The sequence below is a fragment of the Lampetra fluviatilis genome, chromosome 39, assembly GCF_964198595.1.
Source record: "Lampetra fluviatilis chromosome 39, kcLamFluv1.1, whole genome shotgun sequence".
In the NCBI taxonomy this organism is placed as follows: Eukaryota; Metazoa; Chordata; class Hyperoartia; order Petromyzontiformes; family Petromyzontidae; genus Lampetra; species Lampetra fluviatilis.
The window spans coordinates 9,125,204-9,175,701 of NC_136313.1; the positions used below are offsets into that span (position 1 = coordinate 9,125,204).

Consider the following 50,498-nt stretch of genomic DNA (forward strand, 5'->3'; position numbering starts at 1 on the left):
ATAAAAAATCACGACGTTTCGGAAGCAACACAAGCCTCCGTCTTCAGGTGGAACCGTCACAGCCACGACAGCTGTATCAAGTAAATGAGAGATCACAAGAAATACCACCCCGTATATATAATGGTTGAGGGGGGAAGGGCCGTTCCTGGCCCTTTACTTGATACAGCTGTCGTGGCTGTGACGGTTCCACCTGAAGACGGAGGCTTGTGTTGCTTCCGAAACGTCGTGATTTTTTACTGTTTTATTTAACTTTAATTTAAATTTTTTACCTACGTGACTTTACCGAAAAAACCTAAGAATATGAATCCTTGCAGTCACGAAAGCTTCAAATCTAGAATTAATTCCTGCATTCACGAAAGCTTTAAGTCAAGATTTCTGGAATCTGTTTAAGAAACTATATTTACAAGTTCATACATCAACCCATACCTTTGATGTATCCAATACTTGCCATCATTCTAAAATATGAAATGCCCCCAAGGCATGCTAACATGCCACCAAACACGATGATGGTTGGTTATTCAAACGTGATCCTAATAAAGTGTGCGGCATGTAGACTCCACTGCGAGAACGAAATAAAAAAATGTTTTATTACTAAAACTGACATTTCACACATCATTGCAAACTGGACTCCGGGAACTTAAAATTACTTTTTCAGAACATTCCACATCCTTTCCAAATCAGCTCCTGCAGTACAAATCAGACTTACCATTAAAATAACTTAGATCAAATGAGGGATCGGTCATTTAACAATGGGGAGGAAAGGGGCCATGGCTGCGATTTTAAAACCAAAGCTCACGAGGGAATATCTTCCACCGCATGCGTAACATTCGGGTTGCAGCAAACAAGACATCTACATTTGAAGTACGGCGGTCAAAAATCTCCCCCGCGACACACATGGTGTGGCAAGGCCTTTAGCCAGCAGTGGATCGACAAAGGGCTGTAACGAGTACAATGGGGCAAGGTAGGAGGTGAACGGCTAAAATTGACCAACAAACAATGCTTTAAATCTTGATTTAAAGCTTTCGTGACTGCAGGGATTCATATTCTTGGTTCTTTCGGTAAAGTCACGTAGAAGGGAAATAATAAAATAATATTGATATAAAACAATAAAAAAAAACATCTTTTATATTAATATTCTTTTATTATTTCCCTTCTACGTGACTTTACCGAAAGAACCAAGAATAAGAATGCTTTAAGTCCACTGGGGGTTATTTTTGTAATACCGTCATCCTAAGTTTCCACATAGACCAACGTGAGGCAGACACGAGGCCGTTTTCTTGCCACCCCCCCTCCGCCCGAGCGACTCATTTGAAAAATGCCGCCACCTCGGCTGCAGCTGCGCGCAAAACAGATCTGTGGATCCCTGCTGGGGTCAACTCGGCTTGAAGTGAAACACGCTGGGAGTGGTGCTCCACTTCACCGTTTTTTTCGTGTTCATTGTCAGTCTTTTAAGGTGTCTACTCCCTACACAATTGATGGCAATTTCCAAGCAGTGAAAAGTTATTTATGCAAATTATTTAATATATACTGCACAGCACGTCACTGCAGTGGAAAGGAATGTTAATATTTTGCGGCATTAACTGTTACGTATGTATGCAATTATGTATGAATGTAGAACCTCCTTTGCACCGTACGTAGCTAACCAAAAGAATCTAAGGTGTGGACCAGCAGTTAGGTGTTAAGTTTGCATATTGTCATGTTGCACACTTGAATTATAATGCAGTTGTGCAATGAGATGTAAATACAAGCTGTGTGGAATAGCCCATCACCATCAGCGGCAATCCGTAGCTTCTGCAGGATTTATTATGAATAGTCCTTACATGGGGGAGTAATGTATTGTTTATTAACAATTAAAAACCACACCCACCGACTTACACGGGAGAGCCCTGATATATCCGACGGCAAGAGTAAAAAAAATAATGTACGTTATCGAAGCTACAACCCCAATGTACATTAACGGTTTAAAAATAAATGTTTAACAAAGAAACACAATCGTGTTTCCAATGCATCACCAATAAACTGTAAATTACATTTGATTCCGATTGTTGGCGAGGTTAATAAGCAATTGTAAATTACTAACATCTCTGTTAAACGCAAATTAAAGTCTGAAATGAATTTTCTCCGTCTCAGAAAAATCTCGTCCAAATACGTCGTCAATTTCTCCGAGGTGTTTCGAGGTCAGTTGGCACACGATGCCCAAAGTTTCGACTCACGTGCTGGGACCTTCTCTCGCTTCCAGGACTGCAAAACGTCACGACACCGAGCAGAGCGACATGCGGTGCGATCCGAAAACACTTCGTTAAGCAACGCAGCGAAAAACCGCCAAAATCTACAGTAGCAGCGCGGACTAAGTTGGCCGTGTACGGGAGATTCAAGGTCACCACCGCTGGCTGAAGGAAACACATAAGATTGCGTCGAGGTCTTTGTGGGGTGGGAGGGGGGCGGTCACGTTGCAGGCACGGGTGAGATGGTGATGGGTGAGATGGTGATGTGTGAGGGAAGGGGGCGACGGGGAGGAAAGGGAGGAGACTTAGACGTTTTTGTCGATGCGCACGTCGATTTCACGCCCGTTGATGCGAATGCCGTTCAACATGTGGCAGGCCTTCTCAGCGACCTCGGGCGAATCGAACCGCACTGTGCCGCAGCCCTTCGACCGCCCGTTCTCCTTCTTGATGTCCGCAAACATCACCTGGCCTGCGGAGAAGCGGCAGGGGGAGGGAGGGGAGAATTTCAAATACGCAAATTGCATTCGTGGGGACTAACGCCAACAGGAGCCATTCATGAACCCATCCCTCCGATACGTTTCCGGGTTGTGCTGCGTCTGGCATTATGTCCCCGACGTTTCGGAACACGTGGTACAACCCAAAAACAGAGCGGGGAGCAAGACAACACAATCAGAAAAATTTACGTATCTGGGTTTGTGTTACCGAGGGCTATCCAACAGAGATTTGAAGCTGCATTACAAGAGCTTCAGTGACATCACTACACTGACTTAACTAGATTGTTTTTGTTTTCTCATTTATGAAGCTGCAATTTCATCTTCTTGGTTCTTTCGGTAAAGTCACGTAGAAGGGAAGTAATAAAATAATAAAAATAAAACATAATAAAACAATTCTCACGACGTTTTATTATGTTTTATTTTTATTATTTTATTACTTCCCTTCTACGTGACTTTACCGAAAGAACCAAGAAGATGAATCCCTGCAGTCACGAAAGCTTTAAATCGAAACTGCAATTTCATATTGAGCAGTCCAGGACACACCGTTTCGCTCAGCGTCTATAGCAGAGTGCATTTGGTTACACGTTTCATTTAAAGCGCCATACACTTTTACCAAGACGTTTTTGTCGCGTATACGTTTTATTTTATTTTGCAATGATGGCGAGTACACACACACATTGTGTGCATAGTGCCTGTGAAACTTGGTTGCCATTCTGTGTGCCTGCATTCCGCAACAATACCCTCTGATCGATAATGCATGACCAATGCCTTGCACTCGTAGTTACCAAAGGACAACACATGGTCATTCAAGAACAAGGGCCTTGTGGCTTCCAGTCTGAGAGCCCATGTTCAGTCCCTTCGGTGGCATCGACATTTTACAGGCCAGTAAATAATGCACTGCTGGATGAAGGCCTCGCCACACCTTGACAGATCGGTAGTTACGCTCCACTATGCTGGGCAATGTGGGTTGGTGGAGGGCCACGACCAGTTTAGATGTCACTTTGCCACTGTTACATATGTATGTTGAACTTCTTTCGCACTGTAGGTAGCCAACAGTGCTAATCGGAGGTGCGGGGGACGGACAAACTAAACACAAAATGCAGGTTTAAACAAAAAAATGTTCAATCTAGATTTTTAAAAGTGCATAGATCCATATTCTTTGTATCCAGGTTGAGATGTTAGAAATCAAGGATCTTACCACACTGGCTGAAGGTCTCCTTCAATTTTTGCCAACTCAAGTCAAAGGCCAGCTGTGGAGGAGAGATAAACACGGTTACTTTTCAAGTACAAACGATTCAAACAGTCACTTTACTCATCATATACATTAATATCTCGCACAAAGCATCAGGGTTAAGAATCCGTTTTATGACTTGACCGTTAAATTCATAATAATTACAATGAATCCATATCTCAGGGAATGGAGTCAGGGTCCTAATTTTGAGTGTCAGTCTTACATTTCGGCACTGTTCAATCGCTTGGACAGATATGTAGGTGTTTCTATCATTCACTGATGTGTTTTCGACGCCCCTAAATACAATTAGAAATACTGAAGGCACCGTTAAACGAGCACCGCTCGCTCGTTCTCAATCGCTGCCGCTACTGCACAACGTACATTCCTGACGAAGATCTGGCACCCGCGGCGGTCCATGCGGTCGAGCGGCATGCCCCCAAGCCCGCTGGCGCCCATGTTGCCCGCACCGCCTCCGTAGCCGTCCCTGTCGCGGGGCAGGCCGTAGATCCCGGCACCACCGCCAGCCCCGGAACCGCGATCCATGTCGAGCACCGCGCCCAAGCCGTGGCCGTGGTGGCCCATGCCGGGGCCGCCGCCGCCACCGCCGCCAACGTTGCCCATGCTGCCCAGGCGATCCATGGAGCTGCCGATGCCGCCCAGGCCCATGCCGCCCATGCCTAGACCTGTGTTCGGTTGGGGGGTGGGAATAAGGTGGGATATGTGGCACGCAAGTTAATTATCTTGGAGAGTTTTCTTTCTGACATCACACCGACACCATGTCCCACTCCCATGTTCACCAATCTTCCCCCTCGCCGTTCATATACAAATTAGGTTTATTCGCTCATTCTAACACTCCCCTGAAATTATTAGAAATTGTAAGCGAGGCAGAATGGTAAACAAAGCAGTAGTAATATATGCAAAAGGTGAATCAGTCCGACTATCGTACACGTATATACATGCTGCATGCGCCTGACGATCTAATGGGACACAAAGGCAATTTAAATTAGAAAGCTCGTGTATGTGCACCTAACTGTTGCAAATGACAAGATGACACCGATTCAACTTAAGATCATTAAGATATGAATTTGACGGTGCTCTCTGGGGCTCGCATGGAACAAATTGACCGATTACCAGATGTGTGCAGTGTGTAAAAACTTCGTTTGTAATTGGAATCGAGTCAAGTGGCAAATATGCAAAGGACCTTTGCAACAATTTCAGCCTCTTGTGATTCCATTATTTGGCGTAATTCAAGGTCACCATTCGATATTAAATAAAAACATTTGTGGAAAATCGTGACATTTGATATCAGCAGGGGTCGCGTAAATATATTGAAGGTACATGAAACTAAAATTACGGATTTTTACACGCGTCATTCAATGCACGTATTACGAGCGAAGGAACATTTCTATTGTGAATCGATGCATTGTGACACCCCTAATGGACAGGCGTAAAAAAAGGTGAGTCGTGAGGAATTGCATTTGGAAAGCCCTGCTTTGACAGCATAAAGTGGAGGAGTTTTTTCAAGGTCACGTAAGGAGAGGGAATCTTGGCAGACTTGCTCCAACAAGCCCATACAAGTTTGTGCAGGTTGTGCTCCGCAAATACACAATATAATTGATAACAGTAGGGATAAGCGCCCTTGTGTTTGTAGACAGCACCCATGATGAGTCGAGGCAAAGCCAAATTGTGCTTTGATGGTTGAAATTATGCGTTTGATTAAATACTGATAGCAAAATGTGGCTTCATTGAGTATTTCTACAGTTTATTGCCATATAAAACATGGATATTTACAACCCACAAATCGATGCATATATTAAGCCTGAGAATCAATCCTATGGATGAATCCAGGTATCATTACACCACCGAAAATGAATAGGTTCATCGCGTATGACTAAAAGTACACAAATTACAGCCAATTGGTAATCCACTGCCGGATGATGGTTACGACCACATCGTATCAACCGCGGAGGTTATTTGACCATACTTCACTATGCCAGTTGGGGCAGGTTGGAAGGGAATGCCTTTCGTGGAAGCCAAGTGCACTCTAAAGCAGCACACGAGGGTTCTGCCCGGGGGAAATAAACACCGCACGTCACCGAGACTGGGCAACGCGTGGGGAGGGGGGGTGCGACATAGCGGGCTGCACGTACCACCCATCCCCGCTCCCATTGGCACCATGTTGCCTCCCATGTGACCGATCCCCGAGGAGCCCGAACCCATGGCCCCGACTCCCATGCCAGCGCCGCCCATGCCCACGGCGCCCATCCCGCCGCCTGGAGGAGGGACGCGCAAGACAGAGGGAATATACATCGATCGCAACACGCAACCACCCATCCGGAGCTCTGGAGGGTGTAAATGTGATGGCATCCAACGGCACTGTACAGAAACAGTAAGTGCGGGTTATTTTATAGAGGCGGTCCAGTCATAGGCAGAGAAAAAATAAAGGAAAGGTCTCGAGCCTGAAATCTGAAACGGAGGCAGAGGGATTCGACAGCACGGACGGCTGGAGTAAGGGAGGACCACACACTGTGGAGGCAACAAAGTAGTATGAACCACCTCTGACAGAGTGCCGGTCGACTGTGGTGCATCAACAGCTCTTGGTTGCTGGAACAGTGTCTGGATGGGAGCAGAGTGCAATGGGAGTGGAGGTGTAAAGAACGTGAATGGAGGGAAGGAGAGAGAGGGGGAGAGGTAGGTAGAGGCAGGGAGGTGCGAGTCCATGGAGGATCTTGACGATGGCGGGCACCATCCTGAAATTGATCTGGCATTAGGATTGGAAGCCAGTGGAGGGGGGGGGGGGGACTGGAGCGTGGGTGTCATGGTCTCATTTGCAGATACGGGCGACAAATTTGGCCGCGACATTTTTGAGATGAGAGATTTGGGGAGGCCATGAAGAAAGGGAGTCGGTCGAGTGAGGGCATGACGACGGCATGGACGAGGATTTCGGCGGCAGCAGCAGCAGGGTTCATAAGGCAAGGGCAGCTACAGGAGTTGGGCAATCACCAACATCTTTGTCCAATTAGGGGGCAAGATGTGACATCGGCATTCGCCGGCAAGATAAATTTCAAGGCATGTAACAATTCGCCTCACCCCCCCCCCCGCACGACTTGACGAATTGTCAATTTGATGTAAGAAATAAGAATACACTTGTCTCATTACAACTGTCTTGCTTGTGTTGTCTCCATGTTCTGTCTCATTTTATCAATAATCTAAATGTAGCATTGCCATATGCGCATAAATAGTCAATATTAGATTCTTACATACGCAAAAAGCACAAGCAGCACACTCTTGAGTTAAACATTTGCTTTAAAATGCTGCTGCATTCATCACAATTAGCCCGCAGAACACCACAATTAAATATGTTAAGTCTTCAATCTAGATTTGAAGTTTTCGTGACTGCAGGAATCCATACTCTTTGGTTCTTTCGGTAAAGTCACAATTTTTTATTGCTGTGGTTGTTTCCACCTGATGACTGGCGCTTGTGTTGCGCCCGAAACGTCGTGATTAAATTTATTTTGTACCTACGTGACTTTACCGAAAGAACCAAAGAGTATGTTAAGTCTTACGCAGCAGCTCGCTTAAGTGTAACATGTGTTGCCGTAACACCAGTGCCATCCTCACCCATGCCACCACTACTGCCATAGCCTCGGTTCATTCCGAGGTCCCTGTCAAAAACCATGTTGGACTTGTATGAATCTGAGAAAAAGTGCAGAACAAAAACATTAAAAAGGAATGGGGTTGAATATACTATACACCACCGCTGCCATTTATAGCCGAAAACAATCGTTTCGGTTCACACAATTCCACATGGGCGAATCCTGCAATTCAAAATGAATGGGAATCTCACATGGCGTTTGCCTTGAAAGATTAATGCAAAATATTGGGATTATCTTCGGACTTAAATAAATACGCTTTTGACGATGCGTAGCTCAGGCAGGTCCTAATGGGTAGTGCCGAGTATTGCGAGTGGTAGCCGCAGCGGTCCCCAGCGGTCGTTCCGGTGGAAGACCCCGATAGTAGCCAGTTGGTACCCAACCAAAATCGTCATTCCAATTAATTACATAAGCATCAGCCATACGTTTCAATGGCGATTCCACGAAACTAAACGGGCCCCACAAAATAAGTCCCCCCCCCCCACCCCCCCGTCTTGCCTTTAATGCCACATTGGGTTTGGTGTGAATTCGGACCAGAATCAGACGATGTATTTATACTAGAGGAATCCCGATGAGCTATAAAGCTCTTTTTCACACATGTCCAGTACGGGCAGAATCAATTCTGTGCACCGAGCATCAGCCAAACGTTCCAATCCAGTTTCTTGTCAATACCAGCCAGCTGGTATCAACTTCGATACCAGCTGGCCAATATTAACACCAATTTATAGGTCACAGGTATGAACCATAATTTCCATCAAAACACATGACCGATGCCTATGTTAAGCATTTCAATGGTTAATTTGATCTATAGCAGCCAGCTAGAATCATGGTCGATTCCACCTGGACAATAGACACCCGATTTCAGCTAGTTGATACCAGCCAACAAACATTTGCAAGAATCGCAATTGAAATGTATTGACAAGGCATTGTCCATGTGTTTTCAATGTTGATTCCATGTGACTAGCAGAGCCCCACAGATCTCAAGATGCCACAATTCTACAAATCCCATGAGGAACCGTATTCCATCCAAGGAATGTAACTGATGATTCCAGGCTAGGAAACATGAGAATATCCCAAAGCGTAGCGGTCTCTAAAAACACCCGCGACCGATTGTTTTGGCTCACCTCCCATGCCGAGGCCCGTGCCAGTCGGCAGACTGCTAGGCATGTTGCTGCCCATGCCGCCCCGGTAGCCATCCATGCCACCCATTCCTGCGGGAGACAACAACGGGTTGTAGTCTACACACTCAGAAGGATTCTGTTTGCTGTCGAGGTTATTTACACATTAGAAATGAAAGTGCAGAAGATGTTTGAATATCACAGGTTTATCGCTCACGGTCTCAACCTATCGCGGGCAACTTCTATCAATTTAGCTATCGCTCGGGTTAGTTTTGGCATTTCGCGGGTATACTGCACCCGGAAGTAACATATCATTAGCGGGTAGCGTGGTGCGGGGCAGGCGAGGGGGACACGAGGCAGTCCGTGGCACCACCGTAACCTTTACAGCGCAAGCAGACAAAGAACCCCCCCCCCACCCCGTATAGCCTATTACCAGACTGTTGCGGGCAAGTGCTGTTTGCGAACACCTATGAAGGCCGGCATGGCACACGAGGGGGTGGGTGGCCAACACCACGCCCGGCCGCCTACGTCTCACCAGTGGCGACATTTACACATCGCACCAGGTACTCATTTGAGGCCGAGACGACATAAGGGAGGTCCAGGACAGATTCAGATAATCGTCACTGGTGTTGGACGTGAGCGGGAATCGAACTTGGGTTGCCAGGTTCATCGCGCAGCACGTTAACCATAGCACTACCGCTCCCACTCGTGGAAAAACACACACACCCACTTTGGATCATCGTTGGCAAGTACAGTAATTATTCAGTATGGGTACTCCTATTTATTGTCGAGGAATGTTTTTTTTCATAGATTGTTTACATGTTTATTTCAATTACTTAGTTTGGAGTTTATTTTGCATGCATTACAGTAATTATTTCAATTGTGATGTCTATTTTTGGTTGCCTGTACCTAGCCCCCATTATTCAGGCAAGTATTGAATGTCGCGGGTTTTTGCTTTCGCGGTACTTTCCAAGACGGTAACCCTCATGATATTAAAGGGTCTCTTATACTGAATGTAAAGTATTCACAAACTAGTTTTGCTCTGTTTTAATAACTTTCGAGCTACTACGTAAGTTTTGGTAAATCCTGTGTGCATCTCATGCTGCCCCCCACCCCACCCGGATACCACCGACAATAAATTATTCATTTTCAAACAATCTTAAGCGTGTATCAGAAACCAAATAATACATTTTAAGTGATGTTTATGCAAAGCGTTTCAAAAAGTCAAGTGCTATTAGTTTTTTTGGAACAATGATGCAAATATAGATACATGGCTGGTTATCGACTGATTAAAGAATGGCAGCCAAAGAAGGTCATATGCCCAAGATAATAGATACTGTCAGAGATTGAATGACGAAATAGTGCACAGCAGTTAGACCGAAAGAACGTGAAAGACGTCTACTGCTTGGGGAGAACTTCCTCCAGCAGTGAATAGATTGTGCCGCCGCTGTTGCTGATGATGGCGAAAGTGGTTTGTTGCATGGAATGCCGGTGGTTGCGAGTCGGCAAATGTGCGATGCCTCACCCCCAAGCTGGCCCAAGCCGCCTGCATTACCCATGCCACCCAGGCCGCCGCCATAGCCTCCTCCACCAGAGCCAGAGCCCCCACCAAGGCCGCCCATCCTGTCCATGGCTCCATACCCGGGGCTAGAGTCGAGGCCTCGAATAAAAAACCAGGCAAGCAAACGACGCATTACAAGAGTTGCAAAGTGACACCGAACACACGATGGACCAAAATTGAATTAACCGAGATGAACAACATGCATATGCTGGTTGTCCTCAACTCCGGTTCGGGTGAGCTGATCATCCCACCAAGCAAAAAAATCAATAGATGACCTCCCCTGGCAATTGTGTTGTGTCAGGCCCATCTGCCCACCCCACACTCCCTCATTCACTTACTCACTGAAATATAAATTCCATTTCCTGGCCACCATTATAAAGTCCAGCATATTTTGGATGTTCACAAATATATAGAATATTTATTTAGCGCTTTACAAAAATGGACCCTTCATTGGCAGTCGATGACTAAATCAAACGGAATTCACTCGGTCTTCTCAGACCTCAGAAGCCAAGCGAAGTTGAGGCCTGAATAGTGCTTTAATCGGTGACCAAAATGCACAACGTTTTGTTATAAGCTACTGCAGGGCAACAGGGTGGGCAACAGGGTGGACAACAGGGTGGGCAACAGGGTGGGCAGCAGGGTAGGCAGCAGATAGTGCAGCAAAATGCATTGTGCATCTACACTCCCACATCTATGCTCCCTTGCCTTCACCAACCCGTACTAACACCAGCCTGACAGTATGGTCAATTAACTTACGTGACCCAAATGGCGCTGGGGGAGCTCCTCACCCAGCAGTGCATTTACAAAAGGGCTACACATTTACATATTACTGATTAACAGTTGACAATGTTGCTTCAGCCACTGAGACATAACACCAGTATGCGTGTGCACAGGTAAGAGCGAGTGTGGTCTTTCACCTGCAGGCCCAGCACTTCCCATGGAGCCAATCCGAGTCGCGTCAATCGGTTGACCTCCGGGACCCAGGCCCATGCCAATTCCGCCAAGCCCATCTGCCAACACACACAGCATGTGCACACACGTGCGCTGATAAGACTTGAGATTAAAAACGGTTCAGAGTTCATCTACTTGCAAATTCTGCAAGAAAACATCGGTTCAAATAAAAGACCCATAGACCAGGGTCTGTTCGACATGTGAAACAAGCACTTGTCTGTACATTGTTTTATATCTTTATTGTTGTATTTGGAGGGAAAATGTGAGCAAGGCTTTCTGCATAAAGAGCAAAAGCCAATGATACTTATGACCGCTGTAATGACACATCAGTCCAGCATACCCGCTACAATGCTGCGAAATGTGTGGCATGCATGATACAAAGAGCACCGCACAGATATAACTAAGAAAACAGAACGGATAATACACACGCAATTTCCCCGGTGTTTGTGCACCTGGCTTTTTCCAATTAACACAGGTACATACGGGGAAGCTGTGCTTGCTTGTCAGCTGGGAGGAAGTCGTCCTTGGGCAGCGAGCGGTCATCCTAACGGAGGAAAAAAATATATATCGTGAGCCAGTGTGTCGCAGCTGGTCAAAGTACACGTGACAAAGCAGAAAATAATACAAGGACAGCATAATGCTATGTAATGCTTTCAAACGAGCTTTTGTCCCTCTTAAAATATTTAATACACAATAATATTGCCTAAGCCACACGTGTTGATATCACACATGCCATGACGACGTTATGGGGAGGGGCGAGTGTCCACATGTCAACGTCATCTCTTTATATGAAAAGGCTCGTCCCATAATCGCCGTTTTGAATCACGCATTAGCCTGCCCAGTTTTCTACAGGACAAATGCCAAAGATGCACAAAACATAAAAAAAAATTCAATCAAGTCGAATCATGTTTACAAGATGTATCGTTGCAGATTTAGAGTTAAAGAATGAATATTTTCAAAACTTAGTTGAAAAGTGTTCATAGAAATTAAATCAAACTTACCATCTTAACGTGCATCTGCCGCTCAAAAAGCAATTGACCGTTGAACATGGCTGGTAAAGAAGGTTAAGGAAATCGCACGGAGCAGTGCTAAGAATATCCAACACAGCCTCATCTCGCCATCAGTCTTCATATCACCTGCAAAACTCATGATAGTCGCTTGCAGTTCAACACGACCGTTTAGCACTCGCAACCTAAACGTCACACTATATAACAACTATATTTAAAGGATCGATTAATTAAAAAATTTGTTTTGTTACACCTCATTTGTTCTGACCGTTGACCTCAAGGAAATATTTTACGGTGCGAAGTCCAACACACACACGTAAACATTTGAGGATTAATAAACCCCACCCAATACCAATACCCGCCATTCAACACTAAGTGAGGGTGAAGTCACCACGGTGCCTGTGCCAGGCCAGCTGCACATTGAGGCCACGTGAAGTGTCTTAAGGCTCACTAACAGGAGGTCTCGGGACAGGCCCCGGAGCCATAGGTTGGCTGACTGAAATGACTGGTAGATGCACCCCAACTGTCAACTTGCTGAATTTTAGCCACGCGGCGCTCCGCTCATTGCGAGCGCTCCTCTGCCCTCCAATGTTGCTGGGGGGCAACTGCCTCCAACTGCCCAGTAGCATCCTTCACAAGCCTCCTCTCCATAGAGGCCGATCTTGACAGCCACCACCACTACTACCCACAATGGAACATGAAGCCCTGTTCCCTGCCCCGTGCCCATGCCGACGCTGCGAGAGGATACAGATGGCCTGCAGCGCCTCCACGGGCTGCTCGTAGATAATGACACCCATGCCGCGGCTGCGGCCTTCTTTGTCCTCCTTGATCTCGGCGCGCTTCACCACCCCCGCCATGCCAAACACCTCCTTTATCTTCTTCCAGCCCACCTTGTAGTCCAACTGCAGAAGGGAGGGGTCGGTACATGCATTGGTCACAAGTCTGGACGCGGTGGGCACAAACATATTTGGCGCAGCGTTTGGCAGTAACTCCAAGGAGGACCTTCGTCAAGGGGTCTAGAGACACGGTGAAGCTTCTCTGGCTCGGCATAGAATCAGAATATTTACTGGAGGTATCCGATGAGCTATAAAGCTCTTGGGGCACCGGGTTATTTTTCCACTGCAAAAAACGTAGCCGTGACATAAAATAACGGCGATATTCAGCCAACTTTAATAGGTGAAGTGAATATCTGGTGTGCCTCAAATGGTACCTTTTTCTGATTTGGAGCTCATGCCACCCATTACAACATAGGATCTATTTCTGTGAATAACAGTTTCTCAGGACAGCTGGGCAAGTTTAAACCTGTGATTTGTCTGCAGGATTTGGGCAAGACACGAGTGAAATTGCCAGAAACTGTTTCCAGAGAGCTCAGAAACATTAAATGAATTGATACATGCCTAATAAACAGGCACGAGACAGCGCACATGCGGTTCGTTGGGTTTATGGTAGCCGGGTCGGGGGCATCTCCCGCAACTTACGTTTGTCACGAAGACCGTGGTGCCGAGGCGGCCCGACTGCAAGGCGTTGAGGAGCTCGGGCGGGATGTTGGGGTTGTTGCGCATGCTTATGGGGATGTTGACGGGGCCCCCGCTGCCCGAGGACGGCAGCTCCGTACCCATCCCGGCGCCGGGCCCACCACCGCCCATGCCGGAATGGCCCCCCAGCGGTCCGCCCATGCCGGAGATACTGCCCATGCCGCCCATGCCGCCGGGGCCATCCATGCCGCCCCTCATGCCACCGCCGGGCCCCGACATGGGCATGGGGCCTCCCATGATGCCAGGTCCGCCCATCCCACTCATTCCACCCATCCCGCCCATCCCGCCCATCCCTCCGGGGCCTCCGATCCCTCCCATGCCTCCAGGGCCTCCCCCCATGCCTCCGGGGCCTCCCCCCATGCCTCCGGGGCCTCCCCCCATGCCCCCGGGGCCTCCCCCCATGCCCCCGGGGCCTCCCCCCATGCCTCCGGGGCCTCCTCCCATGCCCCCGGGACCTCCCCCCATGCCGCCGGGGCCTCGGCCCATGGGTGGACCCATCATCATCATGTCGTCATGCCTGGGGCCCATGTTCCCGGCGGGGCCCATGCCGCCACCCATCTTCTGAAAGGCCCTGCGAGCCAGCTCCCCGTTGGGGTCCTGTAGAGACGCGCACATGTCGATTGACAAGGAGGCACACAAACAACTGTTTAACAGAGAGAGGTGGGGCCTTAAAAATGCATATGTTGTATAATCCTTCACACCAGGGCCGATTGTCTTAAATTGAATTATAAAAAACCCCATGTAAAATAACACAAGGTTTAAAAAAATGAGTGCTCTACATTTGGATGTTGGGCAAGAATTGATTTTGCACGCAGGAGAAAACTGTTGTAGTTGATTCACATACTTGCGCTATAACCTACTCAACTTATTTATACTCAATCCTATTTTAAGTACCGTGCACCTCGCCATAACGTACTCCAGATTTACGAACTTAGCCATTGAGCCCCAATGTTTTACGTTCCACGGCAAACATTCAGGTGCCAGATGCCCCGAGGCGCCCCCAAAAGTTTCCCCGACTGGCTATAAGTCTCCTTCATGTGCACTCCATTAATATTTTTCCCCCACATATCGTATTTATGGGGACTATTTTTACACGTGCAAACAATTTTTTTTACAATAAATGAATAATACATAGTATAATAAACAAGGTAATATATCTTAATATATCAATAATATACACTTACTTTTCATACCGATGGTTGTACACAGTAGGGATGCACAATGGGTTACCAAGCATCCTGTTTAGGTACGTTACAATCCACCAAACATCCTTCGAATTAAGTACTTTCGATTTACGTTCTGTTTTTCAGGAACGCATCCTAGACGTAAACTGGGGTTAATGCCTGTACATGAAAAGTCTGCATACGAGAGTTCAAGAACTCACTCGCTGTACTGCCACCTCTGAAGTCACAGTGTGACCCAGTGAGGGTTTTGGAGTTTCACAAATCTACAACACGCTGACCCCCCCCCCGCCTCCAAACCCCTGGAATAGGGAGTGCATCACCGTACCCATTACGAACCCCACAGGCCAGGCCCTCCAACCCAAACAGAACACCAACCTCTTTGACATTGAGCGTGCGGCCATCAAGCAGGTGCTTGTTCATGATCTCAACAGCCTTCTTCACGTGGTCTACGTCCTTGAACTCCACGATGCTGCAAAACGCCACAACAACGTCAATGTACAGGACAGAGCCCCGTGGCTCCGTGGTGCGCGGACGGTCGAGGCACTTTGTGCTCACGTGCGCAAATGCCGGTTCAGTCGCTAAATACCAATGTTGAGGTCTGCTAGCCATAATAGACCTACAACACAATAGTTTTGCTATTCCTCCATTGCCCATGCACAGACTACAGTGGTTTACCATGTCATCCATAGTTTGTAAATAGGCTGTAAACTGCATCCGTAACTTTTTTCTTTATAAATTGATCAGACAATGGTATGTCAACAAAATGGCGAGATGAATGATCTGTAACATTATTACATTTGCACTCTCTCCACACCCAGACAATCTTAAGATTAAACTAGTGTGAAATAACCAATGCAGTCTAATGGTCCTAACATAATTCTAAAATGTCCCTTCATAAACTCATGTTGTTGCCTGCTCAGAAAAAGGTCCCGTCTTCATACTGTAAGCCAAATGTATATATTTTTTAATCACGACCTAGTACTAATAATGAAGGTGGAGAGTATTTGTGTTCATCTGTGTACATCAGTGCCAAGAGTCAATTCGTTTTTTTGTTACACGTGCTTCTCACCACCTTGGTTTAAGAATCCTGTGGCCCAGTCCACAAAGAAACATACCGATTCCCTACCACACGGTGTTGCATTACAATCAACCATCCTTACCGCGCTCATCACGCAGCACCTGGTTCACAATCCTTGCAACACCAATGTTCAATATACAGGTACAGACTGACCAGTGCATGAGATGTGATATATGCAAGCTATATTATACATAAATGGTGTTTATAAATTCGAGCTATATGGGTTGACAGGAGATTCAAGGTTTGCTTTGTGGTGTAGGTGGCTTAGGGGGCTAAGACTCTTTCAAGGTGCCCGAGGTAATACCACTGATATCCCGTGTTCAAATCTGGCCAGCCACATATAATTAAACCGTGTTCAGGAGAAACAAGCTGATGGTCTAATCCTGGTCAGCAATGATTGGCTCCAAGAAACACAATATTAAAATGTGATTTTCACATTGTTTTTTATCAGCCTGTGACAAACATCATTCAAGCAGAGTACGTAGTAAAGTGTAGCACCCCTGTGTAGATAATAGGAAAATCATGCGAAATCGAATCTTTTCTTATGGCATAGACAAGAACTGGAATATCATTACATGGCGGGGGGAGATATTAAAAATGTGTGCGGTGCATAGAATACTCACCCGCATCCCTGTGGTAGGTAAATAAATGGGAAAACGAGTGGGGGGGACAGGAAGGAGGGGGGCACAAATGAGAAAATTAAGACTTGCGGCACAGGCGAGAATCACATGCAATCACCCACCCACGGACTGCTACAGACAACGAAAACTAAAACACAACGAAATTTAAACGTGCACAATGACCTCTTTCAAGGGCAAATTCATTTTAAACTTTTGTATTTGCTTTTAGGAAATTGTGCAGCTTTTCTTAGGAGTTAAATGCAATCAGAAAGCAACTTTATAAGAATAGAAATTATTAAACAATTTAATAATCAAATCAGGAAGACAATGTATGAATTACAAATCTGTGCTTTGCTTACAAAATACAAATAGTACAGTTGAACCTGCTTAGACACTTGGAGCAAGGATGAGCAACCCATTAAGGGCTATTTTTATATTTAAACAGGTGTTTAAATTGCACATTAAATGTATACAGCTCATTACTTACGTTGCTTACGATGTCATCAGGCCTACATTCAACATTGAGGTAAGGCAGCTCACAAAACAGGAAAACCCACCTTTCTTGGTCATCCATTCACAGCTATGCGCTACGAAATGACTGCACAAGTTGCCTATCTGTGCTGTAGAGATGAGGCTTATTTATGTGCAATGCAGGACAGTAATAAGCCGCAGGCATCTTCGAAAACGCATTGACAATAGTCAAGAGCAGACCAAGGCCACCCGATACCATAGATAGCAAAGATCTTACTCCATCACGAGAGAGAGAGATGATAGCAAGAGCTCCATAAAGCTGGTTCCACTGTACAGGAGTAATTCAAAACAACGCATGAATTCCAATTTGCTCTCAAGAGATCTGCTTCACCAACATGGAGTTCACCAGACAGTACTCAATCACAAGCAGATCACAGCTGCCAATTGCACCCAACCCCCCGCAACTCAAGAAATCCTGTGACCATCAGCAGTTTCTATTAAGGGGGGGGTGTATTCTTCCAAGCCTCAATTCATGGCTTTACCCCCTACCTGCAGTACGCCGTTGTGCCACTTCCACGAAAAGCACCTTGTTTTCGACGTGTGCCACCAACGCTAGTCCATTCCAAATGTCGACAGCGCGCGTGAAACAGGGGCGTGCATGCCGAGTGTAGCGTTGACTTAAAAAATTAAGAACTTATTTCTCTAAATATCTTGAACCCGCTGTTGTTGACCAACTGAATGTTCTGCTCAGATGACTGGTCAGACAAGAGGACCAACTTCAGGATGAGAAAGTCACAATGTAACGAGGAAACATTAACTCATTTCCCGCTGAGCAATACACTTTGTGGAAGGAAACTCACAATTTTGAGCGGAGATTTCTCTGCACTTACACAAAATGGCCCGTGAGTTACGGGAACACAATTCCCACTCGGTGCAATGAAGAGTAGTGAACCGACGCAACAAGGTGTAGAGGGGATAATAAAGTATATAAGAAGCTGCGATGGTTTCTGGATTACCCAGAGCAGCCACCACCACTTACCCTGGACTTTCCTTCTGCATCCAAAAACAGCTCCACGTATGTAACCTCACCCACTACAAACCAGATCCATCGGAGGAAAAGAGCCAGAGAGTAGCACACACGGACACATCAGCACCAAGCCACAGCCCTCTGCAGGCTTGGCTCAAGCTCGAGTAAAAAGTGGGCAGATAATGAATCACCTGGGGATGAAACAACTGTTCAGCCAAACGAGAAACAACCTCCGTAGCCCAGGGCCTGCCACTCAAGCGGAAAAACCAACTGAAGGCACGGGCGCTCATCGCTGCTGATGTGAATTCACAGCATTGGCCACTTCTTTTTAACCCAGTTCTGTTCAGGTTAGTTTCACAAACAGCGAATCTACAATAATACAAATTCTGAGCCCCAAGATCAACAATAACTTTCAGGCGGTCACCAAGACCACAGAGGCCGTTTTACCCACCATCCCCATCATTTTTGAGATTCTTATACCTCAAAGAGAATCTCAAAGCAACCTTTGCAAATAGAGAAGTACAATGGTGATGCCGCTGGTCCAATTAAGTGAAAAAGTTCACACAGGGATAACCCAACATAACAAAATATGGAAATCCTTGCTAACGTTCCATTACGAGCGAGTGGGAAGAAGGGATTATCAATAGCCATCACATTGATTATAAACTGTCACAAGTGCCACTTTGGGAAGCAGAATGCCTGCGACACTCGACCACAACAACTGCAGTCCACCTGTAGGCAAAAAAAAAGGCAATCATCCGTTACTTCTCGGAATGACAGCGTGCAAAAGGCAACCTTCCACCCCTCGGGGCCACCAGGCCCACCCACCCCACACACCTCACCACCACAATATCACTGCCAACAAACACCAAGAGGTCTTATTCGCAGCTCAGCAACAGAGCTGCTTTCACCAACGTCAAACAAGACTTCCTCAACCACTGCCAAATCCAAACCCTGCTGCAGCTCAATAGAACAGCACAACTGGTGGCTAATGTCTTTTTAAAACCCCTGCAGCATTAAACGTGGCACAAAAACCACAGCACGTCAACGCCCTCAAAAGGAACTGCGTCCACCACTTTGGGGGGAAGAGAGCTCAGAAATGGCCACTCCTGGAGTCTCTTTCCTGCCGAAGTCTAAGGGATGTCAGTGCGTCGTCTGGTCGTGTCATTCCAGTCAGGGGCCATCGGGGGGATTGTGCAGTAGTAGCATCATCTGTCCCGCCGCACCTCTCTCGCGCATTAGGTCCTTGATCGACTGCCACTTCATCTCGTAGGGGATGTTGCTGATGTAGATGCGGTTCCCCGTGCTCCTGCGGTCCATGGTGCGCCCTCCACGGGGCCCACGGCCAAATGGCTCAAAGCGGTTCATGCGGTTGTACGGTTCGAAGCGGCCACCGCGACGCCCGCCGCGATCCTTTTTCATGTCCTTCTGCACATCCTTCGACTTCTGGCTGCTGACGAGAACAAAGGCAGTGGCGCACAAACGCAATGGTGATCAATAGAGAAGGAAATATCACAAAAAAAGAATACCACTTGACTATTAAATGCATGGATGTGTCAGAGATCCGGTGACATGTGCATGACAATGAAAATAAAACGTCTTCTCATTAACAAAGCCTAAATCAAGATACATGATTTAGGAAACTATTTACAAAGTAAATTAGTTTTTTGTATTTGATTTCCTCTATTACAAACGAGTAAAGGAAAACATTCATCTCCTGTTTACGGTATTCAACCAGTGGTGTAAATTCTACATTCCTATGGTGAGGCACTTAACCACCCTATACTTCTCAAAACATTTAATTTCATTCATTGACTTTGTAAGGATGAATGGTGGAGTTAATATTAAACAGAAATTTAAATGCACAACCTGCCAATTGCGAGCCACGCACACTTAGCAACTACTATAAATTTGGCAAATTTTAATCAACATAAAAATGCTAATTTTCAAAAACATTTCCATAAAAATATAACAGTTTCAAGGAATGGCCCTACTTCATAGAGCATGAGAAAGGTCATTGGCCAAAGTATAATCAAATATATATTTTACATTTCATGATAATGGCCTTGAGGAATGTGTTGAGTTTTTCTATTGCTATTGTGTTTGTGCACCACTGCAAATGCAGCATCATCAAAAAAAATGCTCTTCATAATATTACATCAATTCATTTGCAGTTAAGGTAGAATGTAAAAGTAAAAACATTTGGGCGACAGACTCTTCGCCACCTCGAGTTCAGATGGACATTGCAAACACCTTCGTTTTTTTTCGGTAAAGTCACGTAGGTAAAATGTAAAAAAAAATGAAAACTAAATTAAATCGTAAAGGTTTCACCTGAAGACGGAAGCTTGTGTTGCCTCCGAAACGTCGTGATTTAATTGAGTTGTTTTCATTTATTTTATTTTTTACTCATTCTGCTTGGTGTGCCTTGCTTACGAATAAAACGATATTCGGCGAGTCATGAAATCCATTCAATTTATTACAGCAAAAGCTCTGCTTGTTATCCGGCACTTTACCGCCTGGAATGCTGCATTATTAACCGTCACAGACGGCTAAACAAATCTTCCTTAACGTATCCAGAAAACTGCGACAGCCATCCGGCTCATCACAGATCTGTCGCTTACGGCAGCTTCAAGGACGCTATCAAGTGGTGGCGCTAGCAGCAGTCTGTACACACAGTACTGTACTAATGTGTATTGTACTCTTGTTAAACGGCCACACTGCTTCTCTACGAACTTCGAATACTCGACAACCGACTAGTGAGTACCGCTGCAGCAGTTTATTTCTCTTATACCGTAGTTAAAATGCAGGTTCGGTTTCTTTCGTGAAATGTTTAATGTACTTGGAAAATTTGGTGAACCGGCATATTTGATTAATCGGCACCCTCCATTCCCCGTGGATGCCTATTAATAGTAATCACTGGAGCTACGCCACTTTTACATAATCTAGATTGAAAACTAACTTCTTGAGAACTGCTTTTTGTGTAGTTTGTCGTCCTTCCCCCACACCACGGATTAGGGCAGTTGGGTACATACAGGTCAAAAGCTCAATACGCGTAACATAAATTTTGCTGTATGATTTTTGTTTATCGAGGAAAGCATTACAGTCTCACGAGTTTTTTTAGGAGGGTCCTACCAAGGTTTTGCATGCGGGGGCAATGCTTGTTATGCATAATCCTTATTGAGTACTTTGTGGGTAACGTATCAAATTTGTATCTTAACGGCAGAAGACAATGTGATATTTAACGTCTGCTGTGATGAAGGCGGTATTTCATGGTAAATACACTGGCTGTAATAACCAGGGCGGGCCGCTGGATTTGAACCATTAAATCACTACAACATGAACGCGGCGTGCCGATCTCAAGGAGCATGACCTATCACGCAAACTCCGGTCATCCTCGCAGCGGCTTTTGGCTAACCATGGAACAAAGACCGCCACCGCATCGTGCGCTTTCCAAAGTGCGCTTTGCGGCCCTCTGGAAACGCTCTTCCTTCCGATGTTTGGAAGCCACTGGAGCTGTGCACTTTTGATTCGCACGGTTGGCTACGTACGGAGTTTCAACATACTGCACACATACCATCCCGTTGCCCACATTTAGAAGCAAGAATCGCTCTGGAAGGCCCTATAGTCGTTTCAAATAGACGCTCCGCTTTCCACAACTCAATAATTGCTGAGATGACCGAGGATACATGAGGTTTAATTTTGAGAAGCCTTTTCCCAATATGACTGTAAACCTCACAACCAATAGCCCACGCCTTACATATACATAACCATTTTACCAATTCAGTTAGACAAGGCCTCCGCAACACGTTGCTCGTCGTATGGCGAATCGGGCAGCAAATAGGTGCGCGTACATAGAAGTACAATACAACAAAGAATCCAGCTGCACCGTCCTCTAATGCACACAACTTCGACCCAAGCAGCAGTCGATAGCACTGCATTGTGAAGGGTCGCCCGTCCAAGCTCAATAAAGAGTATTAAAAGTAGATGAGTAGGCCAATCGGGGATGTATATTTTACTGAATATAAGACACGACACTTTGACTTTCGGCTCCAATGAGTTCTGGGAAGGTTTAATTAGGCGGTATCCCGATTAAAAAAAAAACTCTGGCCGTGGCCAATCACGTTACATTAAACATTCACTTAAAACGTGATCGTGGCCACACCGCGCAAGTTACCGATTGCGTTTCCTCTCCATTCCTGCGTATGGCAATGCCATGGGAGACAATGCTTATATCGAGGTGTGCTCGCCACGAGAGTGCTTCAGGAGAGACCTCGTGCAGTCTCATTCAGCGGGGACATGCGCTTCGTAAGTGGGCATTGGGTGCGAGACTGTTGCCTTCTCGTGTTGGCCCACCTGTTAATTCGCGTCGTCTTAAACAAAACTAATACCACAACATATTCTTGGTTCTTTCGGTAAAGTCAGGTAGAAGGGAAATAATAAAAATATAAAACAATATTTATTGTTTCTTTCGGTAAAGTCACGTAGAAGGGAAATAATACAAATATGAAACAATATTTGTATTATTTTAAAATAAAAAAAATATTTATATTGTTTTATTATTTCCCTTCTACGTGACTTTACCGAAAGAACCAAGAATACGAATCCCTGCAGTCACGAAAGCTTTAAATCAAAATGTAAACCTTGGCGAAACGACGCCGTTAACTCGCAACCAGAGGTAACCAACGATAAGCAATTGCTGGCAACAGCCGCGCACGCGAGCTCCGCCTGCGAGGTAATTATTCTGCGAACAAGAAGAGGAGGAACCACCACGGGCGTGGGTTTCGTGGCGATAACCGAACAAGAGCGACGCATTTGGCGGCAACCGCGCCGCGCCACGAGGGGGGTCCCCACACGGGCGCGGGGCCCATCGTGGCGCCACACGACGCGAGGCCTCATTGACACCAGAGTAGGTGGAAGAGGGGGTGGAAGAGGGGGGGGGAAGAGACCATTCGCCGTGGCCACGGCGCGTTGCTCACCCGCCGTTCTCCTTCACGTCCCTCGCTTTCGTCTCGTCCTTGGGGCCCGCGGCGGTGGCAGAGACGGCGGTGGCGGCAGCGCCGGACGTCGTGTCCGCATTGTCCGGCCCGTCCTTCTTCAGCGAGGTGTCCACGTCCGACATTCTGGCGACGTTTAAAGCGGAGCTAAGAGAGAGACGACGAGGAGGTGGAGGAGGACCACGAGGATGAGGAGGAGGAAGTTGTTGCGTGAGGGCCGCAAAGCACAAGGGAAAGATGGCGCCGCCGTCTCCCGCCCGGAAGGAAATGAGCGCGCGGTCGTGACGTCACTTCCGGCGGGGTGTTGGTGGCCATCTTGGTAAAGGAGGGGGGGGTCATTGTACCCGCCGCCATCATCCGACAGCCGAATTTCGTTGAGGTTTTGTTACGTAAACAACACATAGGCGATCTAACAAAAACAACAACCCTATATTATGAAACAAAACATGCCAATTAGTTACATAGTACACCACGCCGGTGTGCTGGAGAGCAAATGCACAACATTTACAATCTGACTACGGCATCATCAGGCGGACAGACAGATTTGTGGTAGAAATCCTCCTGATTCGTTCCTGAGATGGAGGGGTCGAGATGTGATGGCGTCACTTGTGAGCCCTCCACGTTCGAAGGAGGGAGGGAGGGGGATTAATCTCTAATATATAAAAGGCGAAGTTGTGATTATGTGTGTCTGTTCAAAATGTTTAGCGTACTTTTTTTGCCATGTGGGTACTTTCCAGAGTTCGATTCCCGCTCACGGCCACCACCGGTGACGATTATTTGAACCCGTTCTGGGCCTCCTTTAGGTCGACTCAGCCTTAAACGAGTAACTGGTGTGGTGTGTGAACATCGCCACTGGGGAGACAAAGGCGGCCGTGTGGTGAATCCAAGTTCCGGGCGAAGCCGGGTAGTAAAGCTAGTGAATGTATTGGTTCTTTCGGCAAAGTCACGTAGAAGGGAAATCTAACCTATATAATTCATTTTGTGTCTGTCCGTCCGTCCGTCCGTCTGCGTACGCTCCCTTGCGGGGGATGTAACTCTCGGACCGTGGGGTTCGGCGAGATTAAATTTTGCAGGTGGGCACGCCCCCGGCCCCGCGGTAAACTTAGGCATTTCCGATTTTTCGTCTCTAAACTTTAAATCGGACCGATTATCGATTTAGTGCGATTTCTATTTATTTATTTAACGCTTTATTTATTTACTTACTCTTGCCGGCCGGCGCGGACCACGGCGGTTGCCCCTGGCAACGGGTAGCAACGCGTTCGCTGCGGGGTGGACGCCATTTTGAATTACCATTAAAAATATGCGCACGCATTAACACGCGACTCTGAGGTAAATTCATCAAAGTTTCACGTCCTCTTCACTCCCCCCCCACCCCAATGTGTGCAATTACTATTATAGGGTCGGTAGATAATAAAATTATAGCGGGGGTTAACGGCCCCAGCACCCAGCCTCAGCCGGGTGGGCAATCTAGGCGAGGCCGGAGGCTCTGCACGGTACTAGGCCTCGACACGCAACTCTGTCAGGCGTCGACTTTGTGGTATAAACTCGATATACCCAGCGTTGCCCGGGGGAAAAATACATTTGAAATCTTCTGAAAACTTTAAAACATAACATCCCAATGAAAATACAACTGTGTAATTAAAACTCTAAACCCGACCGCGCCAAGAATCGATTCTCTGAATCGCGAAAAGGAATCGAAGGTTGTAGATTCATTTAGAATCGCCTTATTTCCGTTTAATATTAGTTGGTTATAGAGTTGATATAAACTGCTACGAATGGGAAATATCCGGCGTTGACCGGGACTAAAATATAATTAAAAACTCCTGAAAACTTTAAAACATAACATAAGAATGAAAATAAAACTCTGTAATTAAAAATGGAAACCTCCTATGCGCCAGGAATCGATTCTTTGAATCGCGCAAAGGAATCATCGAAGGTTGTAGATTCCTTTAGGATCGCCCTTAACATGTGGTGAGGGGGAGAGTGGTGGTGGTGTGGGAGAGTGGTGGTGGTGTGGGAGAGTGGTGGTGGTGTGGGAGAGTGGTGGTGGTGTGGGAGAGTGGTGGTGGTGTGGGAGAGTGGTGGTGCTGTGGGAGAGTGGTGGTGGTGTGGGAGAGTGGTGGTGGTGTGGGAGAGTGGTGGTGGTGTGGGAGAGTGGGGAGGGTGAGTGGCGGTTGTTAGTGGTGATTAGTGAGGGGTGAGTGGTGAGGGTTAGTGGTGAGCATGAGTGGTGAGGGTGGGTGTTGAGCGTGAGTGGTGAGGGTGAGTGGTGATTGTTGAGGGTGTGATTGGTGAGGATGAGTGGTGAGTAGTGAGGGTGAGTGGTGAGGGTGAGTGGTGAGGGTGAGTGGCGGTTGTGAGTGGTGATTAGTGAGGGGTGAGTGGTGAAGGTGAGCGTGAGTGGTTAGGGTGAGTGGTGAGGGTGAGCAGTGAGGGTGAGCAGTGAGGGTGAGTGGTGATTGGTGAGGGTGTGATTGGTGAGGATGAGTGGTGAGTGGTCAGGGTGAGTGGTGAGGGTGAGTGGTGAGGGTGAGTGTTGAGGGTGAGTGGTGAGTGGTTAGGGTGAGTAGTGAGGGTGAGTGGTGAGCGTGAGTGGTGAGTGTGACTGGTGAGGGAGAGTGGTGAGGGAGAGTGGTGAGGGTGAGTAGTGAGGGTGAGTGGTGATTGGTGAGGGTGTGATTGGTGAGGATGAGTGGTGAGTGGTCAGGGTGAGTGGTGAGCGGTGAGGGTGAGTGTTGAGGGTGAGTGGTGAGCGGTGAGGGTGAGTGTTGAGGGTGAGTGGTGAGTAGTGAGGGTGAGTGGTGAGCGTGACTGGTGAGTGGTGAGGGAGAGTGGTGAGGGAAAGTGGTGAGGGTGAGTGTTGAGGGTGAGTGGTGAGCGGTGAGGGTGAGTGTTGAGGGTGAGTGGTGAGTAGTGAGGGTGAGTGGTGAGCGTGACTGGTGAGTGGTGAGGGTGAGTGGTGAGGGAGAGTGGTGAGGGAAAGTGGTGAGGGTGAATGGTGAGGGTGAGTGGTGAGGGTGAATGGTGAGGGTGAGTGGTGAGGGTGAGTGGTGATTGGTGAGGGTGAGTGGTGAGGGTGAGTGGGGAGGGTGAGTGGCAGTTGTGAGTGGTGATTAGTGAGAGGTGAGTGGTGAGGGTGAGCATGAGTGGTGAGGGTGAGGTTGAGTGGTGAGCGGTGAGGGTGAGCAGTGAGGGTGAGTGGTGATTGGTGAGGGTGCGATTGGTGAGGATGAGTAGTGAGGGTGAGTGGTTGTTGTGAGGGTGAGTGGTGAGGGTGAGTGATGAGGGTGAGTGGTAAGAGTGAGTGGTGAGGGTGAGTGACGGTTGTGAGAGGTGAGTGGTGAGGGTGAGTGGTGAGGGTTAGTGGTGAGGGTGAGTGTTGAGCGTGAGTGGTGAGGGTGAGTGGTGATTGTTGAGGGTGTGATTGGTGAGGACGAGGGGTGAGTGGTCAGGGTGAGTGGTGAGGGTGAGTGGTGAGAGGTGAGGGTGAGTGTTGAGGGTGAGTGGTGAGTAGTGAGGGTGAGTGGTGAGCGTGACTGGTGAGTTGTGAGGGAGAGTGGTGAGGGAGAGTGGTGAGGGTGAATGGTGAGGGTGAGTGGTGAGTGGTGAGGGTGAGTGGCAAGTGGTGAGGGTGAGTGGTGATTGGTGAGGGTGTGATTGGTGAGGATTAGTGGTGAGTGGTGAGGGTGAGTAGTGAGGGTGAGTGCTGAGCGGTGAGGGTGAGTGGTTGTTGTGAGGGTGAGTGTGAGTGGTGAGAGTGAGTGGTGAGGGTGAGTTGTGAGGGTGAGTGGTGATTGTTGAGGGTGTGATTGGTGAGGATGAGTGGTGAGTATTGAGGGTGAGTGGTGACGGTGAGTGGTGAGGGTGAGTGTTGAGGGTGAGTGGTGAGTGGTGAGGGTGAGTGGCGGTTATGAGTGGTGATTAGTGAGGGGTGAGTGGTGAGGGTGAGCGTGAGTGGTGAGGGTGAGCAGTGCGGGTGAGTGGTGATTGGTGAGGGTGTGATTGGTGAGGATGAGTGGTGAGTGGTCAGGGTGAGTGGTGAGGGTGAGTGGTTGTTGTGAGGGTGAGTGGTGAGGATGAGTGGTGAGGGTGAGTGGCGGTTGTGAGTGGTGATGGGTGAGTGGTGAGCGGTGAGGGGTGAGTGGTGAGGGTGAGTGGTGAGGGTGAGTGGTGAGGGTGAGTGCTGAGTGGTGAGGGTGAGTGGTGAGAGAGTGGTTAGTTTTGAGGGTGAGTGGTGAGGTTGAGTGGTGAGGGTTAGTGGAGAGTGGTGAGTGGTGATTGGTCAGTGGTGATTGGTGAGGATGATTGGTGAGTAGTGAGGGTGAAGTTGAGTGGTGAGGGTGAGTGGTGTTTGTGACGGTGAGTGGTGGTTGTGACGGTGAGTGGTGAGGGTGAGTGGTGAGGCTGAATGGTGAGGGTGAATGGTGAGAGTGAGTGGTGAGTGGTGAGGGAGAGTGGTGAGTGAGAGTGGTGAGGGTTAGTGGTGAGGGTTAGTGGTGAGAGTGAGTGGTGAGGGTGAGTGGTGATTGTTGAGTGGTGAGGGTGAGTGGTGAGGGTGAGTGGTGAGGGAGATTGGTGAGGGAGGGTGGTGAGTTGTGAGGGTGAATGGTGAATAGTGAGTGGGAGTGGTGAGTGGTGAGGATGAGTGGTAAGGGTGAGTTGTGAGTGGTGAATGGTGAGGGTGAATGATGAGTACAGTCAATATGCACTGCTGTTATCATACCAGGTACCACCACCACAATATGTACTCCTCTCATCATAGCAGATACCACCACAGCAGTATGCACTGCTGTAATCATAGCAGGTTCCACCACAATATGCACTGCTGTCATCATAACAGGTACCAACACAGCAGTATGCACTGCTGTAGTGATAGCAGGTACGACCTCAGTCGGTATACACTGCTGTAGCGATAGTAGATACTGCTATCGAGTTGGTAGATACCGCTATAGTAAATACTAAAACAGTCAGTATATACCGCTACAGTCAGTCAATACTGCTACAGTCAGTATATACTACTATACAGTCAGTACATACTACCACGGTGAGTAGCTACTAGAGTCAGTAGATACTATTATAGAGTGAGTAGATTCTGCTATAGATTTTGTAGTTACTACTATAGTCAGTGGATACAACTATAGAGTCAGCAGATACTATACAGTTAGTCGTTACGAGTATATAGTTGGTAGATACTACTGTAGGCCCAGTAAATACTACTATGGTCAGTAGTTATTACAGTCACTAAATACTACTACACAGTCAGTAGCTACTACTGGCTCAGTTGATACTACTGTACAGTCAGTAGATACTACTACAGAGTCAATAGATACCACTTCCTCTGTTGTATGTAAGGTGTTGTTAGTATATATACCTACGAGGGGTAAAGATATTTTTTGAGGGGGGGGGAGACCGCAATTTTCGGAAACCTTTTGACATCAACTATTTACCTCACACTTTCTACAACTTTTTGGACTTGTGAAAGCCTCTTATATATTTGTTGGTGGAGAAATGTACAAACAGCCCACCGGGCTTTGACAATACCTTAGTATCTGTGTATATATATGTAAGGTTTTTAAGAAATATATTTTTCACCCGGGCAAAGCCGGGTACTTCTGCTAGTAATATATAAACGTAGAAGGGAAATAATATATATTTTACGTGACTTTACCGAAAGAACCAAGAATATGAATCACTGCAGTCACGATAGCTTTAAATAAAAATCTAGTGAATGTATATAACTTACAATGGGTATCCATTGCCGGTTTGGTTGTTCATATGGTAATCGACATGCATTACTTGTGAAACGTCGTTCTCAGATTGTAAATGTTGTGGCATGGCTCTCCAACACACCAGTGTTGCTGTAGTAACGAATTGGCATGTTCTGTTGACGTGACAAACCTTACTAATTGGCTGTGTCGGGTGGTGGCGGGTTCAACGACACATTCATATATTTACGCGATCTAACCCAAAATAAAAACCTAAGTTATGGATGATTATAAGTCGTGCAAGTGTGGTGCTACAGCGACGGGGCCGCTCTGCCGAGCCAGGGAGCCGCCCGGCTTCTTCCACCGCACTGCCCCCCATCACCCCCCCCACATAAGCACACACCCGCACGCATTTCCCCCCCCCCATAGAGCTGGAAGGGAAGGTCACCTGATCGACCGGTTTTTATCCGAGAAACCCTTATCGGGGTTAACTCTCACGGTTTCCGGCGATCAGGGAATTGGACGACCTCCCCCCATGCTACGTTGCGCCGCGGCGCTGCGACCAGCCTTAATATGGTGTGGTCGCGGCATGGGGCATTCGGCCACCGCGGTTGAGGCGCATTTTCCCCCCACACACACCCCCACGGGTCGACGAGACAGGCGGAGGGAGGGGACAGCATGAATAGCGGGACCGCAGGGGCTCTTGCGCATAGTCATGGAGGGTTGGGATCATTACGCTTGAGCGCGCAGGCCACATTGTTAGGAAGGGTAAGGGATTAATTAGGATTTACGCCGCGCACGCCGCTCACTGATTAGCATATCAAAAGCGCCCGGAACCGCCGTGCGCGTGCTCGAGGTGCGCGAGCCCATTCAGCGCAGCATCCTTTTGAGGTAGGGAGGATAAATAGGGGGGGCGGAAAGGGGAAAGGGCGCTCTTCTCTCCAGGCCAGCGGACCAGCAGCAGCTCCAGCCAGCGACCCGGACGTCCGTGCGACGTATCGAGGTACGCTGTTAGCGCAGAGAGCAGCGAACCTCCGCGGGCGCCAAACAGTGAGTGGGAAGGTGAGGTAGGATAATAGCCGATAAATAGGGAATAGGTACCGGTTTAGTGGAATAGGCCAGCCTCGTCGACTCACTGATTCAACATTAGTTACCAGGTAATAAATCATTAATAGCGAAGCGTGGTCTCGCGTGATCTTGTCGTGCAGTGTGAGCGTGTGGGTGCGCGTGTGTACGCAGTGATTCTGTAGCGCTGCGGCTCGCCTCGGGGGAGCGCTGCGCAGAGCGGTGCGAGAGTGGGTGTCGCGTGTGTTCACTCCGTGTGTGATACAGGTGCGCGATCATAACGTGAGTGGAGTTGGAGTGCGCGGAGCGGCGTGTGTGTGGGAGTGCGCATACGTTCGTTACGTGTCGGATACGGATGCGCATTGGTAACGTGCCGCACAGGGCTATACTGCGAGCACGGCGTTTGATTGATGATGATGTGCGCACGTATGCTCGCAGCGTGGGAGCGCGGCGTGAGGCTGTAACAGTAGGGGCGTCGCGTTCGAATGCCGGCGAAACCGTAGCGGGTAATAGGGAGGTGGGGTAACGTAAACGAAATAGGGGATGGAGGCGGGAGGGACCTCGGGGGATAGCGACCCCCACAGAAGCCTCGGTGTTTAACTTGCTAAGGGGTGTTTGCGGACGGCAGACTGCATACCTACAACATGTGACCTTTCTTGCCAGTATCAAAGTGTAATAATAGGTTTTTATCCTTTCTGGCAATAAATAAAACAGGTGTTAAGACAGAAACATCTTAACACCTGTTTTATTGTTAAAAATGGTAAAACCTACACTGCATCCCTGCCAACGCATTAAGGGTTTCCAACGTGAGATGATGTCACAACCATTTAAAGTGCTTTCTCAATAACACCATGGTCTTAGAATGGAAGTGTGCAGTATATGTCTATTATGGAAGACGTTTCGGGTAACGGCCCCTATTCATTGCACTTTTTAGAGGCCAGAGACACGGATTGGGAGATCTGCCCCCAAGTAAGATGGCCGCGCGAGTGTCGATTACCGACCGCGTGCCTCTCCGCCCACGCACGTGCTCTGAATTCATTCATTCGTCGGCTCACGCCAACGTGCAGTTGAAGTGGCATTTTCTCCCATTGAAAAACGTATCAGTTTAACACGACTATCATTTTAAAAGTACCATTGTAATATTCTCATCGGCCATGATCATCCATCACATACAATATTGTCTTTAACCATCTTCTCACCTTTCTCAATTTATTAAGAAAAAAATATTAAACACTCATCTCCTGTATTGATTAATTGGCGTTGTTGGGTTTGGTTGTGTCAAAGATTCGTCGTCAAACCTCCATCCGATACAGATAATTAATAAAAAGTGCCACGTGAATAAACGTGGCAAAATTAAAAATGGTTCAGCACATCGCTGATTTGGAGAGCAATCTTAACATTTAAATGGATATGAAGTTTCACTGCAGAGTGCATTACTTCGTGCAGCGCCGTTTGTTGCTGGGACCGCTTGTGTTTTTGGTCCCGTGTTCAATAAGCAGTTGATTTGGCTGCTTGTCCGTCGCTCTTCTCGACTACGACACCGGCCATCATCCCCTCCCGCAACGTGTCCTGCCCAGGCCCAGCTGCTTTTCTTAAGTCAAATACCCCACTACTGTACTGTAAACGTCGAACGTTGGGGCGTCAACGGTTCTAAAACCGCATGCCAACGTTCGCCCAACGTTGCATATTTACTGGGATGATGTCTCTTACGTTTGGCTATTCTTTCTGAACCGCGTGCGACCGTCATGGTATAATTCACACCTCTCCCTGATTCTTTGTGCACGTTTCCAACCTGCGAGAATTGCGCCTATTTCATGACTCTCTGATCAACGTTGGCGTATCAAGGTTTTTGTTTCTATTCTTGCTTATGGGAATATGTTCAGGAGCTAAATAACAATGTCCAAGGACTGCTCGCCACGAAAGGGCTTCAGGAGAGTGAAAGTTCGCGTCTTTTTTGGGGGGTGGGCCCCTTCAAACACATTTAAATAGCAAGGTCCCCACGCTGCTCTGAGATGTTGGGAAAACGGATAAACCCGAGCATTCACTCCCCAATCAGCCCGGTATGTTTCAGAACACGCTGCTCAACGAAACGCATTTTGGAAATAGAAACTACAGCGGATAATTGCATGTTGATAACTTGTCTATTACAACCATCAAACAATTTCATATTCTTGGTTCTTTTGGTAAAGTCACGTAAATTTTAAAAACAAGAAAAAACCGCCACTTTTTTCAAAATTTCTTACTGTGGTTTTCACACCTGATGATGATTGCTTGTGTTGCAATCGAAACGTCGTGAGAATTTTATTTTTATTATTTCCCTTCTCTCTGTTTCAATGAACAAATTTGACCTAAGGTCTACACTCATTTACCAGCTTCATATTCCCTATTGCCGTCAATATACTGGAGGAAGGGCCTTTGCTATTGATGCCCCCAGGGTCTGGAATGCTATTGCCAATAATTTGCAACTTGAGTCACTACCTATGAGATCTTCACTCAAAACTGCTCTAGAGGAGCTGTACACCCCTAGCTGCCAGTGCTATTCAGTGGCCTAAAATAAAATGTTTCGCTCCGGATGATTGCTGCAAAGTATGACCTGTGTTTTGATTTAGTGTGCTGATCTTAAAGGTGCATTGAAAAATTATAATACTCCGACTGATGCTCCTGCTGTTGTGGAGTGACTCATGCAGCCAGCTATGGCTGCAGGGTTTTGGTAGTACATGTTGTTTGTCGTTTATTGTGAAAATTCTGTCAGTTCCTATGATCACTGTTTCATTGCTTTATTTTGGTGATTTCTAAAAGTTTACTGGTTTGGCCATGTTTGTTTGTTGTAGTACGGAGTAAGACTGATGGCCTTAATCTAAGTTGTCTTGTGGTTGTTGTTGTTGTTTTTTGACTTGCATCCCACTGGGATTTTTGCACACAGCGTTGGTGTACGGTGTTTTTTCTGCAACATTTTGCTGTCTTTTCTTGTATTTTCTGTTTGCACTTAGTCACATATTCACTTTAAGATGTTTTCTTGTTCAAGTTTTTATTTTTTGTTTGTTGCGGTTGCACCCGATTCAAGAGCCGAATGGCTCACAAGGCTATACCTAATAAATGAACTTGAACTTGACTTTACTGAAAGAACCAAGGATATGAATCCTTGCAGTCATGAAAGCTTTAAATCGAAACATCAAATAATTTGTTATTTTTCTTCTTGGTTCTTTCAGTAAAGTCACGAAAGCTTTAAATCGAAATTTAATTTGTTATTTTATTTTGAGTTGTATAGCTCTTTTTCAGAAACGACCTGGCCACAAGTGATAGCCCAGTGGCTTATCACGTGGACATTTATAGCAGGCAAAAACTCTAGACGCGTGTTTTTAATTGTGGAGGGAAAAACCGGAGGACCCGAAGAAAAATCCAGGAGACCACGGGGAGAAAATGCAAACTCCAAATATACAGGCGTTAGGATTTGAATCGAACCCACAACCTCCTGTACACCAGGCGAGGTGGTTAACGTCTCGCCAATGTTTCTTTGTGCGGCAGCGTCCAGGCCCTAATGTAGCCTCTTTCTCCTCCCTATCATCTTTCCTGACCCATTGCTCCCGTTTTTCCGTTCCCTTTCCATCATTCTTCTCTAATTCCCCATGCTTCCTACTGTTTCCCTTTTTTATTTTCCCATAATGTATATCCTTCACTCTAACTCCTCGTGGTGTGCCACGGGGGCCGTCCATAAATGACGTCACGCACCTAGGGGGGGGGTCAGACATTTGTGACGATGTGTGACGAGGGGGGGGGGGGTTTGAGAAATGTGACGTCACGTAAAAATGCGCAACTTTAAATATAGACAACAGGTTCTACTTAATTAAATAGATTTTTTGATAAATGTTTTCTCCCACAACATCAGAGTGCAGCGGCACATTAAAAACGCACTACAATGACAATAGTTTAAAGCGATTTGAAGCACTTTTTTTGGGGGGGGGGGGCAGAGTTTTGTGACGTCATATTTGAGGGGGGGGGGTCTGACTTTTTGTGACGCCGTGTGACGAGAGGGGGGGGGGGGTCAAAAATCGTCCAAAATCGCGTGACGTCATTTATGGACGGCCCCACGGGTAAAACGTTGCTTGCAAAATTTAAATCAAACACCAGACATTACTTTCATGCAAGCCGTCATGCTATACATATCAAAATGATAACGCACTTTGTTGGGCTATCATTTGTTGCCAGGTCGCTTCTGAAATTTAAGTTAATACCCCAGTGGGCTTGGCCTGGTAGGATGTGGATGTTTTAGTTTCATTTGCATGTGTTTGGGTGATTTGTTTATCGTTCTTGTACTACGCTTTGGTTATTTCGGTACAGTCACGTAGAAATAAAGAAATTAAATAGAATACGACGTTTCGATTGCATCACAAGCAATAGTCATCAGGTAGAACTAAATAAAATCGTGTAAAATAGGTCATCGGATTCCTCCAGGAGTAATTATTAAATATCCTCATTCTGAAGGCTTGTGTTTCTACCCTTCCCGAAAGCATTTTCAACCTCACGTCAACACCGAAGGTGTGGTCTTGCGCCACTCAGCCTGTCTCCGACGTGGCTCCGGGGTGACGTCACCATTTGGACAACGTGGCACGCGTGACGTCACCACCGCCGATGACGTCACGTCCCCCCCGCTAAGCACAGAGCCCCCCCCTCACCTCCACGCGTCACGGCGTCAACATCGGCCGAGCGAAGGTAAATTGAGAGACGCGGGGTGATTAGTTATCGATAACGAATTGTTTAGTGTCGAGACAAAGCTGTGAAGGGGAGGGTGGGGGGCACGCGAGCTTCCCCTGTGCCCTTCCCAGCGGGGGGGGGGGGAGGCTGTTGTGTTGTAGTTCGAGGGGGGCTCGGTGGCTGCAACAGGCGCGAGTGGGACTATGGCACAGGGGGCCATTGCAAGGCCAGGCCAAGCCACTCGGTAGGAAGTCGCTCAAACGATGGGTGGTGCTGGGCCTCCCCTAGGTCGGCTCGGCCTCGAATGAGTACAGTACCCGGTGGGGTGTGTCGTAAACGTCGTCGCTGGGGAGACAAAGGCGGCCGGGCATGGTGTTGGCCACCCCACCCCCTCGTGTGCCGTGTTGGCCTTCAGAGGTGCTCTACTCGCTTACAGCACTTGCCCCGACAGTCTGTTACGGGATACATGGGAAGGGCATCTTCGATGGCCAGTTGCTGTCAAAGTGCCCAGCCGGGTTCGTGGCGTCGTTACGCGGGGCCGCTGACTTAACCTTGGACTGTGATTAGTTAATTTGACCAGGTGCTGCTTAAACTATTTTACGACTCAAATTGAACCGTGGAGAGATTGGTGGCTTTGTTCGGGCAAGGTGTGATTGTGTGCAAGTTTATAGGAGGAAATCTGGTGGCTTGGATTTGCGTTGTTTGACCAAAAAACACACTTTTTTTAATGCGGGTCTCCGTTGCCTTTTAATCAAGCATGGGTTATTGATGGCTTTATTTATCCAGCTGAAATAGATGTCTTTTAACAATTAGGCGAGGGTTATGATGGCTTTGGTTCATCGAGTGATATTGACGACATTGGGCAGGTAATTTTGTCCGTAACCCAGTTTTATTTTGTCAGTAAACAAGTCGGTCTTTTGGTTTTTCCAGCGGAGATTGATGGCTTAAATTAAATCGGATGAAAAAAACGTGATCTTATACACGTGAGGGCTTACTTTGATTTAATCAGGTGATATCGGTGACTTTACCAGGTGAAATTATGATTTACTTCAGCAGGTGAGCCTGAACGCAATTGGAGGGCCTTGTTTAACCAACTGAGGGGTTTAGGGCTTTGTTTAAAGGGTGAGATTGATTTCCTTTATTTACCTAGGTCCTAGGTGATATTGTTCCTTTTTCGCTTGAGACTGCTTGTGAGTTAACCAAATGAGAGCACTTAGGAAATCGTTGCCCCTTTTAACACGGAAGCTTGAGTAAACCTAACTAAATAGTGTAAGGTTTTGTTTTAGTGTGTGGATAATTTTTCAAAAATGTGTTCTAATACATGCTCATGATTTCTAAAACTTTAAACTTCTACTCCAATAGGCAGCAGTCATTGGGAATTGATCTCGAGTCGAACTACTTTTGGTTTGACCTTACAAGACTCTGGGGATGAGGCTTTTAACAGACCACGTAACCCAAAAAATATATAGGCTTTCTATCTGCACACCGAGGCTCCGTTTCTCAGGCTGTCCGATGAGAGTTTGAAGCTTCAATAATGAGAAAACAAAACTTAACATTTTAAGTAAAGTGCCTTATTATGACACGAGTAACAATGCCCACTCTGAGTGAATACAATGATTTGGCATAGCTAGAGGGCTATAATGCAGCACGTGACTGTGGTCTTAAAGTATATTTGTGTCATTGACGAATGTTCAAACGCATCAGGCGTGCGAGCCACGCAGCCTTCGTGCATACCTGTACTAAAAGAGCCATTGGCCTTTTGGATTGCTTCTTGATTGAAGGTGTGGAGCATTGGCGCGGTGGTCATCGCACTGGGTTATGACTGTAGACCTGATCGATTCTAGGCTATGGCTACCATTAGTGGCGTCTGATATCCGAACTGGTGTTAGGCCTCCGCCCCCCCCCCCCCCCACTTAACCAACCTGCATAGACCAACGAGGTGAAGTATTATTAAATAATTCTCATGACTGGCACAATGTGAGGAGGCCTTCATCCAGCAGTGGATTTAAAGAGGGTTGTATATATTCTTTGTATTGCTTTTCTGATACTGCAGACCACTTTGTTTTCCATAAGGAGCCATAGCTCGCAGCTCCTTATTTAAACTTGGCTTCTTAAAGAATAACAGCTGCGTCAGAGTTTGTACCAATCGCATTACAAAACCCACTGCAAACATAGCTTAAAGTTTGCGGATGTGCAGGCTGGACTGCCACATGTGTGTGAAAGTCCTTCATGGAAATAACTCTTAAGAAGCCAAATACTCGTGTTCGTGCCAGCACTGAGCCCACGGTGGAAATTCTGCATTGCTGTGGTGGGCAGAGTCAAGCTTTTTAGGGTGTCACAAATGGGAACTTTGCCCAGGGCCCAACACTTTTACATATTTTTCATTAAAAAAATAGGACTTTATTTATCTATCAATATAATTAAGTGCTGTCAGGTGAGAGGCGTAGGATTTAATGTCCTGGTGTCTCAGGGGTAAGGATATCAAAATCCAGCTCCTGGTGGCAAGGGGAAATTTTGTATCCATACTTGGACAACAACTATTGATTTCCCAGAATGTGGTACCCAGATAGTTAATTCGGGAATAGCTGATGAGACGAATCCACCCCCACCCCCCGATTCGAATTTGCAGGCAGCCTAATCCCTACCTCCAGTTATCGACAAGGGCTCAGGAATTTGGCTCAGGGACTGACTGCCACGTGTAAAGATTCTTCATGCAAATAATTAGGAGGGAGTCCTAACTAAAGTCTTCCGTTTGCACCACTTTTTAGTTTTAGTTCTGTAATAACGTTTTCAAGTTTTTCCACACGCAACAATTAAATGTTTAATTCAATTCTTAATGAAAGTGTCTGGCCCTCCTCCCTGTGACAAATCCGTGTTCGATCCTTCTCCCTCCTTGCACCCCTCCACTGGAATCAACTTCCCCTGTACATTGTTGAGCACTGCCCCTCCTTAACCTCCTTTAGGTCCTCTCTCAAAGTTTACCTCTTGTCCATTGCCGATTCCCTTCCTCTTCCCTCCCCTCACCCCTCCACTCCTTCCCATCCCTCCCCAATAGCCCTTCCTTGACCCCCACGTGCCCTTCGTTACGGTCGCTCATTCCTTGGCCCTTGCATGCCCATGCCATCTGCATTGCTCTATTTGTGTTACCGCTGTTTAAACTATGTGAAGCGCCTTGAGTTAAGGCGCTCTATAAATATGAAATAAGATGAGAATTCCATTATAGTTCTCATTGACCAACATTAGTTATGTTATTGTTGTGGCTGTATCCTTTAGTTAATCAGGAAATTAAATAAACGTGTGGAAACACATGAACATTGTTTATTTTGCAAGGCCGACCTGGGTCACATCAAGAACAAATTCTAGTTCCACCGAATGTAAAAACAGTTTTTTTTTTCAAATTGAGTAGGCCTACTTAGTAAGATTTGAATCTTGTACATTTGTAAACTCCGTAAATGCATCATTAATATATGATGATGCATTTAAACTTGACTGTTTTGTGGCTGACACCATTTTATAATGTTCTTGTTCTGTTCTAATTTCTTTGATGGTGGTGGTTGTTGCGACAGTGTGACAATGGCAACGGTGGATGTGAACATGGCAGTAATGGATGTGAAGATGAACATAGCTGTGATGAAGATGGTAGTTGTGATGATGATAATCATGGTTGTGATAATAATCATGGCTGTGATGATGATGATGGTAGTTGTGATGCTGATAATGATGATGGTTGTGATGACGTGCATGTGCAGGAGAGGATGATGGAAGAGAGCGGAATTGAGACGACCCCACCTGCATCGCCACCGTCGGCTGGGAGTCTCCCGTCCATCTCGCTCGGTCTGAAAACCCCTGGGCAACTGCCCACCCAACTTGGCCACCACTCTCAACCCCTCACGCTCACCTCTTCACTGTCATTCAACCCAACATCTCATTAACATACAACACATCCGTTCACTAATATACAACTGTACACCCATGTGTGTAACCTACCAGTACATTAGCATTCCAATATGACCACTCGTGTGCACCCCAACAGCTAACAAGCGTACAGCTCACTCCCGTACAATCCAACCGCATCTCCAATTCGCACGGTTGGCTATGTATGGTGCGAGAGAAGTTCAACATACATGCAGAGGTTAGCCGCGTGACTAAACGCCAGTGTCGTGTCGCGTATGTGCGAGCATGGCGCATGCAGCAGGGACCATGTCACCGATGCTGGTTCCCGTGCCTGGACCATCGTCCATGCTGTCGAGCACGCCATTCCCGCCGCCCCCCATGTCTGGAGTTTTGGGGATATCCAGCATCTCCCCCGGAGTTCCACCAGCTCCCGAGGGTCTCTACAGTAGCCCGGGCCTGGCAATTTACTCGCCACCAGGTACCTGTCGTACCAATCACCGGGTACCCATTATACTCTCTACCATCGCCCGGTGTTCCTCATATCCATCACCTGCTACCCACCTTCCATTTACCAGGAACCCATGACTTGGTACCCATCACCATTTGTGTTTGTGCTGATCCCGCAATTCACTTCATGCACTAATAATAAGCACGTTTACTATCCAGCGCCATGTTTCAGAGACAGTATCGCCAGGCCGAGGCCTGTGGCGATGCTCGAGTGTAGGGGCACTGGTGACTTTCAGTCTAACTCCCAAAGGCTACCTGACACAAAGATGTTTTAAAAACAATTTTTGAAAGTCTTCTGAGGTGGGTATGGATCGAAGGTCATCTGGCTGAGCATTCCAGGCCGATGGAGAGGCGACTCTACCGGACATTGCGGTTTTGGGCAGCCAGTGGTGTAGCTATGGGCTCACAGGGCCGGAGGGGTTCAGGCACCGGGCTACATTCCATGCACCAGGGCTCATGCCAACCATGCTATGCCGTTGTGCATGCTAGCCTCACTTACACTAACGGCACTTGCATCTGTCACTACTGTCTGTAAAACTATATGGGGATGTTGGTGTGTTTGTGATGTGGGTGCGCAGGGCCTCCCCACATGTCAGAGTTCACCGCTGTTGCGTCCGTGACATCGGAGGGCTCGGTGACATCGATGGGGCCGTCTCTCCCGCCGAGCGGCGGCTACATGGGGGGCAGCGGTTACGACGTGACACGGGGCCACGGCGGCCGGGCGCCGCAGTCTCCGTACCTCTCCACCGTCTCTGCGCCCAGCGTCGGTGGGTGCCCGGGGCAGCTAGTGAACACGCGGTAACGTGTGAATGCGTGAATAGCGACGATTAATGTTGTCTAAAAAAGGAGATCTCAACTCCAAATTAACACTCTCCAACTATGGTTGAGTGTGTTGATTATTAGCTCTGTCCGTCCACAGTATCGAGCTACTCTAACTCTCGTGAAGGTGATAACAGTAGGAAAGAACCTGGTATAAAATTGTGTTGCTGTTAGGGATTTGTACTCTTGAAAATCGACCAAATTGATCAAAGGGTTGCCCAAAAGTTTGAGACATGAACCGGCACTAAACGGACCCTGACACCGACCCATTGGCTTCTGTACTGCTAATACTTCCAAAACCTGATGAATGTTGGAAAACATTACGTAACACGTGCTTATACATGACTTCTCCAAGCTTGTCTCGTATATGTGTGTGACCCCAGATTGTCACATTTGAATTGAAGTTGCCGCATTATTCCAAAGATGTTGTCTTAATATCCGTGGGTTGTCACACCTGCCAGAGGCAAATCTAAGGCTCGTTTAGGAACCATATGTTTTTCGAAAATGCCCAAGCCAAATCGAGACTACAATGAATTTTCACAATTTGGGGAATCACAACTTTATTCCTGAGATTCCATGTAAACGCCCAAGTCTTTCATAGCCACAGTTAAGCACACCTGGAGGGATGTATTGCTGTTACGAATCGATTCAATATTTACTTGCCTGCATTGTCACAATCGACTTGACGTTCCCCTCTCGCGTGACGCTCGCTCAGCGCCCATGATGGCAGGGCCCATTGCAATGGCACCGCCCCAGGCCGGGCAGCATCAGCACGGCTCCTCTATCACCTTCCCCGAGGAGCCCGACGACCACCAGCATCACCACCACGATCACCACCAGTGCCAGCACGGGCACCACGAGCACGCGGCGCAGGGGGGCGGCATCTGGGGCTTCTTCAAGGTAGACCTCCTCTTGTGGGCCCTGCTGCGGGTACGGCGGCGCTGGGAAAGAGGAGGGCGCCGAGGGGCCTTCCGAACGCCAGGCAGTGCCACTCGCCGCCGTCTGTGTGTCCAGATAGACGCATGCGAATTAAATTATTTTCTATGCATAAAGCAGACACAATTAGGAGAAAAATACAATTTAAATGTTGTTAAGTGTGCAATACAAATTCAAATTGCCCTGATGGCACACGTTAAGCAACAGTTTAAAAGGCAAATTTCACGAGCATATTATTTTGATTAGAAAAATCTGGTTGGCAATGTGGCTGTAGGTGTATGTTTACGGGTCAGCTGATTCGCAAACAATTAAGATCTCTTCTTTTCCGCCCACCCCCCTCCTCGCCCCCCTAGCACCTGCCTTCAACATGGCACAATGAATTTTAACAGCGTAAATTATGGGCTTGGAGTTGCATTGCGGGGATTTGGCCAGATGTTCGCACGCACGCGATGTGCCGGGCCGTGTGCTGCAGCGTGAATTATAACGCGATGATTCGATGGTGCCACCACTTGGGGAGTTGGGGGCGGGGGGCGGGGGGGAGAACACAAAATTAATGGGTTAGCGCAATTTCGTCTCGTGCATGGAGCTCTGGCAAAGCAGGGCGGTCGGCTGCACTGACTGGCGTTGAAAACTAGCCGTGACTCGGCTTTGTGAAAGAAAAGAAAACACACCTCTGGAATGTTAAATAAATTCCCACCATGAGGCGGGAAAGACTTGAGGTGCACAGAGTCTGGTTACTGCGCCGGGTTCTCCCGAGCCCGTGTGTGTTCCGGCTGTGAACGCTGTACCCGCCCACAAATGGAGGTTTTTCTTGGAGGAGGAGACCCAGATGTTACACTCGAGTGAGTCACGTCCCCCTCCTCCCCCAGCACCTCACCCCACACCTCCACTCATTCACAATTTTGTGTCGGCTCAAACCTCGCTCACAGGTGCAAAACATTGAGCAGAAACTGCCGGTTTTCCTTGGGGGGGGAGGGGTGAGTATGAAGGTTTCCGTCAGTTTCGTCTCAACCCAACGCACACCAGCCCAAGCTAACCCAGCCTCGCCGGCCTTGCGGCTTCTTGGAAAATCTTCTTGGTTCTTTTGGTAAAGTCACGTAGAAGGGAAATAATAAAATAATAAAAATAAAACATAATAAAATACAATTCTCACGACGTATCGGCCACAACGCAATCAGCCGTCCTCAGGTGAAGAACAGGTCTGTCATTCAGGCGCTGTCTTTCCGACAGACCTGTTCTTCACCTGAGGACGGCTGCTTGCGTTGTGGCCGATACGTCGTGAGAATTGTATTTTATTATGTTTATTTTTATTATTTTATTATTTCCCTTCTACGTGACTTTACCGAAAGAACCAAGAAGATGAATCCCTGCAGTCACGAAAGCTTTAAATCGAAATTCTTGGAAAATGTTAAGGCTGTTGGCCACCAACAGCATGTTCTCTCTTCACAACTGTGGCGACCTGGTGGGTAAGTTGAGTTTGTTTTACTTAACCATGTGAGATACCAGGATAAGTAATTTGCAAGGTGTGCCAGTTTGGAGGCCATGATTTCTGTGCGCAATCCCAATTGAGTAATTTGCAGTAGAATTTTTTCGAAATTGGGAAATGTGGACCGTGTCGCCTGCACGCAGTGGCCTGCTCGTGCGATGTTTAACGTCCACTGTGAGCGAAGCAGACGGCTCGTCGCATTATTGTGAATGCACCCACTGTAATACACTCATCTCGACACCGCGACTCTGGTAGCCAGATGTTAACTACCTCGCCTGGTGTACAGGAGGTCGTGGGTTCGATCCTGACCCTGACGCCTGTATATTTGGAGTTTGCATGTTCTCCCCTTGGTCGCGTGGATTTTTCTCCGGGTCCTCCGGTTTTTTTCCTCCAAATTTAGAATCAAGATGTGTTCAGAGTATTTGGCTGTTGTCATTTTCCACGTGATAAGCCACTCCGTTGAGCTATCATTTGTGGCTGGGTCACTTCTGATAAAGAGCTGTAAAGCTCGGTGAGCCTTACCTAGCAAAATAAAAATAGATTAGTCATTAAAACTGCTACTAATACTCATGTCGGCCACTGGATTCTAATCGTCTGCAACAAGCGACGAATGCGCTACCATATCACTGACCTTATTGACTGCCATATCACTGAGCGATGGAGTTTGTCGAGCCGATGCTAACAGCGATTGTTGATAAGTGCATTTGATCAACAATGATTGGTCTACATAGCCTACAGCCTCGGGCAGTCGTGTTACATTCGCCTATGGTCTGATTGGAAGTTGCCATCGCAGTCGCCGCGAGAGAGAGATAGTGATCAGGGTTGTTCAGATTCAGGAAAACCAGATTTTTAACAACATACCATCTGTCAAAACCATATGGTTTACCCGTATTATTGTACAGGTAAATTGAGTTTTCAGGTCCATATGGTATACACCTGTTTCAATACGTTTGTTTGTGTTTCTCCCTTGTGATGGGACTTTGTTGGATGAACGTTGAGATTTACAAGGGCAGGGAGGGACCAATAAGGTCTGAATTGGTCTTATAAATAGGGTAGGCACTGATAAGGGGTTAACAGGTATGTTACAATGAATAATCTTGCAGCAACTATTCCCGTAAACATCTTTAATTTTAGCATCAGAATCTTTATTTAGAATGGAGGAATTCGATGAGCTATGAAACTCTTCTTCCAAGATGTCCTTTAGGGTTTCACAGATGTCCAAGTCGTGTTGTGTGTCACGGAATTAAGGAGTTTGTCTGCATGACAGGGGGTGGTTGGCAACCCCGTGGTGAAGACTGTGCTGGACAAGACCAAGCACTCTGTGGAGTCCATGATAACAACACTCGACCCGGGCATGGCTCCCTTCATGAGTACGTCTGGCAAGAGGCTGCAAACACCACCACCACCACCGCTATTATCAAACGCTGCCACAACCACCGCCTCTACGATGACCACCGTTATACCACCGCCTTTAACACCACGATGACTACCGTCACCACCATTTCCACCACAAAGATAAAGCTCCCCCATATAGCCTTGATATACGTTTTGGGCAAGTGCTGTTAGTGAGCACATATTAAGGCCTGCACAGCACATGACGGGGTGGGTGACCAGCACCACGCCTGGCCGCCTTTGCCTCCCGAGTGGCGACGTTTACACACCGAACTACCACCACAACCACCTCCTTAACCTACGCCCCCAGCACCACAACCGCCACACCCTCGACAAAGCTGACCCTGCGTGACCCTCCCCCACTCCCTTCACCCGTCAAGAGTCTGGAGGCGATGTGGAGCTGGTGGTCACCTCGGACAAGGAGGTGAAGGTGGCGGCCGTGCGGGACGCCTTCCAGGAGGTGTTCGGCTTCGCCACCGTCACAGGGGAGGCGGCAAGCTCCCACATCGCGCCGCAGCCCGTGGGCTACGCCGCCGGCATGAAGGCGAGTGCAGTTGGGGCGAACGGTCAATTAGCCCTTTCCCATTATGATTGACGTACGGGTACATCATCAGTTTGTCTTCTGATTCCATTCCTATGATGTACGTGTACGGAACCGAAAGAAAAAATACTTTATCGGTACCGAGGCTCCCACAAGGCCATGCGTGGGAGGGTGCATGGCACAGTTTGGGGCCAGCTGTCATAGAGTGCGGCGGTCGTGTCGCTACGGTTCTCTGCGGTGAGTACAATGTCTTTAAGAACGACGCTTTGCCTCTAGATACAATTAATGCTGAACCGCTTGCGCATTCCGAGATTCAGGGGTGAACAGGACACCCACCCTGCAACTTGCAGTCTCAAAATGGGAAAGGGTTAAGTCGATTGCAAGGTAATGGTAGAGGTGCATGACTGCAATTGCTTTGCCCACACCACTGCTGGCAGATGGACCTCCACTCGAGGGAGCTCTAGAGAGCCCCGCGCGAGCAGTGGTTCTCAACCTGTGGGCCCCAAGGCCATAGGACGTGGTACACGGAGGCTGCTGCAGATACCATGATTTTCATAAAACCCCATTGTTTCAGCTGCTGCCTTTGGATTGCAAATTCAGTGTGCCAAACCGTAGCATGGTGGCAGCCTCCATAAGTTGGTCGATTCATTGGGCCCCTAACATCCTACCTCCTAAAGGTAGGAAACCCCCCCTGGCAGCCACGGTAACGTGGCTAATTATGGCAATGAAGTCGCCAAAGCTCGCCCATCGCCTCCTGGCCGGCGGCACACGTGGGAATAGAGGCGAGACTTTTTTTATCATGTTGCTCGCCGATGTGTTTTCGGGTTGTATCGCACGTTGATGGGAACGTTGTCCGACATTTCTCTGCATATGCTCGGGGGTTTCTTGAGGAACTGCAGCTCCCAACATGTGCTCGAACCCGAGAGCACATCGGAGACCTGTACTGGTGAACCGCGAAAAACCTACGCGGCAACATTATCGAGTTATCTGATTAAATTGAATTATCGAACTGATAATTATAATTAATCGGCGATGCTGATGCGTTGGCAGGAGTGCACGAGCACGACTATCAATTAATATTCAACGCACTCGTCAACAACACTGCAGCCTTAAAATAAAAAAATATATATAATCGGCGAGGTTTCGGGAAACGGCACTTATTCATAGCACTTAAATAATTGGCTAGCCAGGCTCTAAAGGTGAGCGGGGGAGCGGGAGAGCGGGAGAGCGACCCCATCCCCTGGAAGGGGTGGGGACTCGAGGGCCGGGCCACCGGGGAGAGTGACGGCCGTGAGTCGGACTGTTGGCGGGAGAGTAAATCGCCGGCGCGAAACCGCCATCATTACACGAGGAGCAGCGGAGTAATGGATCCCCGCGGAATCCGTAAATCTCCACAGCGGAGGGCCCAGAGGCACTTAACCGCTTGGCGCATCTAGCACTGTCAGCGCGGATGGCTCTGATGGCTCTTAATGGGCCGATGGAAGCGCGACCCCCACGGCGAGTGGGTTAGCGGGCCGCGCTCCCGTCGCAGTCACGCAGGTGCTCTCGCCTTGATATTTCTCATCATCGGCAATCGGCACTTGGAACTGGCGTGGGACCCCTTGAGGTTGGCTCGGCTGGAAATGAGTGGCCGGTCAATGCCAGCGCTGGCCAGACCAGCAGCCGCTTGACCCGGCTGCTCTGTGCGTTGGCTGTGTGGGTCTGCGTTTGTTGTGTTTGTGAGCATGCATGTGTAGTATAGTAAACTACTGCGGGAGACCACTTGACGGGTAGCACACTTTATTAACACTTGGTTTGCCACAATAACACGTGTGGTCACTACAGCTCACGCTACACGTTCCACCCGACACGTGTGGTTACTACAGCTCACGCTACACGTTCCACCCGGCTACACACACACGGGCATTCCAGCCCCGTAGCATCCGGGGGAACCTCTAGACCCACCCCAGCTTGGGTATGGATCACGACCACTGGGTCCCGCGGCCCGGTCCTCACACGGACGTCCGGCCCCCGGGTCCCAAGGTCCCGCCTCTGAGCCACACAGGGCCCCGGTCCTTACAAGGACAGCGGGACTAGGTGTCTCAGGGCCCTATCTCTTCCTCCTCCGTCTTCCGTCTTCACTGGTCACCAACAACTCCCCGAGCGCCCGCGCGCACCGCCTTATATAGCCCTCCGTTCCAAGGAGACGGAGCCTATGCGGACCGCTGCCACACGATCCCTTCTTCCAGCTTGTGTCAGCGCACATAACCAACACACAGCCAATCACCATCACATAACCCATGACCCCGCGCTGACCTACGATCCCTCACCGTCAGCGCGCGTCACCAACACACAGCCAATCACCACCCGCTACCCCACGATCCCTACTGCCAGCGCGTATCACCACTACACATGCACGCATGTGTGTGTAAATCTCCACATACGCCAGTGTAAGCGTGTGTGTTTGTACGTATGTGTGTGTGACCTTGCGTTTGTATGGGTGTATGTACGGTTGCGCGGAGCGGTATTTTAGCGGTGAGCATGCTACCATATGAACCACTACAGTAAGTGCTCATGAACAGCATTTGCCCTAACAGTAACAGTCTGCTAAAGATTATATGGGGAATCTTAATCTTTGTAGGGGTGTTTACCTGGGTGGCTGGCAAGGTGCATGTGCGCGTGCGTCACAATTTGTGTGCGCGTGAACGTGTGTGCATTAATACTCGTGCCCGTGTCACTGCGTACGTGTGTGCACAACCCATGCCTGCGGGCGTGTGCGTTCGCGTGTGCCTGCGCGTGTACATTCCCGTGCATCCTGTAGGGAGCCCAGGAGAGGATAGCCGGCCTCCGCAGGTCAGGGGTCATTGCCGAGAAGCAGGTGGCCGTGTCTGTGGAGAACTTCATCGCAGAGCTTCTGCCTGACAAGTAAGGCCCCGGGGGAGGCAGGGGCACAGGGCAGGGGAGGGATGCGGCTAGTAGTACGTGGAGAGGGTGGCCGTGGAGGAGGGGAGTCTGGTGGTGGTGGTTGTGGGTAACGATAGTGTAGCAGTTAGCGTGCTGCAAATATGAACCCGGCGATCCGAGTTCTATTTTTATTTCTTATTTTACCAGGTAAGTCCCACTGAGCTTATACAGCTCTTCTTCAGAAGCGACCTGGCTACAAATGATTGCTCAATGAAGTGGCTTATCACGTGGTAATTTATTGCAGCCAAATACTCTTAAATGCATGTTTATAAATGTGGAGGTAAAAACCAGAGGACCCGGAGAAACATCCACGCGACCACGGGAGAGAACATGCAAACTCCAAATATACAGCAGCAGGCGTCAGGGTTGGGATCGAACCCACGACCTCCTGCACACCAGGCGAGGCAGATAACATCTTACCACCTTGGCGCCCCTCAACGAATATCTGAATCGGTCTTGGGCCTCCCCAAGGTCGACTCGGCCTCAAATTAGTACATGGTGCGTGATGCTGGCCACCCCCCACCCCCTTGTGTGCCGTGTCGGCCTTCTTCGGTGCTACACGCTAACTTGCCCTTGCTTTTGTCTTTGGTGTGGCAGCCTGGAGAGGATGCGGAGAGGGGGGGGGGGTGGTGGACTGTCGGGGAGGGGAACACGTGGCGGAATATGAATTAGAATGCATGGCTGGTGTGAGTCACGAGCGTAATGACCCGTTGTGAATTCTCCAAACTAATGGTAATTAAGGACGTGTTTTTGTAATTATAATAATTACGTGGCGTCGTAAGTGACTCGCAATCTGTCACGTTCGCCATTGCGTCGCCGCGCTTGTGAAAAGTGGCCGTGATTGCCCCCTGTGTGCGATTGCGAGTGAGATCATTGTGGGGAGCGGGCGGCGCGTCGGTTAGCGCGCTGCGCTACGACCCCGGCGACCCGAGTTCGATTCCCCGCTTACGGTCAACGCCGGTGACGATTATCTGAGCTGGGCCTGCCTTAGGTTGACACGTAGTGCCAGTACCTGGTGTAAGACATCGCCACAAAGAAGACAAAGACTGGCCGGCATGGTGCTGGCCATCCACCCCCTTGTGTGCCGTGCTCTTTGCCTTTGATCTTTGCGGACGGTGCAGAGGCTGTCTGTGCGATGGTGTCGCCGCGGCGGTTGATCGTGTGGCTGTGTCGCACGCCCCGCTTAGGTGGTTTGACATCGGCTGTCTGCTCCTGGAGGACCCGGCGAACGGGATAACCCTGGAGGCCTTCACTCAGGCCACACCCGTGCCTCTCGAAGCCGTGCAGCAGGTGAGTCAGTCGGCCACATCACTTGGCCAGGCTTCTCTCAAACGTGAACAAAAATAAGCACGTCAATAGTGTGTCCGGCAAAGCCTCATCGGGTGACAAGACTCATTGCTTGGCCATTGCCTTCTTCGTTTTTTGAGTGGAACCTACTTGCCGTGCTGCTGCCTGCACATCAGCCGAGGGCTCTCCCCCGCTTTCCCAACCCGACCAGGCACAGGCGCAGAACTCGGCCACGTATGACCTGCGCTGGTCAGGCCTCGCGGTGACGGTGGGCGAGGTGCTGGAGAGGAGCATGCCGCACGTGTCCCGCAGCGACTGGCACCTGGCGCTCACAGGAGTGTCGCGCCGCCTCATGATCTACAGTGCCGCCAAGGCCCTCGCCGGCCTCTACAAGCACCGTCTGCCGTCCAAGATGGCGTGATGGCCGCGCCCTCGCCGCGCGTCGTGCCGTGCATCCCCACTCCGCGCGTCCCAAATCTGCGTGTTCAGACTCCCAGACTCCGCTCGCTCGCCGGCACCCGACTTCTCGTCTGGAGCGGCGATCGGTCGTGGCGCACGATCGGGCGCGTGTAACTATTTCCCCGCGTTGGTTGCGACGCGTCCGGCATCTGTGCAGTTGTTTATATCCCCTTCTTATCTCTCTGTCCTTCTGCACGTGGCCGTCCTCTGCCGAGGCGCGACACCGACGTTCTCGCTTCAGTAGCCACGACGGCACTGTGTTGTCATGCTTGCTGCTGCTGCGGTGGTGGAGCAGAGATGGAGGAGGGGGGGGGGGCTCGAGAAGGCGCTTGTTGGAACATGAGCGTGCTCTCCGTACCACCGTGGGTTCCTGGCAGGCCGGTCAGCCGACACCGGTTTTTACATTTTTTGACAACAAAAATCGTGGAGACGATGCCGACGGTTGGAAATTGTCGGCCGTTGTGATAAAAAAGCCTTTACCAAAACACACAACTAGTCATTAACATTCCACGTTCATGGCGGAATTTCTTTCGAGAATGCCAACCCGTGTTTCATATGTACATCGCTAGAGGTCGTATTTACCAGGCCATGACTCTGCTTTCCATTCTTTCTTCATTTTGGGAAGAGACAAGAAATCGGTGTGCATCTTATTTCCCGCAGGGTGCGCTTTTGCTGTTCAACCACCGGTGGTAGAATTATTTTTGAAGTTGAGCTGTAAGAGAAGGGAGAAGGGGACACCTGTGTTTAGCCTTAATACTCTGACAGTCAACGCGAGCACATTCATAGCAAATGTTATTAGCCTGGGTAGCGGAGATTCATCACCTACGCTGGGCGGTTTCGCCAGCGAGCGCAAAGACCCCAGCGTCTTTGCATCGTCGCAGACCGGCGGGCATTGATTTTCTATACGCCAAGACCGCGTAGTCTTATCAGAAATAGTAAAACAAAGTAAATGCGTACATAAGAAACGCCTGTATGGAAAAGGCTGTATTTAGCTTTTAATAAATATTTTGATAGAGCTGCACATTGAAGTGCCGTGTAATTTTTTTATTGCGTCAGTTGTCCCGGTTGTGCCGCACAGCTTTGCGGGCTTGGTTTCTTTCCCTGTCGCACGCACGGAGACCCTGAAACCAGGGCGCACAGTCTCTCGGAATTTTCTTCATTTTAACGTTTTTGTTTCATTGATTATATACACACTTATGCTCGCTATCGCCTGCAAACATTCACAAGAAACAAAGTGATTCAATTTAGACTTGGTGCCAAAACATTGTTTTCAATAATAAACTACTTCCCCGAGGAGTATTTGTTTTTAAGCGATGTTTAGAGAAATGCAACTCTTCGTTTGCGTATGGTACGGTCAAGAAAATTACTCCTGAACAGGCTGACACGCAGTTGAATTTTCGTCTCTTTTTTTGTGAATGCATTACACCCAAAATGCATTTTAATGTCGTTCAAACCATCTCCGTTTAGAGGGCACGAGGTTAACGGGCAGTGCACAATGCGTGAACAACCGAGCGATTTCACAGCACGATACAACAAGCCGGGTTTATAGAGCGGCGTCTTCACTGTGACCACATCTCAAGACGCCGGTGCAGGAACGGTGCCCATAGTTTTATGGAGAGAGTG

General features: G+C 48.2%; 2 protein-coding genes across 2 annotated transcripts; one reads left to right on the forward strand and one right to left on the reverse strand.

Moving 5' to 3' along the window:
• Positions 1–567: 567 nt before the first annotated feature.
• On the reverse strand, positions 568–23,424 carry MYEF2 (myelin expression factor 2). The gene is made up of 17 exons (XM_078874665.1): positions 23,132–23,424; positions 19,382–19,605; positions 18,168–18,220; positions 16,661–16,668; positions 15,335–15,428; positions 13,719–14,372; positions 12,989–13,142; positions 12,235–12,284; positions 11,717–11,777; positions 11,200–11,292; positions 10,247–10,381; positions 8,728–8,814; positions 7,572–7,646; positions 6,101–6,223; positions 4,332–4,633; positions 3,918–3,969; positions 568–2,694 (listed from the first exon to the last, which is right to left on the reverse strand). Exons 1-17 carry the CDS (start codon positions 23,272–23,274, stop codon positions 2,531–2,533), a joined length of 2,472 nt encoding a protein of 823 aa, XP_078730791.1. The 5' UTR covers positions 23,275–23,424; the 3' UTR covers positions 568–2,530.
• Positions 23,425–34,535: 11,111 nt separating this feature from the next.
• Positions 34,536–50,156, forward strand: PRRC1 (proline rich coiled-coil 1). Its single transcript, XM_078874666.1, has 10 exons — positions 34,536–34,629; positions 38,361–38,445; positions 38,804–38,983; positions 39,591–39,779; positions 40,547–40,731; positions 43,521–43,623; positions 44,026–44,189; positions 46,987–47,090; positions 48,317–48,419; positions 48,628–50,156. The coding sequence occupies exons 2-10, from the start codon at positions 38,367–38,369 to the stop codon at positions 48,835–48,837; spliced, it is 1,317 nt and encodes a 438-aa protein (XP_078730792.1). The 5' UTR covers positions 34,536–34,629; positions 38,361–38,366; the 3' UTR covers positions 48,838–50,156.
• The last annotated feature ends 342 nt before the right edge of the window (positions 50,157–50,498 follow it).

What these genes read in the sequence shown, in the direction of transcription:
- MYEF2 (XM_078874665.1), bottom strand. Translation starts at nt 23,274, where the DNA reads ATGTCGGACGTGGACACCTCGCTGAAGAAGGACGGGCCGGACAATGCG. An exon ending in GCACGCTCAATGTCAAAGAG is followed by an intron (nt 14,373 to 15,334) that starts GTTGGTGTTCTG and finishes GCGTCTCTACAG; the next exon opens with GACCCCAACGGGGAGCTGGC. An exon ending in CACGGGCCTCGGCATGGGAG is followed by an intron (nt 7,647 to 8,727) that starts GTGAGCCAAAAC and finishes ACTTTTTCTCAG; the next exon opens with ATTCATACAAGTCCAACATG.
- PRRC1 (XM_078874666.1), top strand. Translation starts at nt 38,367, where the DNA reads ATGATGGAAGAGAGCGGAATTGAGACGACCCCACCTGCATCGCCACCG. An exon ending in TCTCCCGTCCATCTCGCTCG is followed by an intron (nt 38,446 to 38,803) that starts GTCTGAAAACCC and finishes TGGCGCATGCAG; the next exon opens with CAGGGACCATGTCACCGATG. An exon ending in CTCTCGAAGCCGTGCAGCAG is followed by an intron (nt 48,420 to 48,627) that starts GTGAGTCAGTCG and finishes CAACCCGACCAG; the next exon opens with GCACAGGCGCAGAACTCGGC.